A 72,089-nucleotide genomic window follows, 5' to 3' on the forward strand; every position below is an offset into this window, starting at 1 on the left:
ATTGTCTACTACTGAAAATCTGGTGTTTTCAATAAAAAATAGGTACAATTTTTTTTCATTAAAAAAACCCAATAACTTAAACATAAACAATAGGAAAGAGTGCCATTGCAGAGCCAGCACAGACCCCAAGTTCCCAGCAGAGAATCCCCCATTGGCAGGGAATTCCCTGTTGGGACTGGTCTACAGTGGGGGGCAGGGTCGATGTAAGATACGCAACTTCAGCTATAGGAATAGCGTAGCTGAAGTCGACGTATCTTATTTCGACTTACCTCCCATCCTCATGGCACGGGATTGACTGCCACGGCTCCCCTGTCAACTCCTCTTCCACCTCTCGCCCTGGTGGAGTTCTGGAGTCGACAGGAGCACGTTTGAGGATTGATATATCTTCAGTGGGATTCTGCCGGTTCCTAGAGCAGGGTGACGAAGGAATGACAAGATTATGGCGATCAACAGATGGCTCAGGCATTGGTGTTATAAGGAGGGCTTTGGGATGTACGGTCATTGGGAAGCGTTTACAGATAGGCAACTGTTCGCTCAGGATGGACTTCATCTAAGTAAGGAGGGAAATAGAATTCTAGGATGGAGGCTCGCCGACCTCATCAAGAGAGCTTTAAACTAGGAAGTTGGGGGAGATGGTTGGGAGATGTTCAGGAGATCTCCACGCCGGAATATAACCTGGAGAGGGAAGTAAACAAAGTGAGAGGGGATACTCTTGCGGACCAAAGAATTGATCCAAGGAGGAATAGTGGAGTAGAAACCAAAGTAAAGGGTGATGCTGGTGGTAGAAGGTCTGTGCACGACGGGGGAAATAATGTCACTGACGCCAAACGCCAAAAATTAAAATGTCTGTACACTAATGCGAGGAGCCTAGGTAACAAGATGGAGGAACTGGAGCTACTGGTGCAGGAAGTGAAACCGGATATTATAGGGATAACCGAAACCTGGTGGAATAGTACTTATGACTGGAGTACAGGTATTGAAGGCTATGTGCTGTTTAGAAAAGACAGGAAGAAAGGCAAAGGTGGTGGAGTAGCCTTGTACATCAATGATGAGATTAACTGTAATGAAATAAGAAGCGATGGAATGGATAAGACAGAGTCTGTCTGGGCAAAAATCACACTGGGTAAAAAAGCAACTAGAGCTTCCCCTGAGATAGTGCTTGGGGTGTGCTATAGACCGCCGGGATCTGATTTGGATATGGATAGAGACCTCTTTAATGAAGTAAACACAAAGGGGAAATGTGTGATTATGGGAGACTTCAGCTTCCCGGACATAGGCTGGAGGACGAGTGCTTGCAAGAATAATAGGGGTCAGATTTTTCTGGATGTGATAGCGGATGGATTTCTTCATCAAGTAGTTGAAGTACCTACGAGAGGGGATGCCATTTTAGATTTGTTTTTGGTGAGCAGTGAGGACCTCGTAGAAGAAATGGTGGTAGGGGATAACCTTGGTTCGAGTGATCATGAGCTGATTCAGTTCAAACTAGACGGAAGGATAAACAAATGTAGATCTGGGATTAGGGTTTTCGACTTCTCGAGGGCTAATTTTAAAGAGTTAAGGAAATTAGTTAGGGAAGTGGATTGGACGGAGGAACTTGTGGAGTTAAATGTGGAGGAGGCCTGGAATTACTTTAAGTCGCTGCTGCGGAAATTGTCGGAAGCCTGCATCCCAAGAAAGGGGAAAAAAACCATGGGCAGGAGTTGTAGGCCAAGCTGGATGAGCAAGCAACTCAGAGAGAGGATTAGAAAAAAGCAGAAAGCGTACAGGGAGTGGAAGAAAGGCAGGATTAGCAAGGGAAGCTACCTTGGTGAGGTCAGAACATGTAGGGATAAAGTGAGGAAGGCTAAAAGCCGCATTGAACTGGACCTTGGAAAGGGAATCAAAACCAATAGTAAAAGGTTCTACAGCCACATAAATAAGAAGAAAACAAAGAAAGAAGAAGTGGGGCCGCTATACACTGAGGATGGAATGGAGGTTAAGGATAACCTAGGCATGGCCCAATATCTAAATAAGTACTTTGCCTCAGTTTTTAATAAGACTAGTGAGGATTTTAGCGATGATGGAGGGATGATAAACGGGAATGTGGATATGGAAGTGGATATTACCGCAACTGAAGTAGAGGCCAAACTTGAACAGCTTAATGGGACAAAATCGGAGGGCCCGGACAATCTCCATCCGAGGATATTAAAGGAACTGGCGCGTGAAATTGTGAGCCCGTTAGCGAGAATTTTTAAGCAATCGATAAACTCGGGGGTTGTGCCGTACGACTGGAGGATTGCTAACGTAGTTCCTATTTTTAAGAAAGGGAATAAAAGTGATCCGGGTAATTATAGGCCTGTTAGCTTGACGTCTGTAGTATGTAAGGTCTTGGAAAAAAATTTAAGGGAGAAAGTAGTTAAGGACATGGAGGTCAATGGTAATTGGGACGAATTGCAACATGGATTTACTAAAAGTAGATCGTGCCAAACCAATCTGATCTCCTTCTTTGAGAAGGTGACGGATTACTTAGATAAAGGTAATGCGGTAGATATAATTTACCTCGATTTCAGTAAGGCGTTTGACACGGTTCCACATGGGGAACTGTTAGTTAAATTGGAAAAGATGGGGATGAATATGAAAGTTGTAAGGTGGATAAGGAACTGGTTAAAGGAGAGACTCCAGCGAGTCGTATTGAAGGGTGAACTGTCAGGCTGGAAGGAGGTCACTAGTGGAGTCCCTCAAGGATCGGTTTTGGGACGGTTCTTATTTAACCTTTTTATTACTGACCTTGGCACAAAGAGCGGAAATGTGCTAATAAAGTTTGCGGATGACACAAAGCTGGGGGGTATTGCTAACACGGAGAAGGACAGGGATACTATTCAGGAAGATCTGGACCACCTTGTAAACTGGAGTAATAGTAATAGGATGAAATACAATAGTGAAAAGTGCAAGGTCATGCACTTAGGGATTAATAATAAGAATTTTAGATATACATTGGGGACGCATCAGTTGGAAGCGACAGAGGAGGAGAAGGACCTTGGGGTATTGGTGGATAGCAGGATGACTATGAGCCGCCAATGTGATACGGCTGTTAAAAAAGCAAATGCGATTTTAGGATGCATCAGGCGAGGTATTTCCAGCAAGGATAAGGAGGTGTTAGTACCGTTATATAAGGCGCTGGTGAGACCCCATCTGGAATATTGTGTGCAGTTCTGGTGTCCCATGTTCAAGAAGGATGAATTCATACTGGAACAGGTCCAAAGACGGGCTACTAGGATGATCCGAGGAATGGAAAACCTGCCTTATGAAAGGAGACTCAAAGAGCTTGGCTTGTTTAGCCTGGCCAAAAGAAGGCTGCGGGGGGATATGCTTGCTCTATATAAATATATCAGGGGGGTTAACGTTAGGGAGGGAGAGGAATTATTTAAGTTTAGTACTAATGTAGGCACGAGGACGAATGGGTACAAACTGGATATAAGGAAGTTTAGACTTGAAATTAGACGAAGGTTTCTAACCATTAGGGAAGTGAAGTTCTGGAACAGCCTTCCGAGGGAAGTAGTGGGGGTAAAAGACTTTTCTGGCTTTAAGACTAAGCTTGATAAGTATATGGAGGGGATATTATGATAGGATAGTTAATTTGAGCAATTGATCTTGGATTATCACCAGATAGGTCTGCTCTATGGTCTGCGGGGAGATGTTGGATGGGATGGGAACTGAGTTACTGCAGAGAATTCCTTCTTGGGTGCTGGCTGGTGAGGCTTGCCCACATGCTCAGGGTTTAGCTGATCGCCATATTTGGGGTCGGGAAGGAATTTTCCTCCAGGGCGGATTGGCAGGTGCCCTGGAGGTTTTTCGCCTTCCCCTGCAGCGTGGGGCATGGGTCGCTTGCTGGTGGATTCTCTGCAGCTTGAGGTCTTCAAACCAATTTTGAGGATTTCAATAACTCAGTCCTGGGTTAGGGGTTGTTATAAAAGTGGATGGTTAGGGTTCTGTGGCCTGCCTTGTGCAGGAGGTCAGACTAGATGATTATATTGGTCCCTTCTGACCTATGAGTCTATGAGTCTATGATCCCCGATAGATTGATCGCTATCCGCCGATCCGGTGGGTAGTCTGGATGTACCCTTAGTGTCTCTGTGCTTTAGGTGGACTGTGCACCTCTACCCACTTCCCCACCTAGCAAGTCAACAGAAGGTGTTTTGGGGTAGGAGATCCAAAAGAGGGTGTGATAGACCCACACCATGCTACACCAATTTACACTGGCATTGAGTCCATGAAGAATCCTATGCCACAAGGAGGACCTGTAACTCCCAAGAGCACTTCTAAACATTTTCAGGGCCTGCCCTGCTCTGAGAATCAGGGACCTGGCACCAGCACCCTGACACCTACCCCTCTTTCTTGTGCCAAGCTCTGCACAGAAGGTTAAGCAGGAATGCATGCGTGTCTATAACAGGCCAATGTGCTTTAACTCTGACCGAGAAGGACCACCATTTGAATGAGAGAATACTTTTGGTTGTGTTGACCATTCAGCCCTTGACCTTATGCTGAGACAGTTCATGATGATGATGGTTTTGTGATCTGTAACCCTATGCAGTAGAAGAGCACCACCAATTCATTTGACACAAACAATCACAGAACTCAATAAACCCTAGAACACAGGAAAAAACAAATAGCCCAAGGACAAATAGGAGCATTGTCTGACCTCCTGTGTAACATAGGCCACAGAATTTCCCCAAAATTGACACCTGATTTCCAATCCGAATGTGTCTAGATTCAACTTCCAGTCATTGGATCATGTTACACCTTTGTCTGCTAGATTGAAAACCCCATTATAAAATATTTGTATCCTGTGTGGATACGTATAGACTGCAATCATGTCACTCCTTAACCTTCTCTTTGCTAAACTAAATAGATTGCGCTCTTTGAGTCTATCACTATCTAATCTTTTAATCATTCTCCTGGCTTTTCTCTGAAATGCCCCAATTTATCAACATCCTTCATCAACACCCTGAGTCTAGTCAGGGGGACAAGACTCAAGCGAGAGCTGGAAACAGTGTGACAGCTGAAGCTGCAGGCTGGATGCAGCGACTTATGAACTGTGGACAGAGACAAGGACAACTAGCATTCAGCCTGAGTGCTGGGTCTAAAATCTGTGAGCTGGGTGGGGAAGCAGAGGTGCCAACTTTCTAATGTGCTGGGGAGCAGGGGTGCTCAACCCCCCCCAGCTCTGCCTCAAGCCCTGCCCCCACTCCATACCTTCTCCCAAGCCCCCACCTCTGTGCTGCCTCTTCCCAACCTGTTCCACCCCATCCCCCCAGCACGCCCTGCCCTCGCTCCTCCTGCTCTCGCGCCTCCTGCACACCGTGGAACAGCTGATCCACAGCAGGCGAGAAGCACTAGGAGGAAGAGGGGCCACTGATCTGCGGGGCCACAGACAGGTGGGAGGCACTGGGCGGTCAGAGCTGGCTGCTGGTGGGTGCTCAGCACCAACCATTTTTTTCCCATAGGTGCTCCTGTGTGGAGAAGCATTCTGGTACTAGCTGGAGGCCAGCAGTAACTGTAGAAGAAGGAAACAGGGCAGTAACCTAAAAGCTGGAGGAGGCATGAGCGTAACTGAACATGTGAAGCCAGAATTGCCAACCTCAGGTAGTCCAAATCTTGAGTCAGGCTTCAGCAATCACTAGATTGGCTTACAAAGTCATCACATTTTTAAAAAAAAAAGTTGTTGCTTTTTGCCTTCTGGTTTTTGAGCCTATAGGCTTGATATTTCCTAGCGTCACTTCATAGCTACAAAGGCTAGATATTTAATTTAAAATAAAAAGCTGAGCTTCTTGCATAAGCCTATGACTCCAGGAACTTGGCCTTTAAGAGAACACTAAATATTGTGAGACTTGTGATAAAGTTGCAAAAGTTGGCAACACAATGGAACACCACTGCCTCTCTACTCATGCACTGCATTGCCTATACAAGCTGAATTAGGAACTGTATGGCTGTGTTTCTTTCAACTGTTGAAAATAATTCTATGAAGGATATTTGTGTATTTTATGGCAGACCTACTAAAATAATAATTGGTTTCTGAAAGCGTGGTAACCCACTGAAAAGCCTACAGTGCTGGCTTGTGATCTCATGGTGCACAGAGAAAGCTACCTAACATTTATGTAACCCTTCTGCCCCTCTGAATTGGCAGCAACAAGGGCCAGGTTCAGTATCCAGGGGTTCCGTTTCAATAACACCATGCATAACCGGCTCGAGCCCCCACCCAGTGACCTGGGACACTTACATACCACACCACCCTGGGCGCCTCTAGGAGGCAATACTTCCCCTCTCGCAAGCACGGAGTCTGAGTGTAGCAAAATCTTTTTAATAAAGGAAGGAAACAATGCGGCTTCCCACTGGAGAAACACCACAAACAGGATTATAACACAAACCATAAACAAACAAAAAACCCACCCCCAGGTACGTTTGGCAATGTCCTTTTCCCCTTAGGGTCGTAAGTCCAATCACCCCAAAGTCCAACAACCCAAAAGTCTCTGGTCAGTGCCACCCCAGAATTTGAGAGTTTATCTGCAGAGTTTTACCCACTCCCAGCCTGGGTGGAAAGGCGGGGGGAAAGTCCACACAGGGTGTTAAGGGGCACCTTACGTGGGCCAGGGCCAACTGCTCCGCCTCTCCATGGAGTTCTGCTGCAGCCTTCACCACGACCAGCTCCACCACACCAGCTGTGCTGCTCCTCCAGCTGTCCCCGCAAACCGCTTCACTCCGCTCACTGTTCCATGGGCTGCTCCAACACACTGCAAACTGCTCTGCTCTGCCAGCCACTTAACAATAGGTCTTCAGGCTCCCCACTAGTTAGCACAGCACTCCGTGATCTCAATTCAGCTCTTTCAGTGATTTCAACTCTTAGTAGGGGAGCCCTGGTGCTGGTGCACCATTGGCCCAACATGAATTCAGCTCAGCAGTCTCTAGATAGCTCCTAATAGAATTAAAAATTAGCTCTACTCTCTAACATTGGAGAGGGAAGGATGTGCAATTGGTGTTCCAGGCCCTCAAAAGGGGCCCATGCCATCAGGTACACACACCAGTCCCCAACCTCTCTCAATTCATGGGGTTTTGGAACCCATGTCCCAAGTTTAGCAAGTACCACCCAACTGAGGTTGAGTCATTGTCACAAAGCAGTCTCATCCCAAGCTGCTGTGGGGTAATGCTAAGTGTGTGTGTGGGGGGGTGCATGCCAATGCAAATTCTTAAAATTCTCTCCACACTCTCTACAATTCACCACCAGATGTCAGAGTAGCGCTCATCCTGACTCTGCTTACATTTAGTAAAGTCTGGTGTGACACAGTGATACCCTACCGAGTACGCATGGTGATACCCAACCAGTGATACCCAACCGAATGGCTAAAAGGCATTGCAGTTCCCTTCAGTCTTTTTTTCATAATTACTTTGTTGGGGAATTAACACAATGAAAGCTGCTTATGTGTATACTTCCAGAACTAATATAGTGTCTGATAATACAGATCTGATATAATGCTGTATACATCTTTTAAATCCCGTTTGCTAACAAGTGTGCTACATAGTTGAGGTCAGCATTACTTGAGGAGTGAATTGTAAGTGCAAATCATATTCCTTCAGAGATCTCTAGAGCTACAGAAGTTCAGAGGTTTAGAACTGTAGTTTAATCTATTTACAGCTCAGTTAAAGTGTGCATCCATTCAAATTTGCTTGATACAAATGCTGAGCATGACTCACTAGATCCATAATTTGTATTTTATTAAATCCTGTCAAAATACAATTTATGGCTAAACCAAAGACAGCCCTGAGACACTAAATCAGGAATATTGTGTGGGTGTTATATGACAGATGCTAGTCTGGGTTTGTTTCTTTTGCTACAGTCTAAAATTTGCATAAGAATAAGGACTCTGATTTCAACTAATTGATACATGCATGTAACTCTGTCGTGTCAATCTTCTCTGTGGCAGGGCAGATGTGTTGAATGCACACTATGCTTGCCATCCAACATTTAAAATAAGCATCCATGCTCTATCCCGTGATCAGTATTTCCCAGTACTTGAGGGGCTTTCAAATTCAAGGGTTCCTCACTTTTCCCTGAACCTCTAAAAGAACCATACAGTTCTAAACACGAACTGAACACTTCACAGTATTCCTCAACAAAGGAGCAGACTCTGCCAGCACAGAGAAGACTAGTGATGCTGTCATGTCTGATGTCTACAATCTGTAGCTTGGAAATAGAGAAGGCAGGATGTTCCAAACCCTGGTTTGATTTTTGTAGGGATAGAAAGGACCTTTGAGCATCTAGGAAATCAGCCACTTCCAAAGTATACAACTAATGGTGGTCTGATTTTAATTACTAGTGCTCTAGTGAAAGGGGTTTATATAGCATTTGAAATTTCCCACATGTAGTTTTCAAGAGCAGGTTTCTGAAAGATTTCTCACTGTAAGCACCATAAGAATCCAATTAGCAATATTCTCTTGATTTCAGAATCATTTGATCAATCTTCCATAGTGGTATATTTCTAAAATCCTCAGGGGCTGTCTGTTTCATTGATGCTCCAGAAAGAATACCTCAATAGGGGGTAACTTTGGTGTTTCATCCTCTGATACAGCCTCTATTCAGAAATCTATACTAGACATTTTCATGTTAGAGCAAAGGTTCTTTTTCTAGTAGCTAGAAAGCTGGCCGGAAGATCTGAAGAACTAGGAATTCTTTCTGAATACTTTCCATAGATTCACTTTTTAAAAAACAAGGAACTGAATTCTCCCTGCAGATAATTGTGTTGGTCTCCTCTTGAAATTGATAGAAAGCTCTCTAGTTATTTATTTTTCCATATGTCGAAGAAAGAGAAGTAAACAGCCACAATTAAGGGTGAGATGGGTACAACTCTATTTAGGGGAATGTACAAAGCAAAAACCTACATCTTCCTGAAAGAGTGTGACCCATGATATCTATGTCTGAAAGGTGTCAGAAGAGAATTACTTTATGTTTAGCTATAAGGCAGATAGTTGGAATATTCTGCACATTTTTTCATAATGAGAATGAATTGGTCAATACAACTTTTGGTGAATTGTTCTGAAGTAGGCTTTGTTCACAAAACTTATTTACGTTTTCACTCTTCTCCACATAGTTTGCTATCTCTTCTGAAAGAACATGGTGGTGAAAAGAGGAAACATTAATATAACTACTTAAACAAAAATCATCTAAAAAAGGATTAAGCTTGGCTAAGTATGACAGTTTCCTCAATGCAAACTCTGAAAATCATACCTTGTTAGGTATCTTTGAAAACCAATAATTCACTGGTCAATAAAATGGTGAAACGTGTAGCAACATTATGTGTGAAGTTCTGAAATCCCCTCATATGATGTTAAAGGCACATGTTCAAACTCACATAGCCTGGTTATATAGAACTGGTCAAGCAAACCTGGCTTAAACAAAAGGATGTGTGTTTACCTCAATTTGCCTATAAACTGTAAACAGAGTCCTCCATCAGCCAGAGAGCAAAGACGGAAGACAAAATATGCATTTCAGCATACAGAGGTGAGAAGAAACAACATAACACCTCTTCCCCAGCAGACTCCATGTCTCCTTGATCTCAGTTGGAAAGAAGTTTATCTAGGGGTCACCCTCATGGAAAATACATTTTATACGGTGCTTGAACTTGGTGTGTGTCTGCTCCACACTTTTATAGTTCTCCCTCCCTATGTCTCTCTTGAACCTAAGAAGACAAAGGAATCCATCTCTTTGACTTTGGGAGGGATCATGACCTCCTGATTGGTCAGTAATGCTGTTGGAAGCATGTGGTGAAAATTTTACCTTGAACCAAGCTGAGTTTCTAAGGTATCAGTATTAGGAAGTGTTTTATCTTTATATTTCTTGTCACTATTTCTGACTGTAATGCCTTAAAGTCCTACCTTCATTTGTTAAATAAACTTTTTATTGTTATTTAACCAAAATCAATCCAGTGTTGTGAACGGTGTGCGTAACTCCATTTAAGGTAGCAAGTTGTATATTGTTCTCTTACAGGTACAACAGACCTAAAACATCTGAACTCTCCAGGAGAGCGCTGGACAGTGAAGAACACACTTTTTAGGGGGATGTGAGGTGGGGGAGGAGGAATTCAGGACTGGGAGTGTGTTGGAGTTGCCCTGCAAGTAATAACCAAGGCTGGTGGGAGCCAGAGTGTGACTGGTGTTTGACAGGCTGTTGGGATCAGAGTTGCTGAACCAGAACCGTATTCATACACAGAGACTCAGGGTGTGTCCTGCATACTGTTTGGCTGTTTGTGAGGAGCCTAGGTTGGGAGCCACAGCAACAAAGCATTCTGAAGCCCCCCAGGTTGCAGTGCAGATGGTGAACCAGTCCCTCACCAGTCTGGATTGCACCCCGGAATGTCATACCCTCCCACTAGTGCAGCAGTGGCCATCATAGAAAGGACACAAGTAGATTAAATCCCATTGGACAGCTTTAGGCTCCTTTCTAAATGATGGGAAATGGTAGCCATTTTGAGGAAAGGAAAATTATGAATACAACAAGAACTAGCAGAAAAAACAATTGATAAACATTTTGCTTAGTCACACCTGATTTCTTCAGTTGTGCACCATAAGGAACTCTGCTAAGAGGAGGGCTTTGTCTCTTCCCTGAAGAGCCTTCTGTTGGATTGGGGGGCCATGTCTACTTTGGCAGGCCCCCCAAAGACTAAAGATTGGTAAGGGACAGCTGGTCAGCCTCAGAGATCCAGGCAGAAAGAACTCAGGCCTCAACTTCTGGAAAAAATCAAGCCTTTAGAAACATCTGGCATTTTGTTTTACATTTACATATGCCCTATTTGAGTTCTGGCAAGCCAAACCAATAACACAGTTATCCTAAAGGCTTGGCAGAAACTCCTGCAGTGCCGTGCCACTCTAACAAAACACATCTTTTAAAAATGCTGCTTCCTTTCAGTGCATCTTAAGTATGAATGCAATGCCATTTGGGCTGCTCAAGTGTTTGCAGAATGCATATATTTAATTGCTTCCTTTCTGCAAAGTACATATTATTTTAACAGCTGATAGTAACTTTGGCTTAAGGGCATGTTTTAGTTCTAAGAGGAATAAGAGAACATATTGGCCAGACAAGTTACTGTTGTCAGTATTCCTATAGCAACTGATTTTAATGGGAGAGAGCTCCTGCAGGGTTAATAACAGTAATAAAATAAAATACTTAGCGCTTAAATAGTGCTTTACATCTTCAAAGCTTTCAACTTCTGCACACATCTGAGCTTATATGAAGAGAGGGAGGGGGAATCTGTGGATAACTGGGGACAGATCCTCAGCTGGTGCAAATCATCATAGTACCACGGAAATCAGTGGAGCTATGCTGGTGTTCACTGGATGAGGCTCTAGCCCTTGTTTTTAACTAATATAGAGCAAGGTTTAATTTTTGGAAAATATTTTTAAAAGAAATCCTAAAGATGTAATCAAAGGACCTTGTTTTGTAAAAAAATCTAAGATACAGTAAGTGATAGGTTCAAAACCTTCCTTTTAGACCCATCTATGTTGGGTTACCCATCATGTTTACAAACATGTATAAACACAGTGCAACCTAATCAGTTTGTAACACATTGTGGTTAGTCTTTGTGGCCTGGTGCCAAAGAGTGTTAAAACGAAGTATAACCGACATGTAAACTGATTCAACTTCAGCTGAGTTTATACCCTGTTAAAAGACACTTTTTAAGCATAGATGGCAAGCGGGTGTAGATGGATGCCTTGGCTGCACTCTCAGGCTTTTAAAATGTCCAGTCTTGATTCTCCTCCCATTTACGCTAGTATAAATCAAGAGTAATGCCATTGAAGTCAATGGAGTTACACAGATGTAAAGGCTTACGTGATAATCAAAGCCACTCTGTTCTGGGTAAGAATTTATGCCCAATACGTACAGAAATGTTATTTTCCCCATAGCAGCATTTTAATGGTTAATCCTTCCTGGCCTGCATATACATCAAAGCGGTTGAAGTTGGTGAATATAAATATTGATGAATAAGAAAATATTTGTAAGGCTTTGCGGAGGTCTACCCTTTATTTACCCCACATCAATCCTATTGGCTAAATTTATCTCTGGTGTAGCAGTGTAACAGAGTTACTGTGTAGGATGGGTCTCTGTGTGTGGCACACCTACAGACACCCCCAAAGGGTGTGGCTCCTCCCAGAGAACTGAAGAGGGAGGACCCCTGACTAAAGTAGTGACCTTAAGAGGAAAGTCAGCAAAAGGGGCATGTTTCCTGCCTGGGACAGTGAAAGTGTTTTTGGAGTCAGCAACAGGGGAGGGAAGCTGCCTCTGTCCTCTCTTTCTGGATTAAACATGTGTTCTCTTTTTACTAAGCTCAAGACTGGGTCATCATTCCAGGGACCTTGCAGGCTTGTGGTCATCCACCAAGAAGCAGATGGTGAGGTCATGCAACAATGCAATAGAAGTCAATTGAATTACACCAATGATTAATTTAGTACAACAACAAAGACCTTGGACCAGACAGGCACTTAAGCATATGCTTAATTTTAAGCACAGGAATAGTTCAATTGATTTAAAAAAAAAGATTTCCCAGTACATTAGTATGCTGACCTCTATGGGGCAAGTCATTTGCCTATAGTTAAGTGCTTTGCAGGTTTGGGTCCAGGAATTTCTGTACTATATTCTGTACACTGTCTCCACTACTAGAGTATTTTGATGAAGTATACTTGATCTGTTTAAAAAGGAAACCTGGCGTCTCAATTTTTCTTTTAAGAGAAACTTGAGACTCTTTTTCCTAAGAGAAGAAAAAACTGCATCAATTAAAGGCTAGTTTTCTTGCAGCAATTCTATATTTGGGCAGGCTGCATGAGTCATCTTTCCTAGAAATACTACAGTGAGATCACCAACACTGCTTCCTTCCTACTTGAAGTAGTTTTAGTCTTCTCGGTGTATGAGGAATTCAGTTTTCTGAAAGCCTCTTGATACTTAATGCAACAGTGTGTGTGTATTGAGCATGCGGCAAAATGAGGTGGTTCTTCTCTAGTGCAGCAACTTTGAGACAGTATCTTGAGAGAATAAAATGGTAATTTTTTTTCTGATTACCTTTTTCCTTAGCTGAACTACAACTGGTTCCTCTGTTACCATCAACTCCAGAAGTGCCAGTGTACAAAAGCTTTAACTAAAGTTGGGTGAATGCGTCATGAAATGTTCTGTTAACATTCATTAGAGTGTTTAAGTTTCACCTGTGTTCGCTTTCCACAAAACTTGATCTGACCAAGTTTTACTAGACCAGAAAATACTCCCAGAAAATTAACATTCACCTTGAATAGCTGTGGAATATGAATTTAAAGTTTTTATTCCACAAACATTCACAGCAAAAGTTCAATTAATGTAAACTATATGGGGCAAATATCATACCTCCTGTGTTTGTACAGCATTTAGCACATAGGGTGGCTACCAGCAACAGATAATAAATCACAAATAAGTTATATTTGACCAGGGAAGAGAAACTTTAGTGCAGGAGTAGGCAACATATGGCACGTGTGCCAAAGCCAGCATGTGAGCTGATTTTCAGTGGCACTCATACTGCCCAGGCCCTGGCCACCAGTCCGGGGGGCTCTGCATTTTAATTTAATTTTAAATGAAGCTTCTTAAACACGTTACAAACCTTATTTACTTTGCATACAACAATAGTTTAGTTATATATTATAGACTTATAGAAAGAGACCTTCTAAAACATTAAAATGTTTTACTGGCATGTGAAACCTTAAATTAGAGTGACTAAATGAAGGCTCAGCACACCCCTTCTGAAAGGTTGCCGACCCCTGCTTTAGTGTATGGGAATTGGCTAATATTCCTTTAAATAGTTTGGGAGCCCTCTAGTGGACCTCCCTATCTTCTATTCCAGAAGTCATCAGAACCCTTCCAGTGCAGAAGTGTAGTTGGGCATTGTATATTTGTACATATCTTAATTAACCCAGTTATTTGGAATCCAACCATGCCAGTGTTGGGTTCCCCATGTTCTTAATGTTATGTAGGGAACCAAGACCTAATAGAAACAATAACGTGAATTGTCACAACTGACAATTTTATCTATCTCATATTATATTAAAAACACTATTTAAAAAAATGCAAAGGTTTGAAAATCAAATACTAAAAATCTAGGAAATACCAGAATAAGATTGGCTATATAACCTTCATTCTTGTGAGTATGCATTATGATGCAATCTTTAATTACATGATAACATGCTGGTTATTCCACAAGATGCTGCCTCATTCAGTGAGTGGGTAGTGATACATTATTTATTTTTATCCTCCTCATTTGGTATGTGTTCTCGGGTCTTATTTACTATACACCATTCAAACCCTGCACTGAATACAAAATTATTAATTTTGTAGAGGATAATAGGCAATAAGTAATAGCCAGGATGGATTTGTCAGGAACAGCCCATGCCATGCCAACCTGATTTCCTTCTTTGAAGGGGTTAATGGCCTAATAGATGGGGAGGAAGCAGTAGAAGTGACATATCTTGATCTTAGCATGGCATTTGACACAGTCCCACCTGTGACCTGAAGACGAGCTCTCTGTAAGCTTGAAAGCTTGTCTCTCCCACTCACCAACAGAAGTTGATCTGACAAAAGATGTTACCTTACCCAGCTTGTTTCTTTAACAGTCCCACATGACGTTCTCATAAGCAAAGTAGGAAGATTTGGTCTAGATAAAATTACTATAACACAGGTGCATAACTAGTTGAAACGTTGTCAAAGAGTAGTTATCAATTGGACACTATCAAACTGAGAAGATGTTCCTAGTGGGGTACTTCAGGGATCTATAGTTGTCAACATTTTCAATAATGACCTAGATAATGGAGTGGAGAGTATGCTTATAAAATTTGCAGATGGCACCAACCAGGGATGGTTGCAAGCACTTGGAGACAGGATTAGAATTCAAAGTGACCTTGACAAATTGGAGAATTGGTCTGAATTCAACAAGCTGAAGTTCAGTAAAGTTAAGTGTGAAGTACTTTGGAAGGAAAATAACATATGCACAAATACAAAATGGTTTAAGCAGTATTACTGCTTAAAAGGATCTGTGGGTTATAGTGGATCACAAATTAAACATGAGTCAACGACAGGATGCAGTTGTGAAAAAGGCTATCATTAACAGGAGTGTATTAACAGGAATGTTGTATGTAAGACCTGGGTGGTAATTGTCCCGCTCTACTTGGTGCCTGTGAGGTCTCCCTGGAGTACTGCGTTCCATTCTGGGTGCCACACTTTAAGAAGGATGTGGATAATTTGGAGACAGTCCAGAAGAGAGCAACAAAAATGGTAACAGATTTAGAAAACCTGACCTATGAGGAAAGGTTTAAAAAACTGGGCATGTTTAGTCTTGAGAAAAGAAGCCTGAGTGGGGACCCGATAACAGGCTTCAAATATGTTAAGGACGGTGGTAGTGTAACCCACACACCTCCTGGATGTGGTATTCTGGTGCTAGTGGCACCAAGACCACTTAGAGATTAATGAGTCTGCTACAGGCTTAACTAAGAGCCATTTGGCTTTTAGCTCATGCAGTAGAGGCTCATGTATTTAGCTCCAGAGGTCCCAAGTTTGATCCTGTCTGCTGACGACTAGGGTTTGTCAGTATTATAAGTGGGGCTCATCTGGGATATCAGCTGGGAAGTCTCTGAAGCTCAGGATGTGCTTCCTCCTGGGTGTGGTGCTCTAGTCTATGTCGTGGCACCGAGACCACTTAGAGATTAATGAGTCTGCTACAGTCTTAGCTAACAGATACATGACTTTTAGCTCATGCAGTGGAGGGTAATGTGTGAGCTCCAGAGGTCCCAGGTTCGATCCTGCCCACTGACAACAAGTAGGGCAAGACACAATAGAATTAATCTGCAGCAATGGATTAAGGTTAGATATTAGGGAAAAAGCTTTCTAACTATAAGGATAGATAAACTCTGGAATAGGCTTCTAAGGGAGGTTGTGGAATCCCTATTGTGATGGGTTGGATCACAGAAACCCTCTTGGGAGCTGCCACCTGATGTGCCAAGATTACTTTTACCCCGCTTTCCCTGCCAGCTCAGGACTCCAGCACCCTGTCTTGCTGAGCCAGACACTGCCATCTGCTCCAATAAAGACCCAGGATCTGAATGACTTGCCCCAAAGCTGCAGGTTTACCTGAAAGCAGCTCACATAAGTGTTCCTGTCTTTGACACTCAGATGCCCAACTCCCAATAGGGTCTAAACCCAAATAAATCAATTTTACCCTGTATAACGCTTATACAGGGTGAAGTCATAAATTGTTTGCCCTCTATAACACTGATAGAGACATATGCACAGTTGTTTGCTCCCCCAGGTATTAATACATACTCTGAGTTAATTAATAAGTAAAAAGTGATTTTATTAAATACAGAAAGTAGGATTTAAGTGGTTCCAAGTAGTAAGAGACAGAATAAAGTAAGTCACCAAGCAAAATAAAATAAAATATGCAAATCTATGTCTAATCAAACTGCATAAAGATCAGATCCTCACCAGTTCAAGAACTGTCCCTTTTACAGACTAAATCTCCTTTTAGCCTGAGTCCAGCAATCATTCACACCCCTTGCAGTCACTGCCCTGTGTTCCAGTTTCTTCTAAGTATCCTGGGGGGTGGATATGCTCTCTCTTTCACCAGCTGAAGACAAAATTGAGGGGTCTCCTAAGGGTTTATATAGATGTTCTCTCTTGAGTAGACACCCTTCCCTCCCCCTACGTAGAATCCAGTCACAAAATGGAGATTTGGAATCAAATGGGCAAGTCACATGCCCGTGCATGACTCAGGACTTGCAGGTAGCAGCCATTACCCACATTCTACTTTGAAAGCCCTCAGGTAGACTTATGTGGATTGGAGTCTTCCAAGCTCTTTTGTCTGTTAAGTGCTTCCTGATTGAGCACTTAGCTTGCACATTCTTTTCCCAAGAAGTGACCAAATGTTCTAACTGAGGGTATGGCTACACTTGCACTTCAAAGCACTGCTGCGGCAGTGCTTTGAAGTTTCAATGTGGTCACAGCGCCAGCGCTGGGAGAGAGCTCTCCCAGCGCTGCACGTACTCCACATCCCTTACGGGTGTAGCTTGCAGTGCTGGGATTACACTAAGGCTTTACAGCGCTGTATCTTACAGCACTCAGGGGGGTGTTTTTTCACACCCCTGAGCGCGAAAGTTGCAGCGCTGTAAAGCGCCAGTGTCATAACCTTAGTCCCAGATTTGGACCTTAGCGTCCAAAATATGGGGGTTAGCATGAAAACCTCCAAGCTTAGTTACCAGCTTGGACCTGGTACTTGCTGCCACCACCCAAAAAATTAGAGTGTTTTGGGGCACTCTGGTCCCCCTGAAAAACCTTCCCTGGGGACCCCAAGACCCAAAGCCCTTGAGTCTCACAACAAAGGGAAATAATCCTTTTTCCCTTCCCCCCTCCAGGTGCTCCTGGAGAGATACACAGACACAAGCTCTGTGAAACTACACAGAGTGACTCCCCCTCTCTGTTCCCAGTCCTGGAAACCAAAAGCACTTTCCTATTCCCCCAGAGGGAATGCAAAATCAGGCTAGCAAATCCAACACACAGATCTCCCCCTGAATTCTTCCTCCCACCAATTCCCTGGTGAGTACAGACTCAATTTCCCTGAAATTTCCCAGTAAAGAAAACTTTAACAGGTCTTAAAAGAAAGCTTTATATAAAAAAGAAAGGAAAAATACATACAAATGGTCTCTCTGTATTAAGGTGACAAAATACAGGGTTAATTGCTTAAAAGAATATTGAATAAACAGCCTTATTCAAAAAGAATACAAATCAAAGCACTCCAGCACTTATATTCATGCAAATACCAAAGAAAAGAAACCATAGAACTTACTATCTGATCTCTTTGTCCTTACACTTAGAAACAGAAGACTAGAAAGTAGAAACTACTTCTCCAAAGCTCAGAGAAAGCAGGCAGACAGGCAAAAGACCTCAGACACAAAATTCCCTCCACCCAAAGTTGAAAAAATCCGGTTTCCTGATTGGTCCTCTGGTCAGGTGCTTCAGGTGAAAGAGACATTAACCCTTAGCTATCTGTTTATGACAGCCAGTGTAGCCACGGCCTAAGGCTATGTAGAAATCAAGCAAGTATACAGCCCATGTTCATAACTTTGAACACACAAATGCTACCTGCATACAACTAGAGTGAACATAACCAGTGCACGTTACAGCCTTGTCCACCCATGTAAGTGCCCTACAACACCGACATCATAACTCCACCTTCATGAGAGGCGCTTATGTCAGTGTAGTTAGGCTGATAAAACATATCAGTAGACACTGTATTATTTACATCGGCTGTTGGCTGTCTTGTCAGATTCATAGCTCCAGCAGCTAGAGCCTGGCTGCTCCAGCTCCCCACTCCCAGCTGGGCTGCTACCCAGAAGCTCCCTGCTCCCTGTGCGGAGAGGCCCGGGTGTTTGGCCCCCGCTCTCAGCTGGGAGCAGGAAGCTGAGAGCCCCCAGGTGGGGGGACAGTTGGGCTCCTGGCAGGGACCTCTGCAGAGCTGAGAGATCCACTAGCTCTCAGCCCTCCACCGTGCCCCTCTTCAGTTGGTGGAAGCGCTCCTGGTGAGGACATACACCAACAACAGAAGGAAGGAAATGTGGACATCAGCCACTGCAGTAATTACTGTGGTGGTTGTAAGTCTACCTAACACAGGCTGACTTAGGGCTGTGGTAGACATGCCCTCAGTCTTCATTTACTGTCTAGGCTGTATCCTCACTTGTTAGTCTTGACACCTTCTTCCATTCTTTAGTCTTTCATTTCATTCTGCAAGTATTGCTCCACTTTTGTCTTATCATTCTAGGCTCGCTCAGATGTTCCCAAGGACCACAGAACTATTCAAGCAATCTAATAGAGGGAATTAACTCCTTAACAATAATCCAGATGCCTCAGATGTCACATTCCTCTGCAATGCAGCAGAAGGCTTTAGAGAGTTCTTGCAATTAAAACAACTCCAGTAAAGTACATACCAGATAAAGCCACCATGTTTTTGCTACATAAAGTCTTATTACCTATGATGTTTAGAAGTCAGTCATAGTGACTGCTTTGAGGAGGGGAAAACCCAAGCATTCAATGACGTATTTACAATTTTTTGATGCAGGCTGCAGCATGGCTTTTTTAAACACAGAGATCAAATACAGGGACAGAATGTTTAGTGTTTAAGGCTTCTATTTTTCAGCCTAGATCTTCTGCCAAGAGAGTATCCATCCTAAATGAGCAGTATTCACGCCTGATATTAAGAGGTGCTGAGCACCAGAGAGCTGAGCAATTCTGTTTGGAAAAAAAGAAAATCTGAAATACAGATTTCCCAGTAGCAGCCTGAAAATAAGATATGGTGTGCTATTGCTGACTGCTGCATTCTCCTTTCTAACTGAAGTGGTAGTGCTGTTGCTTTCAGTTCTAAAGGTCCCCTGTCAAGTCTCAGTAGCAATGGATTCTTTTCTATAACTACACCAGCCCATCAGCATAATCCAAAAATATTGTCTCATTCCTTTCTGTATAACTTTAAAGCGCTCACCTGTGTTCAACTTCATTTATTTATTTATTTATTTTTAAATCAACGAACAATGTGTGGCTTGTGTCATACGGAATACTAGTTTGGGATATTTTTGAGTAAGAAATGACTTAACTTAAGGGTTCAGATATCAAAGGTAAGACTTGCAGACTACGTGTTGCTGTTTTTATTCACATGAATAATACTATTACCTTCAAGAAGTAATTTGAGAGGGAAAGGAAGACCTTATGGTTAAAGCATTGGCTTTGGACTTAGGAGACGGGGGGTCAATCCCTACATCTACCACAGACTTCTTGCCTTAGCTTGGGCAAATAACTTACACCTCTCTGAACTAGGTTCACTAATGTACTTAGGCACCACAGTGCCTAGCTTCTAGGAGACTTGCTGCCCAGTGGGAATCTGAGCCCTGAGTTAGATTGTCCTGTTAGGCACCTAAGAAAGCAATCCTCAGAAGCCAGGCATCTGAGTAGGGAGCCAGGAGTGAATTGCAAAGGAAAGGGGCAGGTCTTAGACCCAGATACTCAAAGAAATTTAGGGGTCTGCCTCTCATTGATCTGGGTATCAGTCAGAGGGAGGTACCTCCCAGTGATTGGGATTCTCAGCTGTCACCCTCTCCTGGAGTTTGGTGCCTAAGCCAGGTAAGCCTCTTCTTATGAAGAAACAGATAAAAAGACTATTACACCCAGTAGCCCAGCACACTCATGTGCGATGTAGGAGACCGGGGTTCAAGTCTCTGGTCTAAATCAATCAGAATGGGGATTCAAACCTGGTATCCCACGTGAATGCCCTGACCACTGAGCTATTGGGTATGCAATGGGGGCTCACAAGCACACACATGTCTTTTGTGTACAGCCTGAAGCTGTGATCTGAGAACACCTCTGGGGTCAGGTCCCTGTGGAGAATTCCTCATTTGAAAATCCTGCTTCAAGGGTACAGGGGCGTTGGCTTGTGCTAGGGCTCTGAGCAGTTTGTTAACTGTGTGACAGTGTCAGAACTTAAAAAGAACAGGAGTGTTTGTGGCACCTTAGAGACTAACAAATGTATTTAAGCATAAGCTTTTGTGGGCTACAGCCAACTTCATCAGATGCATAGAATGGAACATATAGTAAGAAGATATTTATACATACAGAGGACATGGAAAGGTGAAAGTTGCCATACCAACTCTGAGGCTAATTAATTAAGATGTTATTATCAGCGGAAGAAAAAAAGTTTTGTAGTGACAATCAAGATGGCCTGGCTTTGCATCTGCCCCCTGGCAGCCATAAGGACTTATATACCTACAGGATTTGGGGTAGCTGTACAGTGGTTTCAAGAATACAACTGGTGCCTAAATATTGGATTTAGGAGCCTAACCACCTCTTTAGATGTCCAAGAACTTCAGTGCCTTGGTTCCCCACCTGAAAAGTGAGCATAATAATAATACATCTTTTTTTCCACCAACACATTGCCAGTCTTGTTTATTTATCTCTTTGGGGTACAGACTATTTCTTTTTACATGTATGTGCAATGCCTATCACAATGGAGTCTTGTCCTTTTTGGAGCCTCTAAGTATTATTGTAATGCTCCCATTAAGTAATAGTTTGACCCAAATTAGCTTTATTTCACAGATATTTTAGTAGAATGTTTTGTTTAAATACGGTCAGACATCTGAATGCTGGAACTCACTGTCAGAGTTCTGTTACAAAGATTTACAATGCAGTTAAAATTGAACAGCTAAAATTTATTAGAATCCATTCAACCCTGATTTTTGTTGTCTTAGAAGTAACACAAATGAGTAGTTCTGTAATTCTGCAACCTTTAGGATGTAATCTAATATAAAATTATTGTACCAAGAAATATTTATTCAAAGGTTCAGGAAAAATGATATGAAATACAAACCATAAAAGCCTGAGGCTGTCTCTTTGTATTATAATATCTTCTTACAGTGATTTCAGGTTTTAGCTATTTTAGTTTAATATAGGAAGAGAAAAGAAAATAATTTATCCTCTGTAAATATTGAGAGAATAGAAGAAATGAAGTAGATCATCAAATGGCACTGTAGTATCTTTTGATTTTTAGTGCACTACTTTTGCGGTAAAAGTTTTCAGAGTATTTCAATTGTTATGTAATAGTAATTTAGACCTCAATCCTGCAGACTTGTGCACATGCTTAATTTTAATCACCATGACTACAACCATGCTTAAAGTCAGATTTGTGTGCAGCATCCTCTCCCCAGTAACCACTTCCCTTGCTCCTGACTCCAATCTCCTCTGACTCACTTCTGCCTCCTCAAAGCTCCCCCTTTCAACAGCTCCCAGACTCAAAATCCCATCTCTAGTTCTCCATAGATTCATAGATTTTAAGGTAAGAAGGGACCATTAAGATCATCTAGTCTGACCTCCTGCACAATGCAGGCCACAGAATCTCACCCATCCACTTCAATAACAAACTCCTAACCTATGTCTAAATTACTGAAGTCCTCAGATTGTGGTTTGAAGACCTCAAGCTGCAGAGAATCCACCAGCAAGTGAACCCGTGCCCCATGCTGCAGAGGAAGGCGAAAAACCTCCAGGGCCTCTGCCAATCCGCCCTGGAGGAAAATTCCTTCCCGACCCCAAATATGGCAATCAGTTAAACCCTGAGCATGTGGGCAAGCCTCACCAGCCAGCACCCAGGAAAGAATTCTCTGTAGTAACTCAGATCCCGTCCCATCTAACATCCTATCACAGACTACTGGGCATACTTCCACATCACCCTTTTGTAGCAGCTCACCTCTTTTCGCCCCCAGCACCTCAGAGGCTGTCTCCTAGTAGCTCCCCTCTTGCCTCATCCAGATTCCCTTCTCCAGAATCTCACTTACCAGCTATTGTCTTAGTTTCCCCCAAACCCATTTCCCCTCTCCAACTGACCCCCCCAAACTTACCTCTTCCACAAGCTCATCTCCAGCAGTTGTTTCCCTCTGCCTCACTCAAATCCTCCCCTAGATATCCCTTTCACCCTGAAAATAACCCTCCTTCAACCCCTCCAGAACATCCCTAAGGCAAGTAGTAAATGTCAATGTCAGTGATATTGTTTGGTGGGTTGGTTGTCAGATGTTCTGTTCCAGTGTCAACATGCTTATTATAAAATGTACAGACTTGAGACATGAGCTCTTAGTGCCTGCCCCAACTGCCACTAAAGTCAATGGGAGCCTTTCCACTCACTCTAATAGATGTCGGATGAGACCTTGATGCCTGGTGACAAATGCTTCTTCCATTGGCTTTATATATTTCATAATGCAAATGTCAATAGTGGAACATGACTCAGAGAACATGACCCAGGTACTTATTTTTCAATTTTCATCCCCAGCTTTTGGCAACAACAGTTTAACACAATTAAAATAATAATAATAATAAAAAAAAAAGTTCAAGGAATCTATTTATCTCTATTCTTCACCTAACAGCCTAGAAAACAAAAAGAAAAAAACTTCCAGTTTAGAAATCTATTTGATTAAAGTAACATTTATATGACAATAGACTCAAGGAATCCTTGTTAAAGGAAAATATATATTATCCCTGATTGCTAAGTTGAAACCTTTTGTTACCTGGGCTGCTTTCCCATTTTCAGTAAACCTGTCACTAACAGTATAGGGGACCATCACTTTCCTGGTTATTTTACTGTGGAGTGCATTATAACTGTAGCTGTACAATTTTGAATATTCATTATATTAATCGCTACATTTGGAATCTGAAAGTATGCTAATTTCTCAACCAAATAAATAACAGCTAGAAAGCTTTTTGATACTTTCTCTCCCATCCTGAGGGCATAATCTTCATACAATTTGGGGTTTATACTAAGGAAATGGGTACGCTATTCTAGTTTAATGTCAACTATTCCCATAAATGTAGATGTTTTCCATCCTGGTAATTTTACACTGCAATGAAAAACACTGAAATATGTCAAAATGGGACACAAAATATGAATATGAATGCAAAGGCTACAGCCACAGTAGTAATGTGCATTAAAAAGTAGGACAATAATGGAGACCTTCTTTGCACATGGAATTAGAACCTAGTAACTGACAGTTAAATTTCCTGAAGAATCTCTATAGTGAGCATGCTCCAACTCCTCACAGTTTTATTTTTTTTTTAAATTAGCAAATAATGTTAGCCTTAACTGTTTGAGTCTCCCTTGCTCAGATGTAAAATGTGGATAATACCTCTCATCTTACAGGAGTGTTTGTGTGACTGAGACTCAATGGTGGTTCAGTACTGTCTCATCTACTCTTGTCAGGCCTGACAGACTCACTATACTTAACACACTGTTGGAAAACTAATACTTTATTGATCACTCATATTACTGCATGATGTACTTATGGGATGTATACAAAGAGTTATGGATATGTGCTAGAATTATGCTCTTAAAATGTGTCTGACATGCCACATATAAGCCCAGTCTGCCCTAGACAAAGAAATGTGTATTTGTTTGTCTGACCAGCCAGGTCATCAGGCACAGACAATGAAGGGGGCATTTAAATAAAAGGTAAACAAAGCCATCAAGTGAACAAAGTGAGGAGCTAATGATTCAACATCAGCATGAGGGCTCTTCCCAGGAGAAAAGGATGTTTATCTGAGAATATATTTCAATGGGTTTACTGGACTAGAAACATGAGGGTCTGAACTTGATAAGTAATTGAATCAACTGTTTGTATGCAATGTTACTGTATTATAAAAGAGCAGCAAGGAGTCCTGTAGCACCTTATAGACTAACAGACGTATTGGAGCATGAGCTTTCGTGGGTGAATACCCACTTCGTCGGATGCATGATATGTATTCACCCACGAAAGCTCATGCTCCAATACGTCTGTTAGTCTATAAGGTGCCACAGGATTCTTTGCTGCGCTTACAGATCCAGACTAACACAGCTACCCCTCTGATACTTGTATTATAAAAGTGTATTAAGGAATGTCTTTTATGAAAATTAATGACGCCAGTGATTAATATAATTGTCAATGTATGTATTAACTCTACATGAGGAACTTTGAATAATCACTGATATTATTCTTTAAACACAGGGAGAAACAGATTTCTTCCCAGACAAGAGGAAAGGCAGCTATCTATCTGTATTCAGTGAAATTAAGCAAGGTGTGATCAAGAACAATGAAAGCCCCATTTACATACAAATCAGCAAGAGGATGGGATGTCCACAGGAGAGCAGAATGAGGTCACCCTGAGTCTGGGGACAAAACAATGAGTTTTGGAGAGTTATAAAGAGAGAAAAGAAGCCATCTTAGCATCCATCACTGGACAGACACCAGGGGTCAGAGCTCTTGCAAGCTGAGAAAAATGGGGCGTTCAACTAAGGGGACTATACATATGTGAGCACTGAATATACCTGAGAAACCTGCTTAGGCAAAGATCTTTCCCCATGGAAGACAGGGGAAACCAGCTCTTTGTACTTCTGTGTAAGGTCCTAACTGAGAGAAAGTCACCCATGGCAGGAAATGAAAAGATTGGTAAGAAATCTACCTTGAACCAAGGCTGTAGCTTGTTAAGTCTTAGCCATTAGAAAATATATTTTACTTTTATTTGCTTGTAACCATTTTGTCTTTATCCCTTGTGCTTGAATTCACTCAAAATCTGTCTCTTCTTGTTAATAAGCCTGTTTTACTTTGAATCTAAAACTAAGGTATGCTGTGTTTGAATTGACATGATTGTTAACTCCAGTTAAAGTAATATGTTGTGCTTTTGTCTGTTTAAAGGATCAACTGACCTTATTAATTCCACTGAGTATTTCAGGGGAGGGCTGAGCATTTCAGCACAGATGGCTTTGGGGCAATTTGGAATGAGGTGTGTGTTGGGTCACACTGCAAGTGGTAATGAAGCCTAGTGGAGATAAGGGTGAGGGTATTGTTTTGCAGGCAGGCTGCTGGGGTCAAAGCACTGAAACGGGTCTGTACAGCACATCAACACTCAGAGAGCTGCAAGTTTGTTTGCTGGCTGTTGGTGTCTGTGGTGTGAGCCACAGCAGCAGAGCATTTAAGGCACCCAGGGTTGCAGGGCAGGCAGTGACACAACCTCTCACTGATCTCGGTTGAACTGCTACAACCAGCATAGTGTCACAGCATTGCAGGGATAAATTCATTAAAGTTTGTCAAGCTCCCAGATATTATGGTGAGATTACCACAGAAATGCCTAGGAAGGAAGGAATAACTTTTGTATTCAGTGCAGAGTTTGGATGTACGTTAAATAAGGCCTGCAGCTACACATTTAATGAGGATAATGACAAGAAATATTGGCTAGCTTTTCTTTCACTGAATTCCAGAGGGGTACTGTGGAAAAAATAACATGCAATCTTGTGATTAAAGACCATATAATAATACAAAAATACAAGGCAGCCAAAAGAAGCTTCTATTGGCAATCTTATTTGTTGCCTTTTCTAACTCTTGAGAGCTTGACTTTGCAACCTTAACATTTAACTTCGAAAGTATATGTATATTTTACTGATAATTTAACTACAATGTGTTGTGGCTCTTTGTTTTTGTAGCTTTAGTCATTTGGAAATGACTCATAAGTACTTTTTTTTTTTTAAATGCTAGGATTGGACAAGATTCTGAAAAGACAAGAGAAAGACAGACTTCAAGCATGTGTGTAGTCCCAATGAAGCCAGTAAGTCTGCTTATGTGTTTAAAGTTAAGCATGTGCTTATATGCTTTGCTAGTCTGAGGACAAAATGCTGAATAGGATAGAACCTATAAAGTACCAGAGAAATCTCATCACTCCTTTTTGTTGTTGATTAAATTAAAAGCTAGGGGGTGTAGGGCGATGCCATAGCTGATAGATACCTAGAGTAAAACATAAGGCAGAGTACTTCACAATAAAACTCTTACTTGAAAACTTAATTAAAATTTGCTTGAATATGAGCAGTTAACATGGGATGAAAACTTGCTGAAGGCCCATAAATAGTGGGCAATTACATGCAATTTTGAGTGTCAGAAAGGTGTCAGTAAACTGGAGCGAATTCAGAGAACAACAGAAATGATTAACTGTCTGAAGAGATTGACTTATATGATTAAAGATTTAAAAAATCTGTATGTTAGAAATGTGTGAATAATTCACAGTGAGTAATGTATTCAATGAATTTAGCATATTTTTATGCTTTTTTGCAAACAAAATGTGACTTTTTAGCTGGTTTGAATGTTTTTAGTTAATTTCTTGCAATTATTTTTTAACTTGATGTGACTGTGATTCAGATATTCAAAATTTGAACTGTTTCTTAGCTGTGAATAGATATATAAATTACATGATTGGGTTTCTGATCCTTGATTGCACTTCCAGAGTTTTACTTGCATATATAAATTTAAATTTCAGTTTACATGAGTGCTTTACAGAGAGAAATTGAAATTCTCTTTAAGCACACCGTTTCCAGGAAAACTTATCTCTTAAAATAGAATGAGCTCTTACCTATGCTTTCATCCACAGATCTCAGTGCTTAACAAAAGAAATCACTATCATTATCCCCGTTTTACAGAGGAGGAAACTGAGGCACAGAATGTGGAGGTGGCTTGTACAAGTTCACACTGCAAACCAGTGGCAGAGCCACTCTGCCTCTCCTAATTTTACAGCAAGGAGTATGAATATGGCCAACATAAATTAATTTTAAACACTGAACAAATATTTATGGACTTCTTTTGATTGCATTATTTGCCTAGCTATGTACTATATGTATCTGTACAGGGTGTAACACTTTGCTGAAGCCCTAATTCAGCAAGATATTTAAACACATGCATAATATTAAGCATGCGACTAGTCCCATTTATTACTCATGTGCTCAGAGTAATGTACATGCTGAAATAGCTTGCAGAATCAGAGACTAAAGTATGTTAAAGGGGAACCTGAAAATTTTAACCTAAACTTTTCTAAACTGCAGGTCTAAGATAGGCACTTACATACATGTTTAGGCATTTAAATAGCAGTTGTCAGATGTTCACAAGTGCTGAGTTCCTAGAGAATCTCAATATCTGACCAATGTTGTGCAGGGGCATACAGTCCCATAACGAAAGCAACCTTATTCACAAAGGATGATAAAACATGTTCATAAATGCCATTGACCTCAGTGGGAGTCAGGACCATATTTAAAGTCAGCGTTTACCTGAACTGAGATGGATGTAAGAAAGTGCTTAAGTGCTTTGCTGAATCAGGGCCTATCTTCCTATCTATCTATCGACTTAATCTTAGACATTCAAATCTGCAAATGTTGACTTTATTTTCTAATGCTTATTCTTCATGAATACGCTTTTGTCCATTCTAATAGAAAAGAATAATCTTGTAATCATAAAACTTAGCACCTAAAAGAACCAAGAATATATGCAAAGTGTATCTCAAAGTGCAAAGTTCAATAGTAACATTAACTGTTTAAAGCCCTTCAACACTCACTGCCAAATTAAGAATGTTATAATCAGTCCACTGTCTTAGAAGGTCCATGAAATATTAAGATTGTAAGAAGACTAGATCAGTCTTCTCCATATAAATTATAATGGTTATTGAAATAAATTCATGTTGGCATGTTTTGTTGTCAGCCTTTTTTTCATGAGAATCTGATTTGTGATGTCTAATTTATTATGTAGATTATGCAATGCTGAACTACTTTGGCCTTTTCAATATGTTGTTTTAGGATTGGTTATCTATTCCACTTCATTACTGCAGGCTGCTAAGATTTAAACACAAAAGAAGTGAAATAGTCAGCCAACAAAATGACAGAGATGTAGAAAGGTTAAAGATCTACATAGGATTCCACTAAAACTGACAAGCATTAAACTTTAGATTTCTCATTCTTATGACAAAAATGGTAATGGGAAGAGAAAATATCACTGTATAATCCTTTTTCATGATGATGATTGTAATTAAATTGGAAAGGGTATTAAGAGCAGCCTGTTCTTATTATACATTCTTATCTTATGGCTCCTCTCAGTCTTCTAATTCACATTCAGTATTTGATTGGAACCTTTGGATAGTGATTCTTTGGGAAACGCAAAGAACAGCATGTAATGACTTATGTGTTTATAAACTGTAGCTAGTTTGTTTCTACGGACTATCACCCCTTCTCTGATTTTCTCATTCTGGATGAGATCTAGGTACAGATAAAGAATATTACCGTTTGTTCACAAAAAATTAAGTATGTGAGTTCAGTGAAGGATATGTACACGAACTATTACATACACCAGTTACTGGGATTGATCCCCAACTTGGAGTGACCACTACTCTGGAATCGTGTTTTAAAGGAGACTTTTCTTTCTTCACTTATCTGTGCTTTTCTCAAGAAAATAGAAGGTGAAAGGAAAAAAAGAAGATATGTACCACCAGTTTGTTATTATGGTAATGCACAAAGGACCCATCCAAGATGGGGGACGCTCTTGTGCTAGACCCTGTACAAAAACATAATAGGGCTGGTTGAACATTTTCCATTGAAATGATAACACAGAATAATTACAGACTGTGTAACATGTGATAATGTTTTCCGACCTCCTAGCTTGCCAAACTTTAAGTATTTTTGGTGTAAATCATTTACCAAATGATAGATTCAAGGCAAATATCCACAAATCACTAATTATTATCTCTGGATAGATATCTTCCAAAAGTTCATGACAGCCAATGATTGGTCTGATGTACTTTGAGGTTTCAATTCAGCAATATATTTAACTACATGCTTAACATTAAGCATGTGCTTAAGTTCTTTGTTGAATCAGGTCATAAGGGCATAATTTAACCCTGGTCTAACTCCACTAGAATCAATAAGAGCTATGCCAGGAATGAACTCAGTTGAGACTTTTTCTGAGTTCCTTTGGAATGAGGACAAACAGATACACTGTTAATATTTATTCATGTCACACAATCTCTAATTGGATCAGTATCTATCAAGTTTGTTGAAGCAATTCGAGAACAAAAATGAAAATAAACTAATGATTTTAATTTTTATCTTGTATTTAGTCTTGCACATTGCTAAAATAATGAAGTATTTGCGTTGCAAGCAGAGATGTGCTAAATATTCAGCTCAATTAAAATTTGCCTGTTTTTGTGGTTGTCCATATTAGTGAACATTTTGTCATAGTTAGTGCAAAATGATTTTGTGCATATCTAGATACTGGCAAAAAAATTTAAATAGCTTTTGGTGATGCATTTTCAAATTCTGAGCAACATGGGGTTTCAGCATACAGCTGAAGACTTCATTCCTTCTGGTTATCTGACATGAAGTTCATTCCCACATGCTCAAAAGGGTTAGCGGAAGCACTTTTGATTTTTAGCTCAGCTGCAAAGGTTCATGTTTTTAGATCCCAGTCACAAGTTCACTCCCCACAGAAGATGATGTATCCAGGGATGTCACGGTACATGTAATGACCCATGTGGATATTGGAAATGCAGTGTGCTTCAAGCTTGGGACAAGCTTCTGTAGCCATGGGAAGTTTATGATCTATTTTAATTGTGCTTGGTACTGTTTCCCCCTCTAGTGCTTAGTCCATATATTTAAAAATCAGCTAAGGAATCTGAGCTTTAGGCAACAGAAAATCATGCTTTTAGATCCAGAGATCCCAGGTTCAGTTCCCGCAGGTGATGACCCGCCAAAGGGCATTGTGTTACACTTGCATTAATAGTACAGACCCAACATGTAGAGTGTTGGGCCATACATCCCACCTTCCCCATTAGCATATAGTAACAGATTATTATGCTAATTGACCAATGGATCATATGCTAACATATTACAAATTTATATTAATTTATTACAGCACACTTCAAGCAAAAGTTCCCCATGCAAAAGTATACCAGGCATCAGGCATACAGCTGCACGCTTGACTCCTGTAGCATCCCAATTAGTTCTCCTGTGACAGAATATACCCCTGTGTTCACAGCCTACATCACTGTAATAATATTTGCACAAAGTATGCCTTGTGAGGTACCATTTAAAAACTCACAATTTGCTGGTCAATAGGGTCCTGATAAAATATGTATGGCAAAATTGTATGTGAATTTATAAGATTCCCCTGTTTGCTGTTATTAGCACGTGTTCCAAACGCCAGAGCACTGGCAAACAAATCTGTCTTATACACAGGAACGTGTGCTTGCCTTAATTTTCAATTAAGCAGTAAACAGAGACATCAAGCAGGAAGGAAAGACAAAGGAAGTTCAAACAGGTTAAAAAAAAACAGCATGGAATACCTTCCACACAAACTTTTTGTCTCCCGGGTCTCAGCTGGAAATGTTTTTCAAGAGAGGGACTGAAACTATAAAAAGGAGGCAGGAACACCCCAAGGCACCCACTTTCTCTCCCTGCCCATTGCATACACTGCACCCCAAAAGACAAAAGAAGCAGCCATTGGACTCTGGGGAGGGGTACTGACAAAGAATTTGGTCTGTAAGCCTGCGGAAAATGTGTGGCAAGAAAGCTCCGCTTTGAATCTAATACAGTTTTGTTCAGTTAGGCACCAGTAGGCATTTTATTTTTATTTTTCTTGTAACCATTTCTGACTTTATACCCCATTACTTCTATTCGCTTAGAATCTATATTTGTTGTTACTACACTTGTTTTATTGTTTTATCTTATCCAGTGTGTTCAAGTTGAAGGGTCTGGGTCATTCCATTTGGGGTAGCACATTGTGTGCATATTATTCTCTTAAAGAAATAACAGACTTAGTCTCTTCGTACTGTCCAGGAGAGGGCTGGGCAGTAAAGGACATATATTTGAGGGAAAATCCAGAACTGAGTGTGTTGGGATCACCCTGCATATAATCAAGGCTAGTAAGAGCCAAGGTGTGGCTGGCTGGCTGCAGCACACACGCAGATATAGCTAGGCATGACTTACATGCTAGCAGCTGTTTGTGAGCAGTCCAGGCTGGAGGCTACAGGAGTAAGGCATTGTAAATGGCTCACCAGGCTACAGAGCAGGTGTGACACAACTACTCATTAGTTTGGATTGTGCCCTCGTATGTCACATGTCTCTTCCTCCCTCCTTTTCTGCTTCCCCAACCTCCTCCAGCCTGCCTATTGCCTTTTCCCTCCAAAATTATATCTGCCTCATTTTACTATAGCCTTATCCTCACACTCATCCTCAGCTGTTGCCTCTTTTCAATAGCAGTGACTGACTCATCAGCCTTCTGTTTCTCCTGGCATGTACCTGCCAGAGCCACCATTAGCATGTGTGAGACTAAACTACTCTAAATGTCCCCATTCAATTCTGAAAATAGTTAGGGTATGCCTGTCTTCATGGCCATGCACTGCCTTCCCCATGTGCATGCCCCCATACTTCAACATGCACACAATGTACTACTAACAGATGGATCCCTTTGAGAATCATATGCACACATCTTCTGCTTGCCACCTGGCATATGCATGCAGAAAAACTGAGCACTGACACGAGCTTTGTTCTTAAACAACCCCTAGCTCTCTTCAGTTTCTCATCCCAGGTTTCGATTGATTCTTTTTGTGACGGTGTAGGAGCAACAAACTCTCAGTTTACATACAGCTTAGATAGGTCTTGAAAACCATGGTTTCCATGCCAACTAGCAGCCAGTAGCTTTTAACATGCTGTCCCATATGTTCTTGTTTAAGAGAATGAAAAATACCCCTCTTTCAGCTGATCTGACCTTTGTTTACCATTTGTGGCTTTAGGTGATGAGAAACTAGTTTGTTCAGTTTCTTAGTTTGACACTTGATAAATTAAATGAGTATAATAGAATTTTTAAATCTCATAATCTTGGGATGTCTGGCATTTATACAACCTACCTAAAATTTTGTCATTAAATTTTGTAATTCATTCTTTCATGGTTCCATAAATCTATAAGAGGCAAACGTTGGCTATATAATATTCCTTCTGAGATGATCAGCAGCCTCTCAAGGCATTTAACCATTTATGAGTAATTTGAAAATTGAGTTACGTATTGGTTTGAATATCAGGACAAAGGATTTGGCAAAGCTTGTGTTAAAGCTACAGATTTTACCTTAGTGTTCCAATACCATAGGAACTCTGCTACTGATTCCCTAGATAGGCTAAAACCAACAATATCCCACCCACATAAATTGCTCTGCGATGATATCATTTCCCTTATATGAATTTAAGGTTATTGTAAATCATCTGCACAAGAGATTTGAAAGCTGGATTAAATAGCAAGAATGATAAAAGGGAGAGGGGGTGCCTAGCACTCTGATGCTTCTGTCTCTATAAGTAATAACTGATAGTGAGGAATATATCACTGGTGTTCATTATCTGCTTAAGGGAGTTCTGCTTACAAGTTTCTGCAGTCATGACAAATGCTATGGCAGGATATGGATGAAATGAAGCTTTAAATGCTCAGATTCATGGAAGATGATTCCTAACCAAATTTCAAGTAAATTAGTGGTATGTACCCTCAAATGGAAGTATGGCCCAGAAGATGGGCCTTGACACTGTATCATAGATCTGACCGAGCGCCCCTTTTTGGATACTGAGATTTGAATGAGGGAGCCAAACACTGAATCTCATGTACGTTTAACTTGCTGTGGGCTGAACAGGGTTTGTGCACCATCCTGGGCTTTGGGCCTCTAGGCACACTCCAGGTGCACACCTCATATCTGACACCTCTAGCTGTGGGTACCTACAAAGGTGTTCACTGACTGTGGGATCACCTCCTTGTGGCCAGGCCTGGTGTAACAGCTGTCTCCCTGTATGGTGTCCCTGCCGATAGTAGCTCTGCTGCTGCAGTGGTCTCTCTTCCTTTTGGCCAGGTCATGCTTTAGTCTACCCTTCTGGGGTAATAGAGTCTGTCCAAGCTATAGTCTGCTGACCTTACAGCAAGTCTTCTGTCTGTCTCTGGGCTCCATGGTCCTTACACTCCCCAGGGGGTTTCACTCCACCTTCCTCAGTGGCTGGTAGGGAAACCCAGGCCCACCCTCTGCTTTGGGTTCCAACCCAAGGATCCTGGAGCTGACAGATAAGGTCTATGCCTCAAAACCCTTCTTACATTGCTGCACCACTTCTTACCTCTTTTATCCCAGCCCCAGAGAATGACTGCTGATTCTCTCCCAGCATCCCTTTTCTTTGTTTTCTTTTTTATGGCACAGCAGCCTCAGCAGGTAAGGCTAGGACTGCCACTTACCACAGTTTTTGCATAAGCAAATACCTATATCCTCTCACCCAGTCCTGTATCCTTAAAAAAGCAAAGTAATGCTTTTTTTAATGGTACCCCACTTTCCTGGTACTCTCACCAATCTGTTCAGATTATACTCTTTCCCCTTGAGATGTCTCAGTTCTTCATAAAGAATCTTTCTCTCTGTGTCATTCTCCCTGCATTGCCACAGCAGATGCTCAACTGATCCTTGGACTTTGCATGTGTCGCATCACCCATCTTTGTGCTTGCTTAGTAAATATAAATGACCATTCAGGTCACAGTGACCTGTAGCATTCTAAATACAGTTACTTCACTTCTATCATAGCTATTAAGTATGCTGTTATCCACAAGTTTAGGAGATATTTCAAAGAACCGTTTTTCTCTTTTTCTTCTTATAGTTCTTCCAATTCCTTTTTAAGTTCTCTCTTAACCAAACTTTTGAAGTCCTATTTACTCAGAGTGATCTTTATGTTGACCACCTCATTTTTGAGGGATTTTTTTTTGATTTATGTTCCATTTCATTGTCCTGTATCCTGACATGCACCGGAATCCACAAGAGTACTACATTCATTCAGTCTACTAATTGTACTATCTCCAAAGTTTAGAACAATATTTCATCGATTAAGTTACTCTAGCTTTCCAAGACTCTCTTTCTACTCACTATTATACATGATAAAAAGCCAGATAGGATAGCAGCCAAAGTTGGGTGTACATCCCTTATCCAGGTCAGTGCCAACAGTATGCTCATCAATTCAGTTGTTAATATTGCCACAAAATTGGATAGTCTCATAGATCTCTTAATTCAAAATTCAGGGATACAAAAGTCTGTTCCTACTCTACCTATGTTGCTAGCGCTGTCAGTATAGATTTGGCAGTGCTGACCTCATTTGCGATATATATATATAAATCATAGGTGCTTAAGTATTGCTTTACCTAAGCTATCTTTACATGGGGCTTTATTTTTTTGTCTATAGCATTTTTGAGTTCCTGTATGCTGAAAATTTCATTCAATATATTATCTTTATATTCTACCCAGTAATATAAGAGCTCACAATTTTCTTCAGCAAACATTCTTTTTTGTTCACAAAACTCTTTGATTTGTATGCCTACTAACATTTTGGAACTATTTTTCTAAACTGTCTGCCTTTCCTAAATTAGAACTTTCAACTTGATCATTTACTAAAAGACCCACTATTAATTTGTTTTTGCTCCATATCTCATTGATTATTTTAACTTGCTTATATATCTCTAAAACCTTGGAATGTTATTCATTTTCCCACCACACTTTCTCCAATGAAGTGAATGGAACTATGCCCATTATACCAACTGAGAATCTGGCCCATCTTTACTGTTTTGGGGGATACAAAAACTTGCAACATTGCACACAGTTTACAGCTGCATTCAAGAATAAAATGTCAAATAAACACAATGGGCTGAATTCTGTTCTCAGTTTCACCAGGGTAAATCTGGAATACTTACACTGAAGGCATTGATTTACTTAAGTGTAAACTGAGAATATTCAGTAATCAGTTTGAGGGAAGAATTTGCAGTCATGTTGCTAATAATTTTGTAACACAGGGCTTTTACAAACATTCATTGCCTGTATCCACCTTCTTTCCTTATTTTCCCCCTCTGTGATGAGTTTAAGGTAATTGTAAATCATCCACCCAAGAGATTTGAAAGCTGGATTAAATAGCAAGGATATAAGACCCGCATTGGAGACATGTAATTAAAGATTAGACCCAGCTGGGGAGAACCAGACTGGGTGATTCCTATAAAGAAGGACTGGAGGGCAATTAAGGAAGGACTGAGAGAGAGGAGAGTTTCAGTAGGGAGTACATCCTTGGGACTGTCCCTCAAGGGAGAAGGTAGCAGGCATGAAGGGGCTCCAGGTGCCTACCAGAGAGGTTGGGAACTGTCAAGAAATGGCTCCTCAGCAACAGATTGGAGGGGGGAAAGCTGCTGAGTCAGGCTTCCTGAGGGTGTGAACTGGTGGGCATAGTCCTGGGAAAGGTGCCTGTGGATAGGTTGGGTAGGATGCAGAAAGGGTCTTTACTTAATCACAGGTGACTGGACTGGAACTCAGAGAGGAAAGACCTGGGTTCCCCAGCCTCCCCAGGAAAGAGGGATAGGAGAAAGGAGCACAAACTGTAGACCTCAGGCTGGGCCTGATAAAGGTACAGGGAGTTTTTGGCCTGTAGGACTATTTACTGCCCTAGAAGGGGGGAGATTATAAACACCTAGGTAGTGTTATGAGAGGAGACCAACTCTCACAGTCCCAAACAAGCTATCTCTTGGAGGAAACTGAGGTGGAGATGTTGTAATGCCGTGCTTGGCTGTGAGTGGATGCACTGATCTAGCTCTGTTACCCTTTTCCCCTCTTTATCTCTCTCCCCACAAGCCATAAACATCAAAGGGCCTGATTCTCTTTCCACTTACAGTGAAATAGCTTCACTTCTTTTGAATGGAAGGCAGAGAAGGCAGCTTACAGAGACAAGAAATGGAGGGATGGGTGAATGATTTGGTTTATTTTCCCCATCTGCACTCAAACACTTTTGTAAAAGATGGCTAAGGAGGAAGGCATTGATCCTTAGGAAACAAAATTCTAGGAAACAGAAGCTCCAGGAAATGTATATACTCTATTCCTGAACTCTATACTGACTCTACATTGTTAAAAGAGAACAGTGTAAACAGGTGTTACTTACTGAGGCAGAGAGTTTTTTTAGAATACATAATAGAAAATCAGGCATGGGGAGTGGGGCTGCCTGGATACATTTGTTGGAACACCTGCTGCTTGATGCATTCCAGAAGAAAGGGAAAAATGTTCAGAAATATTTCTGTGATAATCAGGGACAGCCTTCATCATTGGAAGGAATAATGTACACGGTAAATTCAACTATAGAAGGAGATTCACTCCATCTTCTGTACTCTCTTGCCAATCGCAGAGAATAAAATTTGAATTTCTCAAGTCTATATGAGAGGCTTTCAAACATTTTCTACTTAACATAAAGGTTTGTCCCCCTCCTATCCATTTACAGTCTCCTGGACTGCTGCTTTGCTCATTCATGATCAGATAACAACTCAGCGACAGCTGCTGTCATTGTTTAGGTGAAAAAAATATCTGGAAGATATTCATATATTTTTAGCTGTCTTGTTAATGTGATTAAGGAGGTCACCATGAAACTAACAAGTGCTGTGGTCCATAGACTGCAGTTTGTGAAACATAGGCCTTGAAGGCTTTTATTTCAGTCTGAGGAAAAACAAAGGACTTGCTAGTATCATTTAGGCATAGCCCAAAGTATGGAACAGTGCACAGCTACATCGCTCTAGGAAGGGCATAGAGGCAGAGGAGGGTCCGAAGCTACTTGGTATGCAGTGGCCACATGCCTACAAAGACACCCATTGCAAGGCATAGCTTTCTCGTATCAAACAGCCAGCCAGTTTGTAAGTGGAGGGCAGGGAAGTTTAAACCTGGGCTCTGTCTCTTCCCTGCTCCCACTGGGCTGTCTTGGAGTGCAGGGCTATAATTCTGTCTCATCCTTATATAGGCCACATGAATTATGTGGGGAAGCACCTCCCCCAATAGTGCACTTGCATGAAAACCTGACAGAATCTGTCCCTAAGAAAGAGCAAACATAATACGTATAGAGAACACACAATAGCCTTCTGAATTGAAATAAAATGGCAGCTGCCTCACAACAGAGGCAGAGACATGCATGGAGGCTCCCCTGTACTTAAAGACGCAGGCTGTGATGCTCCTGAGGGTTGTGCAGCACCTCACTGCTACCTGCTCTGAGTGTGAAGCAGTCCTGACTATGCCTACTGTAGCTTGGCTCCCTAAAACCAGCAGCCTCTGGCAGCACAAGAACTACCTTCCAGGCCTGCACATGCCCCACTCTCTCTGTATAGGTTAGCAATAGGCATGCACCAACCCCTGAGTCCTCAGAGCGTTCCCTGCAATGTCCAGTCCCTTATCCACTGAATGCTCACAGAAATTACCAGGCCTGCTGTTCCTAAAGAAACAGTATACACTAGCATTCAAGATTCAACTCAGGATCACCACTTTGCTTAGATATATTTATAGTGAAAACAAGGCTATGTTTAATATAAAAAAACAGAGATTCAATTGATAGTAAGAATATTGCAAACAGATGGTTACAAATAAAAAAGTTCTAACATGCTTTCTACAGGCTGAACTTGACTAACAGGTTAACCTCCTCTTCCAGGAAGCATAATCTCAAGCAAAGTTCTCTCTAGTGTTTTCAACCAAGCCTGGTTGAGACCTGTTTTTCATTAAGCAAAATTGCTGTCCTTGTACTTCCTCAGTGTTGTCTTCGTCCCCCCAAATATAGTAGAGCAAACATTTGATGTGTATTTCCAGATAGGGGCCTTCTCTCTTCTCCATCCCCACTGTTTGTCTCTTTCTTTCTTTCTTTCTTTCTTTCTTTTTCTCAATCCTTTAGTTGCATTCAGTTCAGACTGGTGATAAGAGACCCACTCTGTCCTATACAATAATTAGTTTACATGTATACAGCCAGTCTGACAGAAAACCTGGTTTTTACCTTTGTTGGTGACCAGTCTCTTGACACAGACTTCATAATTTTCAGTGTAATATACATAACTCCTTATGCAACATCTGTACATGCATTTCACAATGATAATAATGACCAGGGTGACACTGGCTTTTTTGTGAGACCTCATCTAACGTTAGTGTGTGAACTAGAATGCACATACTAGACTCAGAAAATTCCTGCGACTCCTTGCTTCCCCTCTTTGCCCTTTGCCAGTTGGCATGAAGAGGTTCCAGGGTCACTAGGCCACAGGAAAAAAGAATGATATCTCCTTTCATTTATCTTTTCCTTCAACTTGGTGGTACAATTTTAACAAGAAATGTCCACCAGTTCCCATACACCCCTTCGGCTCCTGAATTTCACCGTCCTTTACCCATGCATTAATATGAGGTTGTTATTCTCAATATATTGAAGTGTGGCTATCCAGTGCTCTTACTGTGGTAGCATTCAGTGAAATAGTTATCATCCATGAAGTCTTTCCTCCAGTAGAGAAACTATTTTACAGTGTAGCCATATAGCGTACACTAAGCCAATATTACTTGTTCCAATTATTGCAACACAAACCCAGCTTCAAACTGATATAATGGAGTGTTGGTGTCAAAAGAGAAATGTCAAATAAAAGCTATAATAGATGCCAAACAGCAGGCAGCCTCATAGCAATTATATTAAAAAAAAACTACATTAAAAGAATATTAAAGTTGAAAAGTCAATCTCTTAATAGTTAGGAAGTGCCAGAATTAAGGTTACCCATGCAACCTTAACATGGCACTTTGTGCATATGCATTATTACAGTCTTTAATTACATGATCACATATTTTTCCCATAATTCTCCTTATTCATTCAGTGCACAGGATGGGCCATGCTCACTGATTGGGTAGCTATTCAATAGTTATCATCATACAACATGTGGCCCTAAACCATGTAGTGAATACAGAATTATTAATTTCCTCATTACCCTTTCTATGGCACTCATCACTATAGTATGAAGTATCAGGGGGTAGCCGTGTTAGTCTGGATCTGTAAAAGCAGCAAAGAATCCTGCGGCACCTTATAGACTAACACACGTTTTGGAGCATGAGCTTTTGTGGGTGAATATCCACTTCGTCAGATGCAAGACTTGCCCCATGTACTCCCTGCACTTGTGATATCCCACTTCACTACACTCTCACTCAAAGTGCAGCCAGAGGAGCCAGTTTTCCCCCACTGCCTATTGTGATACCCATTTTCTCTTATTTGTTCCATTAGTCCTCCGTTTGTCTATGCCCTTGTCCCCCTAAGCACAGCTCAGTGAGGAGAAATGGTTAGCCTCTGCCTTGCCTACCCCACCCTTTATTATTCATGCCCCACCTCCAGCGGCTGTTCCCTTCACCTGTCCTCAGTTATGGACCCCAACTTGGCCACACACAAGCCTTCCATTACAGTGGTTCAGCCTGGCAGAGAGGGATGCTAGGCACCCTTGAGACACACGAGGGTGCTTTCCCTGCCACTGCTGGTAACCCTACCCTCCCAGTTCCCCCTCCTCCTCTTCCAACACCAGCTGAAAATTTTGCCCAGGTGCTGAGGAGAAGCATCCCATCATGACAAATGAAGCAGATAGATCTCACGGCTGATTGCTGTTGGGCAGGGTCTGCAGAGAAGTGGGTTGCTGTGACATCTGGGAGCTTGGGAGAGGGCCCATCTCATGAGGATACCATCTCTCCTTCCTCCAAGTCCCAATCACATTGCCCTTGCCTCCTGCACCCCCCCTTCTGGTCGGTCCGCTAATGACACCACCATTGAGGGCTGGCTGCTGGTTATGGGCAGAAAACATAACAAGTGTAAGTTGTGGGCCCAGCACCTCCCGCTCAAGGAGACAGAGGAAGCGTCCTGGAAGACATCTAGAGGAGCTGCTGCTGGTCCTTCTTCTGTGCTGCCCGAGAAAGTCCAGTGGCTGGAGCTGGCAGAGGAGACTTTGGCAGAGGAGTGGGTGGGGGGTGACACTGGTCCCCTCCTTGAGTCCTTAGGGAGGATGCTTCAGAGGGATCCTCCCTGCCTTTCTGCCACTCATCTCCCTCACTGGCACTGAGGTGGAACACCTCTTGGTTGCTGATGGGGATTATCTCCTGATGGCAGGTGGGGACTTTCAGGCCATCTTTCAGGAGACTGAAGTCCTGGGTCTGATCCCTGTAGTGGGAGGATGACCCTCTGCCAGCGGGTCTTGATCTGGGTGCCGACTCCAGCACGGCACTTCTTCCTCACCTACCGCCCAAGACACTGCCCCTAGTGATGTAGTGCTGCACTCCAGCAGCTTGGTGACTGGGTACCCTAAGCCCACTCCTGACCCCTACACCTCCTCTGAGGTTGTCATCTTCCCTTTCTTGTATATGTGTGAGGGGAATGGGACAACCCTCTGGAGGCTGCTGAACTCCCTCTGCTGCTCGCTTCCATGTCAGGGGCTGAGCTGGACAACTTGGTGCAAGTGGTACTGCACTGGCATTTCACTACCATTGAAGGAGGGCACATGTGCCCCTGCCCAAAGGCTGTGGGACCACTGATCGACCCACGTGGAGGATGACTGGGAGTCCGAATGTTCAGTTGAAACTATGAAACTCCCCTGCTGTGTCCTGAAGGACGAGTTGTGCCTGTTCCTGGCAAACCAGTAGCTCCAAGGGGGAGGTGCAGCTCACTCTCCAGTGGTGGGGGGGCTTTAATCTTGTTCTTCGGGCCACAAAGGCCTTCATGGCGGAAGGCAAAGGGACCAGGAAACTGGATACTGTGGCCTCCAGCCAGCCTGCAGCTTCCGTGATTCCTTGCTGCCTTTGGGATCAACCATGAGTTGCTGTTTGTCTACATGGAGGTGGGCAGTACTCCCACCTATGAGGATCCTCAGCCCACCTAGTAAGTGAGAGACACATGCACATCTGAGTGCACAATTAGGCCCTTACAAAGTGAGGCTCAGCAAGTTATTTGTTGTATTAAGCAAAATGCATGTGGGGAGAATAATTAGTCAGGCACTTCCACTTTGTGACCAACTTCCTGGAAGAGATGTAACCCTACAAAAACTGCAAGTGACTAGCTTATAGGCACAATCTGTCATTCCAATCTATACAGGTAAAATGGCTGCCCAGCTAAACAATTTGTAGAACACTTGAAAACTGTTTGGCTACTATTTACTGCACATGAGTCAGATTTGCAATTGATTGCTTAATCAATCCTCATCTGGGATCCTGCATACATTGTCTGTTCGAATGAGGCAGCCATATAGCGAGCCTGGCTCTGCATTGCATATAAGCTGTTTGCTATTGCTTTCCAGGCCTTGCACAACTTAATTACCTCCTTCTTTCTCAGCTCTTGTTTAGTTCCTCTACTTGTCCACTTTGCTCTGCTGAAGCCCCACAACTAACTGCCCTCTTCATATTCTTCTCCTACACCCATATTGGGATATTCTTAAATTTAGATGCCCCCAAGTCCCTACGTAAGGCTCATGTCCCCTCAGACAAGCATTAAGTAAGTAGATGGTTGAAAATGTTTCCTTATAGAAAAAGTAAATAGAAACAAAATGTGGAACTACCAGAGGCATGGTAAACTGTGTGGAGTCATACTTCTCCTGTACCTTCCCACTCCCATCCTCTGTTTGTATTTAGATTTGAAACTCTTCAGAGCACAATTCTAGTCTCCATTCCTGTCTGGCAACCTCCTAGCCCAATGTTGCTGCTATGCAAATAAGAAATAGCAAAGCTGTAGCACTCACAGTGTTTGAGAGATTCAGGTTTGTGAGTGGTCCAGATCAGTGGCTGGGCCTGTGAGATGAGGTGTGTCATGGAAGGAGCAGGTTAGTGAAACGTGAAGCACCTCACATGAAGCATCATGGAATGATATCCCTTTCAACCCTGGTTGAAGCCCATTCTAAACTATTTGAAATGAAAGGAGTTCCCTTAAGAGTGAAAAGATGTTTCCCGCCACAACTGAATTTATGACAGGAAAAGCAGGAGCTCATTTGGACCAGCCTTTAATTTGACTAAGTACAGCACTGGACAATCTACCTTCAGATAGGCATGCATGGGTGTCACTGTTCAAACAGAACAATTACGCTCTCTGTGGCTGGAAAAGGTTTACCACAACAGAATAACTCCAGTCCCATTTATTTTTAAATCTGAAGTGGTTTTTTGCTGCCACCTAGTGATAATCTAGCAAAGATTGTCAAAACCTCAAAGGCTGGTTTGGTACAAATTCTTCATGGAATGGCTAGCAAGCAGGCAGATGCTTTCTGTTTTAAATGCTGAATCAGTCTAGGAGACAAAGCTTACACAACTTCGTGGGTCAAATTGTGCCTGCCTTTACAATTCTGCCTCCCCAGAACTGCAGATGAGGGCAGAACTCTGGTCTAATCCAATATATTATATCTGCATCCCATGCAATGTGTTAAATTGAAGTAGATAGTCAATTAGAAACGAAGTGCATGGGAAGCTGGAGACATAAAAGCTCTTTACATAAATAAAGCATGCTGCTTTTCAGACACTACTCAGCCTTACAAGCAGGATTCTTCCTCTGCTGTGCCAGAGCAATGCTTGGTGCTGTACAGGAGTGCAGGCCAAATGTCAAGGGAGGCTTTGATTCTCAGAGCCAATCCAGCCCTGACGCAATGTACAGCAGCTACTTTGCAGCTCTAAATTGTCATGGGCATAGGGTTTTTAATGGACTCTGTGCCAGTGCAGAATGGATGTAGCACAGCAGATCTCTATCATGCTCCTCGTGGGCTCTTTCCACACGCCACTACATCAGGAAGTGTGGAACAGAAGTGCAGATCTGGATCTGACACACTAATCCCCAGTGTTCTCCTTGTCCAGGAGGATTCTCTGCTGGGGATTTGCAGCCAGCCTTTGACCACTTTTTATTATGTGAGTAGTGTACTGTAAAAGACCTGTAAAGACACTTTAATGGTTAAATATATGGAGGGTTTTCTAGGGCTTCCAATTCCGATTATAGAGGATCTTGCAAATACTGTAGCAAAGCTGAGTATTGTGACTCGGTGAACCATGTTTTTAATGGTGTCTGCTTTAACTGGATGGATAAGAACTGGAAACTGGGTGCATTTTAGGGTAATGTGGTCAAAAGAAAAAAGCCAGGAGCATTTGCCAGCTGCAAGTAAGGCAAGGACTGAGCAGCTCTTGCAAAGGAAGCTGAAGCTGTGCACTTCTCAAGGAGAGGACCAGCAGAAAAGGTTAGCACTTCAGCAAGAAGTGAGTAATGGGAGTCTCAATTTGTGAGGAGAGCAAGGGTGAGAAGGCAGGCGGGACCAGGTGTTTGTTATCAGGATAGTGTGGGAGGTTGGTTAGACTAAGATAATTTTCTTGGGGGAGGGGAAGATGTGGAAACTGGGAGGGAGATCACATCAGGGACCTGGAAAAGGTGTTTCCCTGTCCTCCATCCACCATTCAACCCCCTCTGCCTTCCCTGTGCAGAGTAGCTCTGGATGCCATATTTGTATCATAATACTCTTTCTTCCCAAAAGGCTGCTGCTTCCCCACCCCTCAAATATAAAAGTTTGTTGTTGAGGCCATAAGCTGGTAGCAGGAATAGTGGCAGGTCTTCCTCCCATTCCCAACAGTACTGAAACTCTAGCCAGAGCCAGGGAGACATCTTTCTTGGTTTCTGGTTCTCAAACCCCAGCTTGAGTTGGCAGGGCTGGCAATTAGTAGAAAACAGCATTTTACTTCTATGCAGAACACATTTGACCAGGTGTCTCGGAGAAGCAATAAGCAGGAAGCCTCATAATGCCATTTCTACAGTCAATTTTCAAAGTAGAAAATTGGGCTACGGTGAATATTTAATTCATCTTCCTTCACAACTCTTAAAAATATCCTGATTCTCTTCTCTAGATGAATCATAGAATATTAGGGTTGAAAGGGACCTCAGGAGGTCATCTACTCTACCTCCCTGCTCAAGGCAGGACCAACACCAATTAAATCATCCCAGCCAGGGCCTTAAAAACCTCTAAGGATGGAGATTCCACCACCTCCCTAGGAACACATTCCAGTGCTTCACCACCCTCCTAGTGAAATAGTGTTCCTAATATCCAACAACTTAGACCTCCCCCACTGCAACTTGAGACCATTGCTTCTTGTTCTGTCATTTGCCACCACTGAGAACAACCGAGCTCCATCCTCTTTGGAACCCCCCTTCAGGTAGTTGAAACTAAAGATATTGGAACCCAGACTCTCAAAGATAATTACACACCTAGCTCCCATTGATTTCAATGGGAATTAGTTGCCTACGTTTTGAGGATCTCGTAGCCACTAATTCCACATGTCTGGGTCTGAAAAATGTAACTCCACTCCCCACAAAGTCAATCTCTCTCTCTCTCTTACACACACACACCCCTGAAGCCAGGCCTATCCATTTTAAGTGCAGTGCAATGCACTGAACATGCAACTGATGAATATTACTTTAATTTTTTAAGAGAGCTTTCACCTCGTTTTTAGTCATGTCACATCAGCATTTCCCACAGAACAACAGAAGGCACTTAAATGAATTGCTGCCCATCAAAACGTTAAATCACAGTGAAACTATTTTTATCTTTAAAAAATACAATCTCCTCTCTACTACCCTAACCAAGTGAATCAGATCAAATCCCTTCTCTTCACAGTAGGGATTTCTTCTTTCTGATTTAAGGTTGAACCTTGAGTAGATTGTCCCTGATAAGTACAAACTTCAAGAAATGATGACATTACTGGACATGGATGCATGAGCCACAAAAAAGCTGGTGGGTTACTTTAGATGAGTGGAGAAAGGGATATATGCAGGGAATGCATCGTACCCTTTCATGCCTTAAGTAAGGGACAGCCACAAAATTAATCCCTGAGCACAGAGGAGAGTAAGGGCTACTTCCTTCATTCATCCTTATGGGCAAATATCACCCATGAAGAGAGTGAAAGGGATACAGTCTAACTGCAGCAAATCACCTACAGAGAGATTGTGAGGCAGGGGCAATCCCTCTCAGTGCTGTCACTAGAGTAAGGAAGCTTTTCATTTCTCTCAGCACAGAGGTGTGTGCAGTTTGCCCAATCTAGCCCTTAATGAATAACCTGATAAATAAAATTGTATTAAAAATACAACTGAAGTAGTGTCAAGCACATGGGCCAAATTACTGTTGCTTCTTCCAAATCCTAGCAGCTTTTCTCTGGTCATCCTTACTATGACCTGGTTTCTTCCAAGAAGATTATAGATTTCAGCATGGAAACTTAGTAGTTCTTGGTCCAAAGGGGCGATAGTTATACCTAGGTAGTTTCTGGCATGCTGCATGAACAGGAATCAATAGTTATTAAGACAAACATTGACAGAATAAAAGAGTCAGATAATGACAAAGAAAGGTGAGAACAACTACTCAGGATAAACATATTGGAAACCCAAGCTATATGGTACAGAAATTAATACATAGAAGGAAAATCAGCAGCTACTGATAAGATGGTAAGAACTAGAGAAGGGGCATGGACAGATGTCTTCCCTGAGGATAAAGCTAAAATAGCACTCAGAGACAGTATCCCATAGAATCTGAAGTGGCTTGCTGATAATTAAAGATAAATATGAAAAACTCCATATAGCCAAGAAAAAGACTGTATATATTCAATTTTCCCTAATAAAAATCTATGTTAAAGAGTTTAGGGTTGCCTTATTAAGTAGTCAACATTATTAAATGACAAAACAAAGGTTGACCATGTAGCCATAACTCTCCTCCTTGTGACGTGGCTCATCATTCAATTTTTAAATACTGGAGTACATTTACCAATATTTATTTATTTCAATTTAAACAAAAACCAGTTAGGTTAAAAACACCTACTGATCTCACTCTCCAGGTGCCTTGATAAATCATTAGGAATCCAACTCAAAATCAAATAGAAAAACACACTCTCAGAACAATGTACTTACACACACACACACACACACACACACACACACACACACACACACACACTCACTCTCTGTCTCTTCCCACTCGTGAAAACAAGCTATCAAGAATCAGAGGAGTAGCCGTGTTAGTCTGGATCTGTAAAAGTAGCAAAGAGTCCTGTGGCACCTTATAGACTAACAGACGTATTGGAGCATGAGCTTTCATGGGTGAATACATGCATCCGACGAAGTGGGTATTCACCCACGAAAGCTCATGCTTCAATACATCTGTTAGTCTATAAGTTGCCACAGGACTCTTTGCTGCTTTTACAAGATGTCAAGAATCATCCTTCAGCTCCTCCCCACTACCTTCCAGAGACACTCATTTGGAAGGACCTGTATAGTCTTTCCCATAATGTTCCATCATACATAAGTAGTATCTTGTGATATTTTCTCATTCTTGGAAAGGTACATTCATTTCATTGTCATAATATCACCATTAGTTTAGACATTTAAAATATATATCTTCAACTTTCTTTGTGCTATTTATTTTAATCTTATTAGCATCTGTGTCTTTAATGTTATCTTCTTGAGCTTTCCATAGGTACAGATTTGCTCTGTTAGACCAATGTAATCTGGAGTCATTTCAGTGACGTCAACTCCACATGTACACTGAATTAATTGTAATCAGTCATGGAGTTGATTTTTTTCATAGCTGCTCAGAAGCCATAATTGCAAGTGAGGTCAATAGTGATTATGACTGGGCTGAATTTGATCACTAGTTTCACAGCAGTAGCAGTGGTATTATAAAGAAATTGGAATAAACTGATACAATATAATCAGTTCACCCACCAATGAAATGTAGACAGTGTTGGAATTGGCAGCTGTTTAATGACATACTGCCACGCTCCCTAAGAGCTTAATGCTCTTTATTCAGGAAACCACTCTGGTACATACTTTAGCTCTACTGAATTCAATGGGCATTAAGTAGGTGCTTAAAATTAAACATGTGCTTTCCTATATAGAGATGGACTTAAACATATGCGTAAGTGCTTTCCTGAATTAAGTCTCTAAACAATAAATGACTACTATATCCACCTGAAATTTCAGGGGGGATTTAAGAAGACATAATAAAGACACATGTGGTCTTTCTACATGAAAAATGTAGAGTAGGATTTTTCAAAAGCACTAAACATTGGCCTAACACTGTTCCCCTTGATGTCTATAAGAGCTTAAGCACTGACTTCAGGGGGAGCAAAATTAGGCCAGTAATGAGTACTTTTTAGAGTTGATTTTCAAAGTTTATAGGAAGTAGTATGAGTAAATAGGGCACTTGGTTGGTCATGCTTTTCAGCTATGTGCCAAAAATATTGGCTATGGACACTGTGGCATCTAATACTCTTAGTAAAAGTGCCATGGAATTTTGACCACCAAATAAACAAAGCCTTTATTTTAAAGGGGCCATCAGAAAGATGTTTACGATATGAAGGGCTGAGTCAACCCCATAAGGATTTAAAACTCTGTTTCATGGAGTTATTTCACTTGTCAAGCTCATACCTAAGACTCTTATAATCTCCTCTAACATTTAAAAAAAAACAAAAAACCTATGAAACGCTGTCCAGATAAGAACATCTGAGCTACAGGTCAAAGGGCCCTGCAAACTCTTGGTCCCCTGAACAATCCTTACTCAAGGAAATAGTCCCATTGAAGTCAATTTACTTGACTTTTCCAGAAGGAAAATACTTTTTCTGGTTATCAGCTCCTCATACAGATTAGCATAGAGTAAGGCAGATAGTGCATATCTAACAACAGGTGGAAGCAGAGACCTATTTTTAAGGCAAATGGAACAATTTAATACCACTATTCAACATGATCCCACTGAGCCCTCCTCTTTTGCTGACTCTTTTCACTAAGCCCTTATCTGGTTCTAATTTTTTGTCTCCTTAGTCTCAAGCCTTTTACTCATTTCCACCTGGATTTTAATTTCCCCCAACTCTCTTTTTCCTACTCTCACTTTGTAGTCTTTCCATTAATTAGATTGGACATGCCTGTATTCTATTTTATATTCACTAGATCACAGATATAATGATATGAGCAAGAAATGTTTTGACAGAAGAAAGTGAAGTTCTGCAGTCAGCTCTTTGCATTTTAGTCCAATATTGGAAGGAGGCATAAAGTGAAAAATATATCTGGATTTCTTTGTGTTATTCCCAGCTGCTTTATTCTTTGTGTACACAGAATTTATTGTAGCAGATCTGGGATTACTGAAGATGGTGCTCATAAAAAAAAAAAGGTGAGATCAGAGGCTCTGAATACAACAGACCAGTTCTTCTCAGAACCCCAGCTGCTTTTGCAAGCCTTAATGCAGTCCTTCACTCAACCATCTTGTGTAATGAAACCTAGGCTGGAACTTTATGTATTCATTTGTGTGACTGCTATTCCTCCTGGGACATATTTGTTCTCCTTCCCCCTCCCCCACATTCCCTTATGTTTATAGATCCCTATTTTTCATAATATTCTTTTGCCCTGCTGTTCACTGTGATAATAACTGCACATTTGTCATGTTGGCTGTCTGTGCAAAAACAACTATTGTATTGGTATGGTTTCCTCCTGCATAAATAGTGTTTTTATGTTAAACTTCCTCTTAAAGTGAAATTTATTCTTAACTATATTATAATGGGGCCAATGAGCATTTGGGTTTGCCTATCTTTTAATATTTTATCACACAATCTGAGAAGACAGAGATTGAAAACATCTCTTCATTCATCTAATCTGTCCCCACTAGCCTGTACAAGATCATTCCTACAATGCTGTTTCCCCTTTAGACATGAGCAGGTAGCCAAAGCTCAGGGCTGTGAAGGTTGTTTCCATTAGAAGGAGAAATTGATGGTGTAATCAGGTATTTCTTTGATACAGTCCTGTTTATTTACAAAGAATGTACAAAGTCCTGTTTCCTTGAACATAGCAGGACTTAAACAACAGGAGAGAGTTTCTTTGCCTACAGTTCAAAGCGCTTTTCAACCATCACTCTGCCAGGCTCAGTGCTGGTTCTGGCTATATCTGGTGCTTCCTTGCTGTTTGATTGGAAAATCAAAAAAGATTTTAAAAGCTGTCAAGAATTTTTTTCATTTTTCCAGATCTCCTTTATACTGCACTTATGAAGCGATATTGCAGCTTTGGATACCCTGGCATTTCCAGGGGTGTTTTCCACTCTCCACAATGATTAGTTTCTAGGGCTTTTGATGGGGAAGAACCTGTAGAGACCACTAAGATGGAAAGAGGGAAGATCTGGCCAGGGTCAGGACTATCATATAGAGATAGTACCCACTCAACTTATCACATATATCCTATTCCTCATGCTCTTCCTCACTGTAACAACTCTATGTGCTATTAACAACAGATAAAATCCCAGGTAACATGTACATACACAGATTACTGGACAGATTGTTGCAGAGCCCTGCCCCATGAACTCCAGAAATCAAGGTCTCCACCACCTGAGCTGAAGAAAAACTCCTACAGCTGGTATAATTAATTATATTTATTGTAGTGGTACCTACGAGCCCCAAACATGGATCAGGAAACACATACACCCACAGTGCCAATTAGTTATACAGATTCCACCTGTTCCTAGTCTCACCCTCTGGCTGAGAACAAGAACGTGAGCCAGGAACTAGCTACAATGTAAAGACTAGGCTACTGCAAAAGTGAGAATAGGCAGGGGGCCGGAGTCTCTTTCTGTGTATGGAGAGAGGTTTACAAGCACGTGTCGGGCTGCAGGGAATGAGAGTAGAGATGTGTGTTTCTAAAAACTGTTAGGGAGTGGGACTAAAAAGGGAGCCAGTGCTGAAGCAAAATAGGGAGGGAAGAATGAATACGGTTTCTCAGCCCTAAAATTTAAGGCAGAGTAGCAGATCCTAAACTTTGATTATGGAGTAATACACTGTGGGCCAAGATATTTAACTTCCATTTAATGACCCTTATGCTGAAGCATATTTAAAGACATTATCATGTATAAAATAAGCAAATACTGACATCATTTGAAACCAACAATTTTGTTTGAAAACATAATACAATTATTTAAATCTGTGATAACTTGGGTAAGCGAGGGTTCTGCTGGATTGGTGGGTAGCGATCAATCTATCATGGATCAATTATCGTGTGTAGTGTAAACATGATAAATTGATCCCTGATCACTCTCCCATCGACTGCTGAACTACACTGGGCGGGGGCGGAGGGGAAGTGGACGTATCTTAGATCGACTTAGAATCACTTATTTTGTATCCTCGCAGCCCAGGATCAACGGCCGCCACTCCCCCGTCAACTTTGCTTCTGCCTCTCGCCGAGCTGGAGTTCAGCAGTTGACGGGAGTGCGATCGGGGATCAATTTATCACGTCTACACTACACATGACAAATCAATCCCCGATAGATCGATTGCTACCTGCCGATCTGGCAGGTAGTGTAGACGTACCCGTAGTCTCTAAATACTGGTTATAGGAACAAGGCAGTGGTTCAGCTGGATTTCCTCTCAGACAAAGACATACACCGGCACCACTAAAGGCTTCAGAAATGCAATATTTCTATCAACTGCTTTACCTTGGCATCACCTTATATCCTGCACCCTCCCTCAATCTTTACCTGTTCCTGTTTTCAACAACCCTCAATACAGGTGTTGAAGACACTAGAGTGATATGAGATGGAGAATATAAGAAATTAGAAAGAGAAACATTTCTACGGAACATAGGTATAGGTGCTGCATGCCTCTTATAAAAATTGTTCCAGCACCACTGACAATAGCTCAGATTAATAATAATAATTATTAATAAATAATACTTAGCATTTTCATCAGTAGATCTCAAAGCACTTTACAAAGGAGGTCAGTATCATTATAATAGATTAGGTTAGCCTCTTTTGTTCTCATTTTAGAGGTATAATTTACCATAGCACACAGGTATTTTTACTAACAGCTTTGAGACATTTTTGTAAGTTAGTGCCTAGAAAAACACTGGGAAGATGTCCAGCCACCTCATAGCCTCCTGTGGCAGCTATAGCAAAACTCTTTTAGACAGTTATTTTATTTGTGGTAAGAGGTATGTTCTTTATGATGAACTTAGGCCTTGATTGTTTTCTTTTGAATTATTATTTATTTTAATTTCAGATTGATATTTATAGCACACAGGATTATAAACATGGCCTGTTGAGATTGGATGTTAAATGAGGACTAAGTAGCTGAGGCTTAGTCTAGAGAAGATAATGACAGTAGCTATGGGAAATCAGAAAGAATACATGGTGGGGGCTGAAGAAAGACACACACTAGTTTGTTTTCCAGGATCCCAGTTTGAAGGCTATGTTAGATCCTCTGCTGTGCTTTAGGTGTGTGGTAGCAGCTATAGCCAAGATTACTCTTTTTTCCCCTTCATTTGTGCTTGATGAGAAAGGTACAAACTTTTCTTTTGAATGTGGGCCTTGCTATATTTATCCATGCTGTTGTCACCTTCAGATTAGATTATTGGAGCATGTTCCAGATGGTCTACAGAGTGTGAAAACTCAAGTGAGCACAGCATGTTGCTGCTTCTTTGTAGCTCTGGTGTAGTGTATTCTTGGCATGAAATATTGCTTAACAAAGTATGCACTGACTATCTGATAGTTTCCAGGTAGAATTTAAAGTGTTGGTTTTGATCTACAATATAAAACCAAAAGTTTAGGACTTGCCTACCTGAAAGTCCATCTTGTTTCCTATGTGGTATCACCATAATTGCATTCAGTGGAGGCATTCATGTTGATATCCCTCTTCAGGAGACTGGTGGCATAGTGTCTTCTGTGAACAGGCCATAAATTTGCATTTCACTCCCTCCATGGGCTGACAGAACTTGTAAGATATATTGCAAGGCACATCTGTCTTCTAGGATGTTTGACAAAGATGACTGGAATGTTGGGAGCATAGGGAGCTTATTGTTTAACTAGTTCATAGTTGGTTCGGGATTGGTTAGTGTTTTATTTTATTCATTGTCTGTGTCTTTAAAACTGGTATTGACATCCAAGATTTGAGAAACAATAGGTACTTGGGTATGATCTAGAATGGCAATTCTTATAAGATTTACAATAGTTCCTGCTTTCTAGTTGGGTAAGAAATAGAGTGAAAACATTTTGAGCCTAATTTTTTTTCATCTATTCTGCTCTGATCCAGGCCCAAACCTGGAAGTATACAGACATGCGAAAAGGAAAATTAATAGCATGGACGGGGAAGTAACTAGACAATTGCCTACTCCTACTATTTTTGCCATTATATTAAATGGACACTACAAGAGTTCATAATACCAACATGCATCTGAGGAAGTGGGTATTCACCCACGAAAGCTCATGCTCCAAAACGTCTGTTAGTCTATAAGGTGCCACAGGATTCTTTGCTGTTTTTACAGATCCAGACTAACACGGCTACACCCCCATAATACCCCAGCAGACAGTCAGGTTCCCAGCTACCGAATAAAGGAATCAATTACAATAGGCCAGTACCACATAAAAATGAAGGGCTAGCAGGAACCTCAAGAGATCATCTAGTCCACCCCCTGCCCTGAGGCAGGATTAGGCATAGCAGGCCCATCCCTGAAAGACATTTGTCTAACCTCCTTTCAAAACCTCCTGTAATGGAGATTCCACAACCTGCCTTGGTAACTTGTCTAGTACTTAACTATATGTATAGTAAGAAAGTTTTCCTAATATCCAATTTAAATCTCCTTTGCTGCAAATTAAGATGATTACTTCTAGTCTTGCCCTCAATGGATATGGAGAACAATTGAACAGTGTCTTCTTTATAACAACCTTTACACGTGTGATGACTGTTAACATGTAAGTGAAGAAACAGAAAATTGCTGTTTCCACACTTTTGACCTCTTTTTCTGCCAGATCAAATTATTTCTGAAGCTGATCAAATACTATTCAAATCTCACAATTTTTCATATAAAGTATTTCACAAATAATTTCTTACAGTACCAGCACAGAAATACAGTCCCTACCCCAAAGAGCTTACACTCTAAGTATAAGACTGAGACAGCAGGTGGATATAGACAGATGGGGCAGACACAAGGAAGTAATAAGCCTCTGATGTTGCAAAGGAGTGAAGAGTGACTGCCTCTCCTCACAGGGCCCAGTACCATTACCCCTATGTACTGTACCAGTACACTCCCTCTCTGAACAGTTCCCAGTGAGGGTGCAGGCCCGGGCCCAGAATGTGCAAGACCCTGGCTATCCTCAGTGGGTGTGTACTGTTTTGTGAGCACTGTTACCACCTGGCATGTGCAGAGCAGTCCCCATGCTGCTTTAAATTGTGCTGGGGCTACAGCTTGCACAGAACCGGCCTTGGAATAGGAAGCCATAATTTTCATCTATCTCTAATGAGATTAAGCACTAAAACTTTCATGGTGGCCATTAAAATTCAAGTAATATTTCTATCCAGAGTAGCTGTGTTAGCCCTGTTTTCTGAATAGATGACAAGAAAGTACATGCTGGCCTACCTACAATCACCTGTGCTTACAAGAAGATAAACTATCCTTCACTTTCCATCTTAATTTATTGTATTGTATTCCTGGCAGTGATAAATGTGTGCTGCATTCCAACTCAGAGCGGGCTATACTTTAATATGAGTGCTGTGATCCATATACTGGTATTATCACACCATACCGCAGAATCTATATAGCACCCTGGGGTCCCAGCCCTTCTGGATGAAAGACATTCCAAAAATGTAAGATGTGTTCATAATGGGTTGCAGTGAAATACCACATTAGCCTCACTGGATTACAATGATGGATTAGGAGGAGCCATGACTTGTAAGAAGAAAAGGTTTGAGTGAGTTATGTACTTCCTTCTCACAATGCATTCAGAGTATGAATACATTAGAAGTAGTTTGGGTAGCCTCCGCAGAGGAGGCCTACGGCTGAAAGAGCGTGGGGGGAGGGATGTGATGACTTTTAATAATAAAAAATTGGCACTCTGCATGGACAGCCCTCAAAAAGCTCTTCCAAAAAGCAGGCAAGAGTTTTTATCTCCACTGTACTAGTGAGAAAGCGGAGACACAAAGAGATTAAGGGTACATTTTTCAAAAGCACCTATTTAGTAGGGGAGGTCTAGGTTGGATATTAGGAAAAACTATTTCACTAGGAGGGTGGTGAAGCACTGGAATGGGTTATCTAGGGAGGTGGGAGAATCTCCTTCCTTAGAGATTTTTAAGGCCCAGCTTGACAAAGCCCTGGGATGATTTAGTTGGGGTTGGTCCTGCTTTGAGCAGGGGGTTGGACTGGACGACCTCCTGAGGTCCCTTCCAACCCTAATCTTCTATGATTCTGTGATTTGAAAGTTGAATTGAAAGGAACTGTTAACTGTTTAGGCTACTCAGCTCTGCTCTATCTTACAAACTTATGTGGGTTAGGGGTGTGGAAAATTCACTCCCCTGAGCAACATAGTTATACTGTAGTTATGTCCACAGAAGAGTTTCTCCCATTGGAATAGCTACTGCCTCACAAGTAGTTGGACTACCACACTTAATATAATTTTATTTTTTTATGAAAAAAGAAAGGATAAAAATGTGGCTGAACAAGGGGCAATGAAGTCCCAGCAGCAGGTTAGAGAACAGGTAGTGAATCAGAGTCATACTCTGCATCTCAGATTCCTTCTGTTCTGCAGTGTTATCTGCACTAGGCCTCTACTTGGCAAAACATAACATCCTTGGCAAAACTGTACTGTCCAGCACATTGCGGGGTAGGGGAGAGCCAAAATTCCTCCCTTTTCTTGCTATTCCCCACCCACATGTACAGGGAAGTAGGGGACATGTAGCAGCCCCAAAGAGGCTGCTCTCCCACTTTCACAGAGATCCATGGCATGGGTAGCCAGTGTAGTGGAGTGGGGAGCAGCGTATGTCCCCTTACGACTCTATACCAGTGTGCGGATTGGGTTGCAATTTGGCCCAAGAAAGGAAACGTTACAAAGAACGGACATGGGAAAGTTAAGTATTTCAGTTCTCATAGTTTGGTAAAACCTGTTGCTTTGCACAGCACCCTGTATGTGCACCCTGTATGTCTTAGCGGCTGTAGGTTTGATCATTATCTGTCCGTGCTCTGTTTGTTGCATTTCAACATAATCTGAACCTTTTGTCATCTTTACCACACACAGCAAAGCCATCACCCTCTGGGCCCATGCGATACATCTGTCACTTTTCTTTTTCTTTCTGCTCCACTTCTCTGTCCCCCATGATTTCACTTTTTATAATTGTTTTTCATTATGCTCTACTTATATCATTTGATTTCTCCATAGAGTTTGAATCCCAATCTGAAAACTAGCCCTATCTCTCCTCATAAAAGAAAATATTTGGTTGTATTTACAATAGATTGAAAAGTCGATGTGCGGTATTACTGCCACAGTTTTTCCACAACAATCCAGTCCGTTAATATTTCAACGCATATTTAGCTAGTATGCCATCTTATAGTCCATGTAGTTATATCAGATCATGTCACTGTGGGCATCTTTAAATTAACAGTCACATAATGAAATGATTACACTAATTTTCCAGAAGGAACCTCGAAGATATAAGGTAGGTGAGGTAATATACTTTATTGAACCAATTTCTGTTGGTGGAAGGTAGAAGAGAGCTTTAACTTCCACCATCAGAAGTTTGTCCAATAAAAGATATTACCTCCCCTACCTTGTCTCTTCCAGATCCTGAGACCGACATGGCTACAATGACACCGAAAACAAGAGGGAATCTATCAGCCACAAACCAGCGCAGACTTTCCACCACTGTGTACTGGAAAGGGATCACTTTTTCAGATGATACTCCAGTTTTTTTAAGGTGTTTAGGTGCGTAAAAATGCTGATAGGTGCCCATTGATTGCAGGAGTTAGGTGTGTAGACACTTTCGGAAATCCTACTGGGCAGCTACCTGCATCTTTAGGTACCTAAATACCTTTTACAAATCATGCACTCAGTGTATTTATATTCTGCTGAGGAAGGCAGATGTAATTGGTTTTGTTAGTATGGGGACATGTGTATTAACGTTTAGCACTAACACCGAACTGTGCTGATTAAGAAACTTCGGAATGGAAAGTTCTGTACAACAGTAGTAATCCCATCAAACAGTTAATCTCATCCGTCAGCCCATCTCCTTCACATTGTGACAGTCTAGTTTTACATATTTCTATATCAATTGCCTAAAAATATTAGACAGTAACCACAATCTGAGAGAACTCATTCATCCCTCAAAGTGAAGATTAGTTACAGTGTAAACTCTGTATATTATCTATTTATTTTCACTAAAGTCATAAATTTACCTCCAACCTCTCCTCACCAAACACACAGATGATTTTCACACTTATGAATGATTAGTCTTACCGCTTACAGCCCAGATCCTACACACACTTAGGCACAAGAATAATTTAATACATGCAAGAAGTCCCAAATGGTGGCACTGGTGGTAAAAATGTGAAGGCTAGGGGCTCATATTTCCAACATAATGATGTGACTCAAAAAAGAGTGCATTTTTTCCTTTTAGCCAGTAGATGGCACTATGTGACAAACTTGTGACTGTAAAGACCAACATTTTTTCCTCTAAAAGGGTTTTTGAAATATTAATCGATTGGCAGAACTAATACAATACATGAAAATGAGACAAAAGTTATTTAAACTCTGTTTATTGGAAGAGAATGAAATTACAGGGAATACATTTAATGAACAAGAAGTTGGACAACTGAACTCACCTTCCAAAATACAGCTTTTCATGAGAATTTCAAAGCAGAATGTGAAGCTGCTATATAACTCCAAATTTCTCTGAGATTATAAATAGTTATATATCTATCATTTGTGTGAGTGAGAGCATTAGAGGCAAAACAAATGTTTTATAGATTAGAAAGAAGAATGACTTAAGCAAAGGACTATCAAAATTGATGTGTGAGGGGAGAGGAAGGAGAATGATGACCTTTTTTTTTCTTCTTGTTTTTGGGAGAGGCTTGTTTGAAGAGATGAGCTTTTGCACCAGGTCCTAAAAACCATGGGGCAGGTTCCAGGCTAAGAGCTGCTGAGAGGTGGAGGTGGAATGGAGAGAAGGAAAAAAGAAACACGATGTGGTTCCCTGAATTTGGGACTAGAACTTCACTGGCCTCTAATATAAATTAGAACAACCCAGGAACTGCTCTAACCAGTCCTGCATGATTATAATCTGAAAGGGGCCATCTGCTAGTCAGGGATAGGTGTAGTTCAGCTGCACCTCCACCCCACAAACTGACTGCCCCTTGCCATGGATGCTGCAGGGGAAAACAGTGCAGGAGCCAGTGACCCCTGTTCAACACCCATTGGTGACTCTTCCACGCCAGGGGACTGCCTGGCCAGGGACATGAAGCTGCTTCCTATGCCCTTTGAGCCACCACAGCTGCACAGATGGAGCAGAGCAGGCCAGAGAATTGAGCCCCTTTTGTGTATTAAAATGCCAGTTTTGCTTTCCTAATTCCAATGTTGTTATGAAAGAGCTAAAGGAGATAAAAATAGCACCTTTTCAATTTAAAAGACAAATGTTCAAAGGCCAAGATTAAAAAGTCCAATCGTATATGTCAGTTCATTATATACCTCTTTGCATTATATCAGCATTCATTTTTCTTTTAAATGGGAGGAAACAATGAGATGAAATAAACATCATCATGACGTTTAGCTCAACAATATCAGGAGAAATCTTGTTTTTGAAAGGAATACAGGAATAGAAGAATCTACTACAGATCTTATCCTACAAACCATTACTTGGACAAGTAATCTCAGTCACATAAGCATCTCTGTTGATGTCAGTGGGATTACTTGTGTGAGTAGGGATTGCTTGCATAAGAGTTCATAAGATTAATCTTCTATTTCTAGCTGTTTAGAATGTTCTTGTCCTTTTAATAGAAAATACTGATCAAAAGCATGGTATGTTTTAAGTCTTGATTAGCAAGCTGTGAACATAAAAGTGTGGTCCAAGTTTGAAAAGTCCACTGTAAAAAAAAAGGACATTAGGATGCTTTGTGTTTATGATTTCTTTATTGATCCTTCCATATCTAATTTGCCCAGTTTACAAATCCAAACAAGATTCTCTGAAGTGTCAACACTGCAAACAAGCTAAAGCCTAGCATTTGAAAATCAAAGCTCTGCTCTTTCTGCTTCCTACATTGTCACCAGCAACAGAGAGTATGGAATCAGAACTCAGCTGTCTGTTTTGCAAATGGTGCACAAGTTAAAATAAAAGAAAGCAATGCCTTTCTGTAGCTATTGTATATTGGTGCTACAGAGCAGACAGTCTAAGTGAGAACAAATGTTCACAGGTTTGGAGGTTGGGTTTAGGTCAGACCAATATAAAAATTAGGATTGTTGTTCAAACCTTATTGAAAGTTATCCTGACCTCTTGGGTTTGCAAAATTGGGCTGGAATCTCAAATTGAGGAGCTGTGTGATGGGACTTGCAGCGTTTTAATACTTCAGCTTCTGACTTTATCCAGAAACTTGCAATTCTTGAGGCACATGGAACTGAAAGATAATGGGGAGGAAGCAATTTTCTGAATTTCAGAGGACTTGTTTGAATTTTGGTTGAATGTTAAGTCCTGTCTCATTTTATCTAAACTAATTTACCTGCTTCTAATAAAATCCATTTCTTTTGATTAACAACCCAAAGAGATAACATGATCTGGAAGACTCTTAGGGAGCAGGTAGATTTTAATATGACATTTTTAAATATCTGAATTATGGAAAACATTTGTCAGATGTAATTGTGTAAAAGGGGACACTTTTTTTAAAATAAATACTCTAGATTTTTATGGGCAAGATCTTTAGCAGTAAAAAGTGAAATACCTCCTTTGAAGTCAGTTGAGCTATGTCTGATTTATATCTGCTTAGGACCTGACCCTTCTGAATCTTATAGCTGCATGACAGAAAATTATATGGGCCCCATTCTGCCCTGGCTAAAGAGAGGCAATGCTGAGTTTCAACTCAAATATTTTCCTACAAAGACATTCATCAGATGGATGTAATTATCTTGTCTCCCATAGAAGAACCAGGGATTTTGTTTTTTCAGTGGATCTCAAGGAAGCAAAGGGCATTCTGTTACCCCTACTCCCAGCCATCACTGCTTCCGATTGGTCCCTGGAGAAGAACCATGTTTCCAAGCTTTCTCTTGACTGCTTCCTCCTTGTACAATGGGATTTGTGGAGTGAGCAGGCAGAAACAGAGTAGGTAAATACAGCCTCAGCTTGCATTAATTGGTGCTGTTTCCCTGTGGGCTTGGGAAGAGGAAAATCTAGAGAGGCATAACTGCTTCCATTGCTCTGCATCCTCCCAGCTCCATAGAGCCTGGACATTGTGTGCCCCCACAGAGGGTCTTCAGTAGTGTTGATGGAGCCAGGATACATACCACTCCTCATGTCCACAGGCTGCAGCTCTCCTTAGCATGTAGACAGAAAGGAACATGAACCCATCCACTTTATTGTACATCTCAACCCCGTCCCACAAACACAGCCATGTCTTTCTTTGTCCTCCAGGCTGTGTTCAGCGTGGGGGCGAGGGGAGAGGGGGGAAGGAGAAGAAGCCAGGTAAGGGTCTCAAAGCCAGGAGGTGAGTAGGGAAATTGCACACGGGTCTTGAAGCTGCTGATTGTGATAAAATAGTGCATCATGTTATATTCAGCCAACAAATAATCATGCAAACCATAGCCACTGGAGAGAGAAATGTGTTCCCTGGCTGAGAGCTTATCTATCCCATAAGGCTTAGTCCTGCCGGTGGGCTGAGGACTCTGACTCCAAACCAGCAAATTATTTAAACATGTGTCCCATGGAAGTACTCACATCTTTAAAATTAAGAACATGGTTAAGTGCTTTGCTGCATTGGGGCATGTAGGAGGAATGAATTAAATTACTTCCAAACCTGAATTCTCTCTATGATACAGTGTACTGTATATTTCGGTGAATCCTGTAGCAGAAATGCGCTACACCACTGGATGTCACTGTGAGCATCAATGCAGAGGAGCAAAATGATATTGCAGATAAATCCTGGAAGAGGGTGACTGGGGAAGAGCACCAGTTTGTGAGTCAAACTGGTATGCTTCCCTATCCAGAATGAGCAAGAGAAAAACAACAATGTACAGCTAAACTCTGCAATAAATAATACTGTGTCCACAGCGTTGCTTGTTGCATTGTTACAGACAGGAGTTGATAAATTGGGAAATCCCTGAAGCACCATTAAGTACCCAGCACACAACATTTTATTTATGTAGATAAATAACTCTGCCTAAATGTAATAAATCTGTGAGGGTGAAATGGTATGGTTTTATATCTATAATGTGAGCGTTTCCAAGACGTAAGTACCAGTTTATGCAAATAGGTCCTAAACTCATCAGTTCTACTTACCTTATTATTGGTACCTGTCTTCACTGAAACTATGTACTGAGGGCACTTCATTAAACCTGACAAACCAAAGGCCTCTCCTTCTGCCTGGGTATTACCATCTCCATTACAATACAGAGGCCATTAGATGAGCCTTCCACTGTAAGTAAACTTTTTTCACTCCTCCAATATTTCTTTATTGTACTTTAAAAATCCCATTTAAAGAGGAAGGAAGGATTATTTTACAATGGGAAATCTACCACCTTGGACCCCACAGGTAATGTATCCACTCCCGAGTATTTCATGTACATCACAAGCCTTTTAGCCACCAACGTATAATTTAACCATTTTGCAGGGAGTGATGTTTGTGTTTTTGTGACATCCAGATGTCTTCTTTTCAGAGGCCTCATTGTGCTGTTCGCTACCATATTTTCTAATGCCTTGGTCATACTGCCATATTTAAAGGTGAAACAGAATGCTTCAAAGATAAATCCCCCCCAAACATTTGTTTCCGGTCAACACCAATATGATCGAACCAAGGGGATGATAACAGGAAAACCTCCCTCAACTCTTGCACCCCTGCATAGGGACTGGCCAGAATCCTTTAGTCCCTGCTTCCTCCTAGCACCACTAATATTTGTTTGAAAGAAGGTGTCGACTATAGGAGTGAGGGAGATTATGCTGCGCTCCCTTAAAGGGCTAGTGTACATGCCTGGGCATTCCCATCAGGAATTCTTGCTGAGTTGATAAGAATTCCTCTTGAGGTCTCTGAGATTCCTATGCAGCCTCTTCACACCCACTCCAGCATGCCATATTGTTTAGCCCTTACAAAAGGCAATCATTCTCCTACTCTGCTATGTGTACATGTCTTTACTGTATATCTGCATATAGTTATCCCCAGGGACATTCTGTAAGACACAATAGTCTTCCTCAGTAGTTAGCATTGGAAATGTGGTATCTGAAGTTGAGTTTCTAATGGTGACCTCTATAAATACATTTTAAAATATGTGCCAATCTATTTTTTCCTTTACTCACTGCTTAAGAACTAAATTCAGGGTTCTGTTTTTCCTCTGCTACACATGATGACAACATTAAAACCTAAAGTATTGCAAAGGACACCACTACTTGCTCTGCTTTATATGTTACAGATGCCAACAACTGTTGCCAGAAAGACTCAAATTTGCACTCAGACATTGGCAGAGAAAAGCTTTTAAAGTCACATTTAACAAAATATGAGTTGCTTGTATTTAGAGTTGTCAAAGTTAAGCCACAAATTACACTGTACCACAAACATCTAGAACTCATACAAGAAACTCTGCTGCTCTTACTGGTAGTGCCAATATATGCTACATCACAGCCATCATTTGGCTTCCTGAAACTGAGTCAAGAAATTGGTCATACAGACTCTTACGCATGAATCACAAAGCATCTGCTAGGACTTTCAAGTAACAATGCTTATGTTTCATTGAAGTTCCACGTGAGTCTCGAGGAGTATAAGGAGGCAAGTAACAGTTCAGTTCCAGCTCAGGTCACTGGTCACGTGCACTGCATTACTGCTTATTGGAGGGTTTGGGAATATTCCATTCAATCATAAAAGACCGTGACAACCAGGCTATATGATATCAACATCATCTTAGGCAGGAGTTAATTGGTCAAAGGTCTATAATTTATTGAAATATGCTAGAAGACTTACAATTATACATGCACTTATTCACCCTTTTAAAATGGAAGTGAATATTTAATTATTTAGATATAACCTCTCCAACATTCTAAGCATCGTAACATAGAATTAAAAATACAATGCAATCCCAGCATCATTACAATAATCATCCACAGGAACTAGGCCAACTGGCCAGAAACTCCTTGCCACTCCTTTATAGTTATGAGAGGCATACCCTCAGTCCTCTTCAAACACTCTGTCAGATACAATTCTCTCATAGTGTGCTTGGAAGGTCACCATAAACACGCTGTTTCAGACCGAGGGGAAAGCCAGTTCCAAAGTCCTGGAGCCCTCAAAGAGTGCCTTGCCAGAACCACTTCTGCTCCCTTTATGAAAACAGGGATCCAGTTTCTATGCCTCTCATGACTGCAGCTGTGGGAAAGAGATGATACCTCAGGTAAGCCAAGTAAACATCAAGGTTTATCCTTTTAGCAGAAACATCCAATTCCCCTGAGAATGTAGGCAGAGCCTGACTGTATCCAACCCAGCTCAGGCAGACTGTTGGTATCTTTTGCACTTAGGACTGAATGATTAAACCTGCTGTAGCTCTGGAAATTGTAGTTTCTAATTAATTTTTGCAGTATTCATGTATTTGGAAAAAAAATCTGAGAATTAATTGACAGCTAAAATTTTCAGCTCTGCAGTAACTCCTGTGACCTCCTTACTCTGCTAGTCTTGCTACAATCACACACATTTCACCACCGAACTCTCTCTACTCTTGCTTGTGGGGATTAAATCCTCTGAGGAAAGATGATTGCTGCCTTAATGAGGCAATTATTACAGTGCAACTATAAACAAGAAGGGTTTTTTTTAAACTATGATTTAATTCTTGAAAGAGAGTTGGGAGCAGGCAGTGGAGAATGGGAGAAGAAGGCAACATTTTAAGTGTTCTATCTGAGCTGTATGAAACTCCATTGTTTCAGTTTGCAGAAATTTGTACAAATGACTTATTTGGCTTTATTTCGTATAGGTTTGTGTATTGGAAGGAGAGGACTGGGAGGAAGGGGATCTGGGTTCTGTTCTTTGTTAGTGTGTCAAAGAGATTATTAGGTCTCTTTCCCATGTTTTTTCCATACAGGTTAGGTAGAGGATATCAGTTCAAATCTCCTTCTGTTTGGCAGGGAAATCTGGGTTTTACAGACACACCTAAGTATACTTCATCTGGTTCAGGTTTTATCAAGATTGTGCTGAAACAGCTGTATTTGGTAACTGTATGGTCATGTTCTTCTTTTTCCTTTATGCCACTTTTCCTGGTTAGGGTCACAGTGGCAGCATGGGGAGTAGGAAGGACCAGATCTCCCTTTCCTCTGCAACAGGTTCCAGCTCCTCTTGGGGGATTCCCCAGTGTTCACAGGCCAGACAGGAGATATAATCCCCCTCCAGCATGTCCTGAGCTGGCCTTGGGGCCTCCTCCAAGTGAGACGTGCCTGGTAACCTCCTAGGGGCATCCTTATCAGGTGCCCGAACCACCTCAGCTGACTCCTCTTGATCCGGAAGAATGACAGCTCTAGTCTGAGGCTCTTCTAAATAGTGTAGCCCCTCACCCTGCCTCAGTGAGTAAGCCACTTGTACTCATGATTTCGTCCTTTTGGTCATTATCCAAAGTTCATGACCATAGTTGAGGATGAGGACTTAGATCGACCTGTAAACTGAGAGTTTTGTCCAAGAACTCATGTCCTGCTTTACCACCACAGATCAGTACAGCGCCTGTATCACTGCTACCACTGCACCAATCCACCAATCGATCTCATGCTCCTGCTTGCCATCATTTGTGAGTAAGACCCCTAGATACTTGTGTTCTTCCATTAAGTCAGCTGCTCCCCTTTCACCTGCAGAGAACTGTCCACTTTCTTCTGGGAAAGGACCATGACCTCTGATTTGGAGGTGCTGATTCTCATCCCAGCAGCTTCACATTCAGTAGTGAAACATTTGAGTGTGCATCAGAGATCGCAGTCTGAAGAATCAAGAAGGAAAACATTATCTGCAAACTGCAGAGATGCCACCTCTGAGTCCCCAAACCAGATATACTCCATAGCTCGGCTGCACCTTGATATCCTGTCCATGAAAATCATGAACAGGAGTAGGGACATAACACACCCGTGTCAGAGTCCAGCATCCCTCTTGAATGAACTCAACTAAATGCTTTGCTAGTGACAAGCAGCAAACTCCTTCAGGTGCTGTTATCACTCAGCACAACAGCATGTGGAGCCCCATACCTAGCTAGATTGCATGAAGGCTCCCAAAGTCTCTCATAAATCACACAGAGAAAGGCACTAGCCAATTATCCCCAGCTCCCCAGCCTTATACTCCAGAGCTGTACCATCTTGCCTGGTCAGAAGCATGACCAGTGTACATTTTTTACCAAATTCATCCCTCCCTCATTGTGGAGAGGACATGCACCAGATTTTATAAATTCCGCTGAGGTTTCCCAAGTATTTCAAGCAAAATGCACTGTTTTAGATAGAGTATAAATCAGATTTATTAACTACAGAAAGATAGATTCTAGGTGATTATAACTGGTAGGCATAAAAGGTAAGATATTTATAAAAATAAGTGCACAATCTAAATCTTAAACCTTATTACATTAGGCAGTATTTAGATCAGCAACTTTCTCACTCCACTGGATGTTGCAGTTCTTAATACATAGACTTCTCCCTGAAGCCTGGACCAGTCTGCTCAGACGAAGACGTTGTTTTATCAGCATTCTTGTTGCTTCCAGACATGTCCCAGTGGGCTTTGCTGAGTCACATGATCGAGTAAACCTAGCATTGTGTGGACTTGTGCAACTGAGTCATAGAGTTGATTAATGGTCGGTTAGCACCCACCTGGCAGTAGAGATTCTCAAACTTACAACATATTTCAACAACAACCATAGAGCAAAATGCCATAACTTTATTCACATTAACAATATGTATAACTGGACAGAACTGTCTGTTACAGCTGTCCCCCTGCTGCATTCCTTTTCCCCTCTCCTTTCTGTTGTCCTGTGTGGCCGGCCCTCCCAGCCATTGTGCTAACTAAAGTCACAGCCCTATTCATTGGAATGGCTTGTACAGACTAACTGGAGCCATTGCTCTGCCTAGGGAGGGGGCTTCTTGCTTCTTTGTTTGGCTCCTTTGTTCAGACCCGGGCTCGGTGTGGGGGGCGCTGCCCAGAAATGCAAGACCTGAAGTGGCCAACTAATTAAGCATATGAGTCATACCTGTGGCTCAGAACATGCCTAGGCATGCCTATGCTTACCTGCAGCCTTTCCCTGCCTTCTCTCCTCCCCTGTATCAAGAGGAGCCAATCAAAAGTACTGGTGGGAAACTTCCTGAGTTTGCCTTTAAAGCCGGACATTTTCTGATCAGACCTTGGAGAAGGTCCTTGCTTTGCCACCTGGTCTGATCAGCTAGGGGTCTTTGGGGGGCCCTCTCCCCGCTCTCGTTTTTGAGCGTACCTCCATTTTTAAACTCCCCTTCCACGAACAACGAATTTGTGCCTGGAGATCTCCTGATTATTGTAAGCGAATCGAGTCCTCTCTCCATCCTCCGATGCTACTGCTGTTCCTGCCTCTGCTTGCTGCTGTCCTGGGGATTTTTAAGAACTCTCTCTTGCAGACTCCCCCTGTCCTAGCTGCTGGCCTTGTTTCCCCAGCAGACAGACCCAAGCTAACTCCTTGGTCTGTATCTGTAATCTGTTTCTTGCTCTGCAGCGCCTTTGCTGCTAAAAATAAGCCTGTGCCGCTGCTAAGCTATGCCTTCCTGGACTGTATCCTGGGCCGCCGGCTTGCAGCCGCCCCACTGCTGCAGCTATCCCTTCCCCCCCGGGGACTGTACCCTGGGCACACACCACTCTGCCCTCTGGAACGGCTCCCCCTCCCGATCAAAGAATCGGCATAATGTAAGGTGCACCTATTAGAATCAGGTTCTTAGTCTAGATAAGTTGTAATTTCATTTTGCATAGCTGTGGTTAAGTTAGGTTTAAAGAATTGTTTGTATTGTGCTCTGTAAGTTAGGTTTAAAAAAGAATCGTTGCATTGTGTTCTGTTACTTGCTAATTTGTGTAGTCTTGGTTAAGTTAGATCATAAATAAGATTTTGCTGTGTTCTGTATAATTGTGGTTAATTCTGTCTTCCCGCTGCCCTAAAACCCTCCCCAAGCTTGCCCGTGTCTCCCCCTGAGCTCCCCAGTCACTGGTTGCAGTCTCTCTGCTGTTTAAACTTGCAGCCTGTCTGCTCTCTGTGTCTCCCTGAGTTTAAATCTCCCTCCGCAGCGGATCTGTCTTTGGTCTCTGCTCCACCATGTGCTCCTCTTCCCCCATCCCCCAACCTCATTCCTCTACCACTGCCTTTCTCTCTCTCTCTCTCTTTTAATCCCTTCGCCCACGTGTTCACCCCGCTCCTACTGCTGCCAAACCTCAATTGTATTACTGAAGTCTAGCATAAAACCCCATTGGTTACCCTTTTTCTCTCTGACACACCTCACATTTTACATTTACACCACTGTGACACATTTTTACCTAGAGTTGTTGGTTATTTAACGCATTTTACCCATAACTGTTAGTTGGTTATATGCTGCTGTGATGTACCCTTTACATAGAAATTTTTAGCTACCTGTTACATTTATACTTCAGTGTTAATTGGTTACCAACTGTATTATACCCCACTGTATTGTACCCCACTATTGAAACCCCCTATACTATTTACTAAAAGAAACCCCTCCCCAATTGTCTACCTTAACAAACCCCATACCCTTCACTATTGAATTTTCCCTGTTTTTGCATTTTCTTAATAAAGTTTATTTTGCACCCCACCAGTGCAGTAGTTGTCCCCCAAGATCCCCTACCTGCTGGCAGGGTCAAGAATGATGGTTTTCAGTAGGGAAACAGCTAGCTCTGGTCTCTTTGTCAGTCCATCCCAAACTGAATCAGGCACGTCTTTTCTCCCCCCCTCCAGGGCTGGCATTGACTGCAAGTAGGGAGGGCGACCTTGGTCCAAAGGCTCTCCTTAACCCCTGCTGTGCTTACTGGCAGTTTCTCTGCTTCATCACAGAGTGATCGCTTCATGATGGAATATAGGATTCAAGTGGGCAGACCAATATGGAACCCTGCATGGAAGGCAGACGACCTGGATTCTTGGGAGTTACTCTTTAAATTCATAATCAACTGGGAGGGAGTAGGGAGTTGAAATGATGTGCATGGACAGCACCTCCACCAGTAGATGGGGCTGTGTCTTTATCTTGTATGTTATATTCTATGTCATCTGGGGCATTTAGGAGGAAGTTCAGGTCTGTCTGTCTGTGCTGGGGTTGGTACTTGCAGGGTTCCAATAAATCCCTGTGATTCTTTAAGCAAGTATTACAAGTGCAGGGGTGCTGGAACAATTTGTATAGTGGGGGTGCTGAGAACCATTGAACCAAACCATAAAACCTGTATCTGATAGAAACCACTTGAAGCCAGGCTGTGTGGCAGCACCCTAGTACCCTTAGTTCCAGCACCTATGTACAAGTGTCCCGTGGTTGCTGTAATACTCTGCTTTTCTTAGTTATCTTTTATTTGAGTGTTTCCTGTTTCCCCTGCAACAGTCCTCCTATTGTCCCATCCCCTATTGTTTGGCTCCTATTTCATTGCTTATGCTTCCTCCACTGGGGTTCATGTTTGCTTACTCCATTTTTCTCCCACATTGGCTCCTCTGTTAGTCTGCACTGTAATTGCACTGATAGCAGCACAGGTTGGCATGTCTGTGTTAGCTTTAATCTAGCTAGCACAGGTAAAATAGCAGTGAATATGTAGTAGAACAGGCTTCAGTGTATGCTAGCAATGTGACTAGGTACCCAGGGTCCCAGCACGCTTGTATAGCCTGCCCTGAAGCCCAGGCCACCACCTTTTCATTGCACTTTTAGCTGTGCTTGCTAGGTTAAAGCTAAGTTAAAGGTAGCATGGGAATGACACCCTGTGCTGCGGTCACACCTCTGATTGTAGTGTAGACATACCTGCATCTCCTGTTGTGCTCCATTCCAGCTTTACCTAGTTTCACTAGAGTGCCTATGGTTGGGGATGGATGGGAAAGCAGGAGTCCTCTAGCACTGCTCAAAGCAGCTTTAGGCTATGTGTACACTTGGAGCTGAGGGTATGATTCCCAGATCAAGCAGACATGCACTGGCTGTCATCAAGCTGGTGCACTAAAATAGTAGTGTAGCCATGCTAGCAGCAAGCAGTGGCATGGGTTAGCTACCCTGATTAAGAATGGTAGGGGTCCAGGTGGGTTTTTTCTGAGGGCAGCTAACTCATAAGAACATAAGAATGGCCATACTGGGTCAGACCAAAGGTCCATCTAGCCCAGTATCCTGTCTTCTGGTTGTGGTCAATGCAAGAGCCCCAGAGGGAATGAACAGAACAGGTAATCAGCAAGTGATCCATCCCCTGTCATCCATTTCCAGCTTCCAGCAAACCCATGCTGCCACTCATTGTGCCCATACTGCTGTGACTACACTGTGATTTTTAGTGCAACCTTGACAAATTGGTCCAGATTCAACAAAATGAAATTTGAAAATGACAAGTGCAAAATACTTCACTTACAAAGGAAAAAATCAAACACACTACTTCACAATGGGTAATAAATGGCTAGGTGGTAGTATTACTGAAAAGGATGGGGGACCATGATGGATCACAAATTGAATATGAACCAACAATGCAATGCATCTGCAAAAACAGCTAATATTATTCTTTGGTATATTAACAGGAGTTTCCTATGTAAGAAGACCTGGGAGGTAATTGTCCTGTTCTACCCAGTATTGATGAGGCCTCAGATGGAGTACTGTGTCCAATTCTGGGTTTTAGGAAGAATGTGGACAAATTGGAGAGTCCAGAAAGGAGCAACAAAAGTGATAAAAGGTTTAGTAAACCTGACCAATGAGGATAGGTGAAAAAAACCGTTAGTCAAGTTTAGTCTTGAGAAAGGAAAACTAAAGGGGGACCTTGTAACAGTCTCCACATACGTTAAGATCTGTTATAAAGAGGATGGTGGTCTATTGTTCTCTATGTCTTCTGAAGGTAGGACAAGAAGTAATGGGCTTAATCAACAGAAAGGGTGATTTAGATTAGATATTAGGAAAAACTAATTATAAGGGTAGTTAAGCTCTGGAATAGGGTTCCAAGGGAGCTTGTGGAATCCCCATCGTTGGAGCTTTTTAAGAAAAGATAAACAGCTGTCAGGGATGGTCTCAGTTTACCTGGTCCTACCATAGGCTTGGGACTTGATGACTTCTCAAGCTCCCTTGGAGCCTTACATTTCAGGTAACTAAATAATGAATATGTATAACTTTCTCTGATCTTCTCTAGGAGTAATGTGAAAAATGTCAGCCTCTGTTAGTATCAAAAGTGCCGAAATCCAACACTCAACCAGTGACTTTGCCTGTAATTAGTGTATTATACAATGTTTATGCATCAAAAGACAGATATATTATTGAGACAAATAGTTAGATTCAGGAAATGTGGATTGTGTTACCCATTGGTCTATACAAATAAATGCTGAAATCTGTAACCTGTAAATTTACACTTGACAAAAAATGGAAATATCTTTAAAATAGATCTCTTTTAAAAAATCACTTCCGATTGGAAAAGTATTTATTACACCAGCTACTTGCCCATACTTTCTATTGAAGTTTCATTTATAAATAGCTTATAATGTGTTAATAAATTATTAGCATATATTAAAGAGTCCATTTATAAACAAGTTAATAAGTAGCAAAGATAGGAGTTGAATATTCATGGAGATGAAACTATTACTTTTCCCTAGATGATGTAAAAATTGAGACACACTGGAGAGAAATATGGTGAGTTTTGACAATTTTTATTGTGATGATCCTGTTTTGTGGACAAAGAAGTGGGATTGGCTATCTCTGTTGCTGATCGGATACCAGTCCATTTGCTCTTAGATGCTACACTGATAGACACTGTATATGAATTTAGAGAGCCACAAGTACTTTATTTAGCTAGACTGGAGGTGGGGGAGGGAGGGAAGAGGGTGAATGGGAGTGGGATAGAGTCAAAAATGAGAAGTTAAGGTGTGAAAAGGAATTGTTCACCACACAGGAAGAGGGGAAGATCTAGTCAGCACTGTAGACAGATGAATGAAAATTTCTGCTCAACGTTTAGCAGTGGTCAAAAGCAAATGACTTGTTACGATTTATAAAGAATGGATTAAAAATATAATGTACGTTTACATGGAATTCTGCTCACCTGAGTGCCTTGAAAATCACTGGAATCCAGAAGATCTGAATTATGTGCTTAGGCACCCTATCCAACACATTAGGGAAGAGAGATGCCTAACAATGGAATTCACAAAAGCCAGCAAGCTAGTAGGGAGCCACCTAAACTAGTCAATGGGAGGTGCCAACAAGAGGGAAGATGCAAAGCCCCACCCCTCTGACAGAGTTAAAGGCCTATATCTAGGCTGCAGGGAAGTGCTTAGTCTCTGCTTGAAATCCACAGGGAGATCCTGTCCCTGAATCAGGCACCCAAGCCATTCTAGTGAGGAGGAGAAGGAGATTAGCCTAGTGATTACTGTACTCATCCAGGATGTGGAATGTGGTTCAACTCCCACTCTGTTTGATGGGAAGAAGAGATTTGAACTCCATCTCAGGTAAGTGCCCTAACCATTGGACTGTAGAGCCAGTCACTTTGTCTAGTGCAACTAATATTTATTTATGTTAATACAAAGTAGAATGGCTTCAACAGGAATGATTGAGAGAGAAGCCAGTTTAGTTTAGAGACAAAGCAATTAAGAAGGGAGCCATATAGAATAACAGACAATACAAAGTTGGTAATTTGAGCACTTGTGCTTACCTTTTTCCATAATACAAGGACCAGGGCATATTTAATGGATTGGCGAGTAGTAATCAATCTATCAGGGATTAATCTAGCGATAAATCAATCCCCAATCAATCTGCTGTCTACTCCTGTACTCCACCACGGCGAGAAGTGGAAGCAGAGTTGACGGGGGAGTGGTGGCAGTCGACCCTGTGCCGTGAGGACACAAGGTAAGTCGACCTATGAGACATCAACTTTAGCTACGCTATTCTCGTAGCTGAAGTTGCGTATCTTAGGTCGATTCCCCCCCCCTCCTTCCCCCCAGACCTTAAAGGCAACAGTGAAAGCACTTAAACAAAATGAACTAACTGTGGAATTTATCACTACAAGTTTTCTCTGTGGCTGAGTGCTTAGTAGGATGACAAAAATAATCTGATACTAATTGGGAAACGAGCTTTGGTTGACTTTATTTTTTCCCCACCCATGGAAATTTAATTTTTTTAATTTTATTTTTAAATCTAAAATCCTCAAACAAAAAAAAAGGTGATTTTAGGACTTTCAGTTTCCTAACCACCAAAACAACAACAACAACAAAAAACCAACCAACCAAACAAAACCCCTTTGTTTTCCTAGGTGGGAGACAGGGGAGAGCGGCTGTACCTTCTGGAAAAAATCTTGTTTTGTCAAAAACCTAATTTTTCTATTGGAAACAAGTTTCATTGGAAAACTTTTGACCAGTCCTATCAGAGATGTTTATATATGGAGAACATACTTAGTTACATTATAGGATACATATGTCAGATATAAATTCTCATTCTTCAAGGCATAACTCAACCACTGATGAGGGATTATAAAGAAGTTTCCCCTATAGATAGGTTAATTCATAATTATCTCTAATGGGATTTGCTGCAAAGTATCTGGTAGCAGCCACTGTCAGAGTCAGTATGTAGAGCTCAATAGACCTGTCTGATCTGGCAGACGAAGGAAAGAAGGGAAATAAATAGATAATGTTAAGACAAAACAAGAAAACAACACTATCACCAGAATGATTCCTAGAGTAGATCTCTCAGGAAAAAAACCCACTCTTTTTATTTAAATATGATGAAGAAAATGCTGAGAATGCCC

The sequence above is a fragment of the Gopherus flavomarginatus genome, chromosome 4 (assembly GCF_025201925.1).
Source record: "Gopherus flavomarginatus isolate rGopFla2 chromosome 4, rGopFla2.mat.asm, whole genome shotgun sequence".
Taxonomy (NCBI): Eukaryota; Metazoa; Chordata; order Testudines; family Testudinidae; genus Gopherus; species Gopherus flavomarginatus.